Raw genomic sequence first — 54,107 nt, 5'->3', positions numbered from 1 at the left:
AAAGGGAAAAGTGAAAGCAACCAGCGGGGGGGGGGTTGGAAGCAGGGAAATATGCAGCTGATCTGATCTGCGCCTCATCATTATCGCCGCCCGTCAGACACAATTACCTCACTTCCCTGCTCCCCAGCACTTCAAACAACAGCCAGGCCCTCTGACTCTGACAGCCCTCCACCCCTGACTGCCAACACACACACACACACACACACACACACACACACACACACACACACACACACACACACACACACACACACACACACACACACACACACACACACTCACACACTCACACACACACACACACACTCACGATTGGATGTTAAATCATGTGTTGCAACATAGCCATAAGACTTTCTAATAAACTCGATAAACAAAATCGATACCACATCTACTGTTTTGAATTTCTGAGTTGACAAAAAACAAACAAACATTTCTTCATGTTTTGATTCACACACTTGAATTGATCAGACAAACACCGGTTTGTGTACGGAGTGGTTCAATAATTCACAAACATGTGAAGCAATTCACCACTTTGACGAGACACAGTGAGCTTTGTCACACTGGATTTGAGGTTTTTTTGCTTTTTATTCATTCCACTGTCCCGCAAACATGAGATGTTGAAAAAAAAAAAAAATCAAAAACACTGCACATACTAAAGCAATAAATAGTTTAAGGTAACATGAAGTGGCCCTAGTTTCTGACAGGGAAGATAAAGGATAGCAAAGGCAAATAATTCCATGCCAGGATTCACTGATGTAGCTATGAAAGATAATCAAACAGCAACTGTTTGATAACATAAAGACATTGTTTTTATTGTCAGCAGGACATGGATGACGTCTGTGCATTATTTTTTTTAACAGAAACACTGCAAATAATGGGTTTAAAATAACATTTAGTAAAAATGACAACTTTTTCCAACACCAAAGTGACGATTTTGATAAATGTTAAAGTTATTATAAGTGAAGTATTAATGTACCTGTACTTGTAACGAGAATTATCCTTGTGGATTTAACACAGTGGGATGTCTTCTATGGTTAAAATTCAGACTGAGGACCTACAATAATGTATAAGGCACACATTGAAAATTGCAATTTGCCACTGTTAATGTAAAACATTCCATGTTTCATTAAAATTTACTTTAATGTTTTTTTTTTTAAGTCAGGAAATAATAAATATAAAAACATGCCATATATTTCATATCTCAAATTGTAAAAATGTCTCCTTATTGGGGAAAATAAATAAAGTGTATACACTGCCAAATACTGGTGTGCTACGAAACCAAGTCTTATTTGAAAATAACATTAAAAAAAAAACACTTTTTGAATGCATTGATGGGCACGTATTTAAAAACACAACTGTGCTATTGTTATTATGAGGAATATGACATTGTTTTACACATTTTCACAAAACGTTCACGAGTTGGAACCATCACAACGTTCGGTACCACTTTAATTCAGTTATCATTAGTTTGGAAATGTTGACGTCGATAAATATGATATCTTGTCCGATGAGGGAATAAAATCACACTGAACTTACATTAGTCACATTCTATGATCTCCAGATCATAATCTCTGTGATTTCTAGGTCCCTGTTAAGTTGTACTTTATTGTGCAATTTATTCATTTGTTTGGTGACTTAGAGGGCACAAGAAGGTGCATGAATATAAAATAATACACTGGTTTTCTTCTTGTGAAGCTGCTTTCTCTCTCTAACCTGCACATAGAAATAATTGTTATTGTTGTTTTTAGCATTAGCCAGCACTTTTATGTTTACTGGAGGAGGTGTGCATGATGAATCCTAAATTACCTCAGACCTCCTTGCAGTAAGAGAAAGTAGACTCCTCCACCAGTCACAGCAATACTACAATAATATAACTTTATTAAGTCAGGGCCGAACTCAAGGAGACATTAAAGGGAAAGAGCTTTTCTTGCAGAAAATTGCAGTAGGGAAGTTCACCATTATTCAAGACGTGGACACTAACTGTAATGAATGATTTATTTTCCATCATTTGCCCAATATTGACTCAAAAGTGATATCTGGAAATCCATCAAACTGGTGGATACTCTTGTGAGCAGTAGTTAGAAAATATAACCAGCAGTTTAACGGGATAAAACGTAGTAAAAGGACACGTTAACCATTGCGTTAACACAGACTGTGTCTTGTACTGGAACAGCAACATAAGAAGACATAACGTAACACAGCACATATTCAGAAACCGTATACAGGAGCAGGTACTGCACACTCTAAGTAAAAGCACATATAGTACTTTTGTGGATTTCTCTTGATGTTTCTATCTAATTAACTAATATGGATCTGACTAGTCACAGTTCTTCTATAATTTTTCACACAGGCCTTTGATATTCACGCTGTAGATATTAAAAATTCAGGAACTAACTTATCTGAAAGCCTGTGTGCCCCTGTGTATGAAAAACTTTGAACGGAGGGAGTTAAATGTGATATGCAGACAGAAGTTCTGTTGAATTTTTTATTTTTTTTTCCAGTGGAAAATACTGTTTGAAATTAAATCAAGCACTGGGTCTCAGTACAACAGCCCCCCCCCCCCCCCCCCCCCTTTTTTTTTTTTGATGCAGTAACAATAGAACTAGAGCCACATGTTTAAACACAGTTATTAACAGCAGGAAAGCCACTCTTTTGTCTTCATGTAGTTTCATTTAAGCTATGAAGCTTTGAGGTCATTACCTGCACGCTAGATTTTTCTACACAATGCAATACAGACCACAACATGTGTCTCTGAATAATAAAGTACTGCTTGATATTTACTCAGGGTGGAGTTCATTCTCATTTGTGCAAATGTTTACTTCTTTACGTGCACTATTCTATCAGTGCCATTTCACTGTAACTGTAAATTATCAGTAAAACAAACCTTTTTTTTTGTTAACCCCATCCTCCTGTGTATTTGCTTGTAGGCAAATGAAGACCACACGATGGCACCAGAAATCCATTAAGGTGTGAATATTTCAGATATGTGTCTTTTTTGATGCTGCTTAATAATTTCCATTAATTTAAAAAGTGGGATATAAACAAAGTCCGATAACAAGGAGGTTAGTTTAAAATGATTATAGGAATTCCCAAAAAAATTTCGTAAAAAAAAAAATGTCTCTCTCGTGCTCCTCATCGTACATATGTCGTTCTAATCTAAGCCCACAGGGGGGCAATATAAGCACGAGATTGTGAGGGAGAAACTGTCACGTTTCAAAGGAGTCAGCATATTGACTTGACGTAAAAGGTCTGTGTGGTCTAATATATGCCTCATAAACTTAAACATCTCACCAAACCCAATCCAATGGCAGCAAACACCTTTACGACCGAGTCCATAAGGTTTGACTGCTTTAAAGACATGCGTTTTGTTTGCAAAAAGGATATTGCACACTTTAACTATCCCATTTAAGTCAACCAAAACACAACGAATTATTGATGCATGACAGGGATGGGGGGAATATATTCACACTGTGGAGGGCTTAAATAAAACACAATGTGTCGATTGTGCACTATGATTTATATCTTAGATGAGCTGTCATCACAAGTATAGAGTTACTGCCTGCAACAGCTCTTTTCACTAATTAATTTTAAAACAAACCTCTGCGCAAGCACTCTTTTCTTCTAATTAAAGTGCAGCATCTGAATTTGGCAGACTAAAGTTAGACTTCTTAATCCAGCAGGACATCTAATGCAGTCTTCCTGTCAGCCTGTGAGAGGATAAATCTACCAGCAGGCGACGGGTGATGACAGACCTGAAAAAAACGTTGTCTCATAAAATCATCTCACATTGGTTTTAGGTTCTATTCTGCAAAAAAAAAAAAATAATGTGGTGGCACCTCCGTCCGGTAAATAATAAAATGTCAATTTGAAATGAAACAAATGCTACCATCAAAGCAGAAAAACAACAACAACAACAAAAAAACCAACAACCTTGTGGCAAAAAGCATATTGATTACCTTCAGCCTCTCCTCTCAGGGAGTATTGATGCCTATCACCAATCTTAGAGAAGTCAGTGCTCAGGGTCTGTGGGGAGTGGCGCAAGGAAAGGAAGCCTGGAAGATGAGCAAAGGCTTGTATGAATAATAGCCACTCTCTAATATGTTTTAGCTCATATTGTGTTTATTTCAGCGGGGAAAACCCAAGTTTTGTCTCAATTCGCATCTTTCTGTGTCGGCCGTGCTCCATGCAAACCTCCACAGAACTCTAAAGTACACGCAAGATATTTTTAAGCATATACTCTAAGCAGTTTCGTTTTGTTTATTGCAATACTGTGTTACTCTGAGCAGATCTCATCAAGCGGGTTCAGCGATCCTACACACCTCATCTATAATATACTGAAATATTAATGAATTGACTGCAGTCGCCATGTGATTTTCCAGGTTGTCCAGTATTTGGTCATGGTGAGACAATGATGTATGACGCAAGTGACAATAAGTCGACATGTGGATTCATCAATTCCTCAAATAAAAATACAAAAATAATAAAAATCAATATAATGTCTATAAATAGTTACATTTTAACAAAAATTCTTTCAACTATTTTTGTGGCAGCTAGTAAAGAGAAGGCACATGAATAAAGAAGACTCTATACAAATGATTCAGTCATAGGTATACAGACTAAAATCAACATTATGTTACACAAATGTAAAGAATAACTAGTAAAAATGGCACATTTGTGTTGTGTTCTGTTCTTTGAAACATTGGGCTGGTCTGAGTATTTGTCAAACTGCTGCTCTGCAGGGGTTTTCATCTCCAGGGCTGGCACAGAATCCAACAAAATATATAAATAACCAGTGGGCAGCAGCTCTCTGGGTGAAAATGTCTTGTTTGAAGTCAGGGGTCGGAGAAGATTGTCCAGGCTGGTTTGAGACAACGGAAAGGCAACAGTAACTCAAATAACCACTCATTACAACCAAGGTACGCAGAAGCAATCTCTGAGTGCAGAACATGTCGAACAGTTGAAGCTGATGGGCGGCAAGTGACCACACCGGGTGCCATTAATGACAACAACAAAACAGAAAACGGATCCCACGGCTCGTACAGGTTCACCAAGACAGGACAATGGAAGATTGGAAAACTGTTTCTTGATCTGACAAGTCCCAATTTCTGCTGTCACTTTCAGCCGGAGGGGACAGAATGTGGTGTAAACAACATGAAAGCATGGATCCACCCTGCATTGTATCAACACTTGAAGCTACTGTTGAGATGTGATGGTGTTCGGAGTGTTTTCTTTGCAACCTTTGAAGGCAAAATATCAATTGAACGTGATTAAAATGCCACAGCCCACCTGAGTATTGTTGCTGACCGTGTCCATCCTTTGATGACCGTTTGTGAAGGCTTCCAGTACACAATTTCTCAAAGGTCTTACTATCTAATGGGTTGGGTTTGTTTTTTTTTTTAGCATGGACTTAAAAGGCCTTCATTGTCAGATTTCAGTCAATAAGAGAATGAGGTGTGTTCCTCTGACACATCTGTAGCAAATGTGACCAGAATCTCAGAGAAACATTTTCAGCACATTGTTGAATCTATACGTCACGACGAAAGATGATAGTTCTGATGAACCCAGTACGAGCGAGGTACAACGAACAACTTGGTCAGTGTATGTGTGAAATGTGAATATTGAACGTCAACAGAGAAAGGCCCCCTGACGCAACCCGGACTCCGGCTGAGAACCTTCTCCCTATGAGGTAGGTGTGCTGCCTGCTACGCTTCCCTTCCTCACCAATCCCATCAACAGCTTCTCTTCTCACTCCCGCCAGATGTGCCTGGAAGCTGAACTCCATCAGTTAATGCCCAGTGTGATCTATTGTTTTGTTTGTTCCAAAATACTTTGGTTTGCACATTGTCATTCAGGCCCAGAACAAGAAAGATAATTATAGTAATCATCTATATCAATAAATTGCTTAAATCATTGAGATGAAAAGCAGTCGCCCCAACGGAAATTCGAATGGCCCTCTCTGTCATTTCATCTTGGCACCAATCCTGTTGCAATGATTCATTGATACTTTCATCTTTTATACCGTCTTCATCCAGTGCTGGAATACAGCCCAGCTGACATGAGCAGGAATAGAGGTCCACCTAAAATAAGCGGTCAATACTAATCTGGTGAGAGAAACAATCCACTGCTTACACCTGCAGGTCATTTAGCGTCAACAATAAACCTTACAGGTACGTCTTTGAACTGCGGGTGAAAGTCAGACCGAAGCTATTCATATATTTTCAATTACTACAGAGAGTGTAGACCACGGTGATTGAAACCACGAGGAAGCGGTTCCTATACACCACACACCAGCCCGTTTAAGTTGGAGTGGTTCATATACACACGCATGCTGAGGGGCTATTCGCTCTAACATACCATGGATATTAGGTGAGAAATATATTAAAAACCAAACACACTCTGTCACTTCCTTTAAGTAGAAAGACCAGAACAGACAACACCCGATCTGTTTCAACTCGATCCCCTCCCACTAAAATACAACGACACACGAGATATCCATCATCCTTTTTAATCTTGGAAGAAAGAACTTTTCATCACTTTACATTTGAAGCACATCCTGAACGGGGGAATGCACCGTGTCAACTAAATTCTGGCTTCAGATTTATGAGGTAAATAGAATGTACTCTTCCAAGATTCAAAATTAATTGTGAGTGTTTACACCTTTAGCCTTTAGGAGATTGCGGTTGTCCACAAGTTTTAACTTTCCTGAATTTTGAGCTCGCCATGGTTAACTTTGAGCTTAATTCTCCTTACTTGACTGCAAACCACAAGACAGAGCTGACACCACAAGAGTTTTAGCATTTCTCCTATTTCAAACATGTCTTACAAAGAGCTTGTGTTAATACATCCAATAAAGCTGTGATTACTTAATACTCACTGGATATGGCAGCTACAGTGTTTGAGGAGCTAAATATTTTCTTCTCTCGCTTGATAAGTTCCATGAGCAATGTTTTGCAAACTGTTGATGTATGATCAGTTTAGATAAGTGACTTTGCTGCCTTGGTGAAAGCCAGGGTTCATCTTAGACTGGATGTGAGAAAATAAAAAATGTGGGCACAGAAAGAATATGTGAACTCCAGAGAGAAAGGCCTAATGTCTGGAATCAAACAGTGGAACACGTGTTGCACTGAAGTAAAGACTACCAACAGGCCAAAAATTGTTTGTTTGTTTTTTTTCTCAGTTTATGAAGAGCCATTATTGTCAGTCAAAGAAAAAAGCAAAATAAGTCCCTCTATAGGTTTGTTTGAATAGCTATTTGTTTTCTTTATTTTATTTTAGCAATTCAGATGTAGATTTCATGGTAAGGAACTTTAGCTGGTCTGTCACATAAAAAAAAAAATATATACATATATATATATATATATATATATTTATTTTTTTTTTTTTTTAAACAAACCTCAAGCTACTCTCCCAACCATAATGTTGCAGGTTCAATTCCCATCTCCATCTGCCCCCATGCCAAAGTGTCCTTGAACAAGACACTGAACCCCCAAACTGCACCCAATGAATGGATTAAGCGCTGAGCATGGTGTCTGTTAGTGTACAAATGTGTGTGTGAATCTGAACTAATGTTATTAACAATGTAAAGCACTTTGAGACTGCTCAAGTAGTACCATCCAGTGTTACTATATGTTTAGATCATTTATCTCTCAGATGTTGCGGCACAAATTCAATTCCAATTCTCGAGCTTCCGAGTTGGAAAAGTTGATCCGCGTGTCATCTGGTTTCATTGATACTTATGCATTGTTCTGCATAATAATGGCAGTTGAAGGAGTGTCTCCTAATCCTATTACTTGCATTCAGCATGTATAATGTGGAAAAAGTGTTGGTCCTAAGACAGAACCTTGTTGAACTCCGCGGTTAACTTTCGAAAGCAGTTGAATGCGGTTTGTTTGATCCTGTTGTTTTGTTCACAAACAAACAAACAAAACAAGGAAAAGAAAAACGACATGGTGGCTTTCAAACAAAGTTGTGTTGCTGCGTCAAGGAGGCTATCAAAACAAAACAAAAACAAAAAAAACCCACGTTGTATCGGGATTAAACCCAGCTTGTTTGGGGTAGTTTGTGGTGTCGCCGTGGGCGCAGTGCAGCGTGCTTGCCGGCTGGGAGGGGTTCTTACTGGGAGGCTCCCGCCGCCGGGGGGGTTCAGGCGTCACGGCGAAAGACACAGGCCGACAGAGGAAGCGCAGGCAGGCAGGCAGGCGGGACAGGCAGGCGGGTGTTGGCAGGAGGAAACGGTATGCAGCTCGGCTTGTCGTCTTCCTCCCCCGGCTCCGTCGCTTTCGTCTCCGGTTGTTTCCGCCGAGTGCAGCCCCAGTGAGGCACATTGTTGGAGGGAGCAGGGTTAGGGTGGGTGGGTGGGAGGGAGGGAAGGTGGGGGAGAGAATCTCTTCTCGGCATGCCCACAAGCAGACGGCTGAAGCGGACAGCAGCTGAAGATGGCCACGGTGCGGATGGTGGGCAAAGTTACGGCCAGACTTTTGGGAAGTGTTCGCGGTGTCGGACTCACCCGTCCGGCTGCGTTTCTTCACCGGGTAAGGCTCCGACCCAGCAACTCGACTCGTCCCTCGGTTTCGCGTTCAGCAGTTTAAAATCGTGTTTTTTGTTTTTGTTTTTCTGCTCTGCGGTCCATTTTCAGCCGCTTAACTTCCATTTGTCAGCGACTTTGTTTTTCTGTTTCGACAACAAGTTTCTCACGTCGGAGAATCGCAGGGAAACTTCCCACTCAACGCTTTTAATTGATTTAAAGTTACTTACGAGCGTGATAGTATTTCCTCCTCGCACCATTCGCCAGTGTCTCCAGTAACGTTCATTGTGGACGGGCAGAATCATAAATAATTCAAGTACATTACCTAACTCCACAGCGGGAGTTAGGTTGTCTAAATATGTCCGCATGACTGTACAATCCAATCACTCCTGCAATGTTTGTATGGCCGATCTTGATTGTTAGATCACTTGAGGTGTTTTAGGAGGATTTCTGTTCGGATTTGTTGTGATAACCCCGATAACAAACATTACATGAATACCTAAAGTGTTGATGCATTTGCTATACCGAGGGTTGTGGTATTGAGCAGAAGGCAGGATACCCTCCTGGACAGGTCAGCAATCCATCCATCTATCCATCATCTATACTGCTCAATTAAATTCAATGCATTGCCATACTGGATAACCGCCAATCCCAGCTGCTTGTGGGCAGAGTACCCCTTGGACAGGTCAGCAATCCATCCATCCATCCATCCATCCATCCATCCATTATACCGCTCAATCCAATTCACTGTTATACTGGGTTACAGCCAGTCCCAATTGGTTCCAAGTGTAGTGTCCATTTAATATATGGATGGATGGATGTTGGCCTTTTCAGTGTGTATCCTCGCCAACATCCACCCATCCATATATTAAATGGATTGAAATTCTAATCAATATCTGTAGATGGCTCAAAATTAGACTTTCAATGATACAGTTGTTGATATGAGGCTTAAAGTCTGTCCTGAAGATGCTTTTAAGGAATTGTGTGATTATGCATATCATATATACTGTATATAGAAATACTGGCTCATTTATTAAGAATTGGTAATCTGACATCATGGCGTAGTGATATGGACTAACAGAACCCCAGAAATGATCTGCTTGTTCATCGTGAATTGGGACAATAGCCACTGCTTGGTTGGATGAGTGAGTAAGTGTCTCTGAAATAATAACAGCAATTTCATTTCAAAGTACCTGAAACTGACACAAACTGCAGTTTTTAACTAAATGTACACGTTAAAGCTGGTTTGTTAACGATCTAGTTTTCCGATCTTTTCAAACCATGTAAAAAGGCCACTTTATATTGCATTCTACCATTCCCGAGCTGCAATGGAATGAAGTCACTTTTTGCCGTGCCCCGATGTCTCTGTATGTGAATTCACCGCTCATTTTGTCATCATTACAGCTCTTGCTCGTTCAGTTGCCCTCCAAAGCCTCATATCAGTCCCTCATTTGCAGAGAGACACTATGGCCAGACTCCTTAATATCCCTTTAAACCTAATGTGAGGGCTTGCCTCCCAGAAGGAATTGTGAACATTGCCATCCATTCTGCAGGCTTCAGCGAAATAGTTAGAATTGAATCACGTGTCTCTACTGTGCATTAGCAAGTGCTGACCTGTGGTCCTGTGCAGTCATTCATCACTGAGCATCATGCCAGGCCCTTAGTCAAGTGTGCGTGCAGGAGGACACTGCTGTTCAAAGTGAAACCCTGCATTGCATTGGAGCATCATACGCCTTTTTTTTTTAATGGAGTGGTTTCATTAATGAGCTGTTAAATGCAACATTTTTTCCAAACTATCTTTTATTATACCTTGCTCTTGAAAAGTGCAGTGGTCAGCTAAGCTGCGGGCAGCCAGATCCCAACTGGGCTTCTGAAACGTCTCAGTGCAAAGCAGAGCAGCAGGCTTTGCTTAACATGGCGGCGGTCCTCTCACACAGCGAACACTGGAATATAGTTTGTGGCGTTGAAAACGCAACGTATCTGTCAGATGGTGGAAGCTGCCGTGACTCACTCCTGCACGGACGGGTGATTCATATGAAGTTTTATTTTTAGATTGAATCGTATATACAATTTGCAGCTGTGGCTTCCCTGTTTATTCCGAAAGGGTTCTGAACCAGCAAAGCTCGACTTTTAAACTATGAACTTGGTCTGATTAAAAAAAAAAAAAACGCGTTTCTTAATCGACACGAGACTCTCCTGCGTGTGCCACACCGGTCATTTTCTTTTAACCTTATTTCAAGGCACATAGGTTTATCATTTTACATGTGCTCAGTTCACATTGCTCATTTCAAGTTTGCCTATTATGGATGGATGAGGTTTTGGGAATTTTTTACCGAATGACGGAAAGAACATTTTAGGTGAAAGATGGGAGCGACATGCAAGAAGAGTCTCGGTAATTACATGGTTAGCATCTTTAACCCCAAGTCTCTATCTACAGTGATGCTCGTTGCAAGCGACAGTCTGGGAAAGCATTTGGTTCGAGGAAGATAGATTTCAGATATCAAATAGGCTGGATCCTTGTGTAATATTATTTATGATAGACATTTATGAAACTCCGGTCTCTGGATGCATGTACACTGTAGCAGAAAAAAAAACCAAAATTGAAATTCAGGAAGAAGTACTGCAAGCAAATAAAAGAGCAGTTTACAGCGGATCTATGACTGTTCTAAACAGACCCCGAAAGCAAGTTGTTGGTTTTGTGTGAGCCTGTGTTTCATGAACTGCAGAAATGAATAGGTTTTTTTTTTTTTTTTTTTTTTTTTAACCCAATCCGGGTGTCACTCAGAGGTCACGCACACTGGAGGCTGTAAATTAGAAAATGAAACATAGATTAGGAAGCCCGGGCGCTCAAGACCTGCTTAACTTGCAAATCCCTGCTATAAATCACTGGTTCATGACCCCCCCGTAACGGCAGTCATGATACAGTGTCGGTAGACAAATTGAGTAATGAGCAACCAATGGCCTAACCTCCTCTGAAATGAGATGTCATCTGGGCCTGGGCCATTGTCGTATTGCTGTCACATATGTAATACACCCGGAGGATGAATCGGCCGACAGGAGGATCAGATTGCCAGTGTAAACACTCGTTCAGCGACCAGTGTTTTATGCCTGCATTTGATGCTTCTGTCAAGTGTTATCTTTCTCTTCTCCGGTATATATAAGACAAAAAAAAGTATAAATTCTCCTCAGGGAGAGGGCTGCTACAAAAAGCCTTTACTCTGAATGCCCAGTCTTTAATCGAACACATAAAGTAGTTATGGCATTTTTGGCAACGTGGTTTGTTGGCAACTCCTTTTCTGTGCACAGAGTGGTGAAAGAATCTTTGATTGAAGAAAATTGAGCACTAATAGGAGGGGAAACGTTGGCGCCGTGTATTGAATTATGTTGTTATATTATGTGTATTGATGATTTTGTTTCTACAAAGCCTGAAGCAAACTGACTGCGCACGAGCAACCTGCACCTTAATTGGAAAAAGACACTTTAGATAGTCGACTTCCTTGAATTTGTGACAATGCCGCGCGCTACAAAGTCGATATTTCCAGTTTTAGTGTGGCTGTCATGTTTTTTGGCATTTGCACGAGCTGTTTAATAAACTGTCAACCCCAAAAGCGTCACCAGCACGGCCGAGACGAACGTGACGGACGTCTTTAACAGATGGCTCGCTCCATCTGCTGTCTACCACGTTTTACTATCTGGGCTGGCATCACTGTTAAAGATGGAGGGGATTTAATCTCATGAAGCCTCAGTCAAGTCTCTGCCGTGCCATGAAATGATGTCTTTTATTTGGACGACTTCCACTGGAATGTGAGCTTCAGGTGATGGATGACGAGCTGTTGGGAAAAGTGTGGCTTGGATTTTTCAGTGCAGTGTTGTGGTCCATACATATTTTAAACCCGATATCTTGAACTGTGCAGAAACGGAACAGCCCAGCAGCTGAATGTGAAGATTACTTGCTTTTATTACCTTGCTTACACTGGGGAGGGGGGGGGGGGGGGGGGGTTGTTGCACTTTTATTATTCCAGTCAGTTTACAATCAAAGTCTTAGAAAAAAAACCCCAAATAAACAAGAAGTCCTCCTCTTTTTTTTTTTTGTTTGCTTTTATTTCCTGTTATGTGGTTAGCACGCTCGCCTCAGAGCAAGAAGGTTGTGGGTTTAAATTCCGGCTGAGGCCTCGCTCTGTGGAGTTTGCATGTTTTCTCTGTGAACGTGTTAGTTTCCTCTGTGTTGGGGCCTTTTCTCGGGATACTCAGGTTTTCCGTGTTATTGACTTGACATCACCTGCCACTGACTCCACCCCCCTTCTGCAAGAACAAATGGGTTAAAACAATGCGTTTGCAAAGATTCAGGACTTCATGTTTCAGATGAAGTCACGGTTTCAGGTTTCATCATCATGTCATACACTTTCAAAAGGAGTGAGCAAAACTTATTTTTCAGAAGTGACATCAAGCAAGAAGAGCGTAAACAATGGTTTTCAAAAGTGCATTGGATCAATGAATGAGCAGACAACAAATCAATGTTAAGTGACCACAAACGGCATCCAGAACAGCTTTAATTTTTTTTGTAGGTACACTTGCACAGAGTAAGGTTGGTTCAGAGCCTTGTGACACCTTGTGTCATCCCAGACGGAGCCCATGACACATGGCTCTGTGGGGGCCACATGACCCCTTCCATAAAGATAGTTATTAGCACACTGGTTGGATTTGTTTCCAGTCAACACAGACAAATACGTATTTGTTGGACTGCATTAAGCCCTTCCTGATGCCGACAACTTCATTTCTCCTGCATTCTCTAATCCTGCAACTGTCGGTTACAGTCCGATGCTCCGTATTGGACCAACTGCAGGACAACAAACTGGTAGAGCCGAATATTTAAACCAACACGTCTTTTGCATCTTCGATGTTTTCTCGCTATTTCAGTTGCTTGGCTTCATTTCTATATCGTGAGTTGTTCTGTGAAGCTGTTTCAGGCTGGACATCCTCTTGACTTGGAAGCCACACATACATAAACACACGATGTGTCTTTCATCTGGTGCAACAAGGCTTCTTGATGACCACTACCTCTTCAACATGGCACATTTGTGCTTCTTCAAAAGGGCTGGATCAGCCCACACTGGAACCTTGTCTGCTTTGAAATCTTTGCCTGGAGGAGATGTTGCTGATGCAGCACATCTGCCTTGTGTCATGTTGCTGCACTGACTCTCGCCGTGGCGTTTCACATGGCTGTCCTCCATAAACCTCACCTTGTCAGCAGACTTTGGGTGTTCCTTATCGAGAAGGACGTCTTTCACGGCTATTATTGTAAAAAAAAAAATTCTGGTGTACCTGTTTAATTCCACACCTGACACTCTGTTTACGTGTGTCCAAATACAGCTTCTCAATCAAATATACAATTTGATATTGTAGTAATGTCACCTCAGCAACAATAGGTGGCACTGGCAATATGCCTTCCTCCAGCTTGTCAATATTTGGCCATTCCTCATTGATAGACACTGTCACAATGTCTCTGTATCAGTTCATAAAGGAACTCCACCAGTTGTTGTCGTGTTTCTGTAGCTTGAGCTCCTGTGAGATTTTGACGTGCCGCTCATCTTCTGGGTCCATTCCGTTTCTATCCTGTTCATGGTCGTAGGGGTGCGGGTGCCAATCCCAGCGAACTATGGGCGAGGACATGGCGCACCCGAGACAGGTCGGCTTAAAGCACACGCACAGTCGCAATGCGCCTCATCCTGGTTCCAGTCTGACTGCTCCGTTTACATTCAGCAGAAGGCGAGCGTTCATGTGTATTATCTGGGTGTGTCGGTCCAACTGAGAAAACTCTTCAGTTGAGCTGCCAAGTTTACATGCACTTTTAACGTCTTTTCTTTTTTTTTTAAATGGATGATTCGTTCATTTGTTGTTAGTTTTTTTTGTAGTGTGTCACATAAGTAGAGTGAGGAATCTTTGTAAATGTGTGAATGTGCGAGAATACCTTGATCATTTGACAGTATTTGAAGAATGGTCACTCAAACTACTGTTTGACTTAAGTCTCTCCTGTTTAATCGGTTTGTATTTAGTTATTTGATCAGAATGAAATAATCGCATTTAAATTTGATTTACTTTGTTGTTCACGTACACGTTTGTAAGAAACATTGGTGGAAATGTAAAGGCTTTGTATTTACCTGCCTTCTTGGTTAACAGTTCATTGATTTCAAATGTAGCCTTTATAAATGTGACCGACTGTTTCAAGCATTATCATTCGGAGGTGAATGGGCATATTTTATGATGAACGAGGTGCTTGGCAGAACAATACAAGCAATCGGTGTAGTAATAATGAGCGTGCTCAGATAAAGTTTGCTTCACAAAGGTCGTACAATAACTTGTCACAGCTCACGGCACCATAAGATTTTGATAACAGCCGGAGAAAGTTGTGTCTTCATCAGAAGAAGCAATTCGCCGATACTCACAGGAAACTCATTTTAGCCCGAGATTGCTTTTAGCTATCCTCATGTGACCCTGTGATGAAGCATTGCTCAACTATGTGTGACCACAGAGGAGCTGTTATTCACTCAAGATGGGCGAGGCAAGGTTTTTGTCCATACTTCACATTGTAGTATATATTAGAGAAGTAATTTGTTGCTGCTTTTCATTGAAGCGATTTTAGCTCCTTCTTTAAACGTGGCTGTTGTGGTACTTTAATCATCCCAGTTGATGTCATGCTTTTTGTCTCCCTGTCTCAACATTCAGATCCCGCAGCACATTTTGGTGGGAGAGTTTTGAGTCGGGGTTGAAATGGAAAATCTTGTCTCGGTGATGGCCGACTGAGAGAGTAGTCCCTCTTGTGTTTGGCATCCTGCACCACCCACTTTAGGTACAACCGAGACACAGATCAGAAGGATTTCCTGAAATAATTACCCTTATCGCCTGATTTGAACTGGTCCACTTGAAAAACTGTAGGGAAGCTGGGTGACTGAGTAAAATGTGGATTTTCATTTATTCTTTCCGGTTTATTTCCTTTATTTCTTTTCCAAACATTCCGTTGGTCTGCACAGGCTTGTTCTCGTGTAGCATCATGTTCTGCAGGCCCCCACTTCACACAGCACTCTCTTTTTGTTCTCCAAACTCTGCCGGGTCATTAGCTGTCAAAGACAAGATGGATGGTTCAATGCAAATCATTTTCATGGTAGAGTGCTGGCTGTTCTCAATCACGATGACGATGGCGATGGAGAGTAATTCAATTTCTCTCCTGGCAGACTTTGTTTTTCACCCCAGCCTCTCTCCTCCGTATAACACTTCGCTCTTTTTCTCTTTTCGCTTCCAGTTGTGTTGGTGAGGTGCGATTAGTCATCTTATGGTCACGTGAGCATCCATAATCCCCTTTTCCTTCCCTTTTAGTCCTGTCAAGTCTTTGGTGCGAGAGGCAGTTCCTTCCGGAGGACAGAGGTCCCTCTGATGCAAAAGGCCATATCTCAGTTGTGACAGGACTTGTAATGGAGTGACCCACTGAACGTCTGCAGGGAAGAGAAGAAAAAACAAAGGGGGGCTGGCTGTCACCACGATAAAGCTGAGCCACGCTCCAGCAGGAAGCCGTGGTCTGCTTGAAGAAGGAGCTTGCAGTTTCTCACCATATTTCTATGTTTTCAAGCCTTCCTCTCTCTCTCTCTCTCACCCATCTCCCTGTTGATGTGCCATAAATAAGAAACACATTGCTTGAGGGGTAAATACACCTTCAGCTGATTGTTCTGTGGGAGAACAGTTGGAGGAAATGATTGGGTGATGAGGGCCAGTGTTATTCCCCGCAGCTCCAAATTGACTCCCAAAATGTGTGAAGGACAATAGATAACGACACCGAGCACCCCGCACTCTGAATACTGATTAGCTGTGTAACCGGGAAGTGTGTTTTCTTTTGATAAGCGGACGCAGTTCCAATTAAGATGCCAATAATCGTAATGCTTAGGAGCAGCGACTTGGTCTGCAGGCTGAGCGTGTGTCTTCCGACATGAGACGGGCCTGATCGCCCGTCACTTGTGTGGCACAGGCTTGTTCGGTAGCGCGGTGTTTAAAACCTGTTACGTGTTACAGCCCCTTGTTGTGTCTTATGTAATTCCATTGTGTCTTGGTGTGGGATCCTGCTAATGAAACTGGGGTTATGGATAATCTTTTAACATTTTGAGACTTATCTTTAGTTTGTACTGTCGTGAATGATTCCTGTTCACCTGCGTCTGCCTCACACCTTTTGGGGTGTTTAAAAGTTAAAACGTATGACTGGACGAGTCATTTGGACAAAGTCAAATACCAAATTACTCTGATCAGAAACCTCAAGTATTGTAGATACTGTCTTGTGGCAAAGTCGTCACTTGTTTCTATCAATATCCATTAGTATTTATAATTACTGCCCCAGCCTGGTCTATAAATATAATGAGTGCGTATAAACGCCTCTGGCATAGTGCACGTTACCATGTTGGAGTACAATAGTGATAACAAGTTGTTTTTTCTTTTTACGAAGTTCTTTTTTTAATTCAGATTCTTCTGGACGTTTTCTTAGGTCTTTCTTCCCTTATTGATGCATTTCCGAGGTGTTGGGATCATCAACCCCTGCTGTTACTAATGTGTTTTGCTCTGTGTCTGTCCTAGTGAGCTGGGGTCTGCTGACGCTCCATGTGAACATTATATCAGTAGTCGATGAAATAGGATGAATGTACAGACGTGGTTTATGAAAACAGTTCAGCAAAACTACTGACAATCACCTCTTCTACATTTGATGCGAGAGGTGATATTTATAGGGACTCATTTTTGATATTTAACACTAAAAACACTGCAGTTTTCTTTCTCAAAAGTCAAGAAAAACAGCCATCGAGAGCTGTTAGCTTGGTTGATCCTGATAAACATTATCAGGCATATTCCATATGTGGTTGTAAGGGGCTCGGGACGCTCGTCTGATGCCTTTTTATGTGTTCCAAAACACACACACACACCCATTGCACAATGTATAGGGACCAGAGTACTATGAATGTATAACATCATATAACATGGCTCTACTAGAATAATGTATTTTTAATGTTAGGTTTACAAGTGCCTCTGTAGCTGTCCTTTATCCCAGTGAGAACCCAGAAGGGTCAGTATTTACACTGCAATGAATTACATTAATAACAGAGATCAGGGGCCAGGCTCGGGAAATGGCCTGTTATTTATCAAACTGCTCTAAAGCTGTGTTGTCTGCCACTGTAGCCGTATTCTGTTGCTTTACTGTGTGACTGTTAATGTGTATGAGCTGTGGAGGCAGTCGACTGTTGAATTGACTTTCATGCACGTGCGCGCACACACACACACACACACACCCATATACGCCCACATTCATTAAAGGGACAAACAATTCGCCCTTGCCCTTCATGCTCTGCTCCAGATCAGCTGTTTTCACATTACCACGGCATCACCACGCCGAGTGCAAACGTCATTTGATTCACTTCCCTGCTAATGTACTCCTGACCTGACCTGACTGCTAATGGGACTGGGCTGAATATGCCTGTCAGTTCTGAGCACCTGCTGTACGTGGTGAACCGCCTCTACCTGCCCCGCGCTCGATAATGAGGCGATGGAGCTACGGAGACGACATCCACATTTAGATGTATTTCTCCGGCTCACTGACACAGGTACTATATTAGCAGTAGAAACTTGTGTCTGAGTGGAGGTTAAAAATAAGCTGTTTCCCACGCATCTCTTGGGCATCGTGGATCAGCGTCGCTGTAGGAGAGCAATACGTCCAGGATTGATTGGTAGAGCGGCCGTTTCCCAATCAGAAGGTTCCAGGTTTGATTCACATCTCCACATATGCCTCAGTGTCCTTGAGCCAGACACTGAACCCCAGTCGAAAAGCGCCATATAAATGTACTATTTATGTAAGATGTTTCTATCTTGAGATTGCAGCTGCTTCATTACTTTTTTTTTGCTTGTGACGCCATAAAACAAAGCATTGCATTGTTCAGTCCACCTCACTATTTCCTATGGCGTATCCCATTGTGAAATCATAGTGCAACTGGGGAAATATCAGAAAAGTGTGTGTTCGTATGTGATGATGACACATCTTGGAAACCAACCCTCATGTAATCATCATTACTGTCATGATGAAGCTTCCTGAGGGGAAATCCTATATAGGCCAGGCCACATTGAGCACAATCGTTCACCATAAGTCAGTATGGATTTCTTCACGAATCCTCAGTCGGGGTGATGAAACACTGGCCTGTTGGGTACTTGGACTTTAATAGTACCTTTAAAAAGTTCAGTCCTCGCGTGCTTTCTTTCTTGAGCTTTGAGGAAATATACAATATGATGACAGAAAAGGCAGTCAGTTGTGATTCAGCAACCACGTTCTATAAGGATGAACAACCTGTTATCAGCCATCAAAGATACATTTCTGTTGGATGTCGGTGTAACGGGTGAATTCTCTACTGCGTTATGCAATATCAACCAGAAACGTGGATCTTTCTGGAGGCGATCTCCAAATCAAAAAAACATTCAAAATCAACCGCCGGGTTCCCAACAACTTACAGAAATTGAATAACACATGGGACATGGGACACCCCCCACAGTGGCGGTTGCACACAATACCTGAGGGGCAGACCAGATTTTGTGATTATAACAATCAAAATAATAATACAATAAAATATATGGTACATGATGTAATTCTGATATAATCATATACATGTATATTTAATTCCTAACCGCTGCTGCACCAACAAAACCATTTGTTCCGTCTCTAAATCTGTCTGTGGTGCGTGCTGATAAGAGCTGACAATAATATACTAATATAATGCTATTGCGTCTATTTCAGCAGAAATATGATCGTGTATATTTCACTGCTGGAGATAGTTTATTCTCAGATAAAACATTTTCAGCATCTGCAATACCCCCATAGAGGCATCAAATATTGAAATAACGGAAACATATATGGAATTATCCATTCCTTGAAGTGTGCATGCAGATAGATACACGGTGTGTCTTTGTCTTGTACAGAAGTATGACTCGCTGAGTCGATCCCTGGAAAAAGGATCAGCTGACGAGACACTTCTGTTGTCGGTTATCAGCCACTAAACTTCAGCGTTAATCAGTTACCAGAACAGTTGAAACGATCCTTATCCTCCGTCAGCCAGTGTGGACATTGTGGACGAGTATCGATATCTGTGGGTGTGTATTCAAAGTGAAGTTGACTGGGTGAGAAACACTAAATGCTGAAGGAGTTTATTGCTACACAATGCTGAAGGAGTTCCATGACGCTGTGGCGGCGAGCACTATTCTCTGTGCTGTTGCATGCTGGGGCAGGTTCCTGGTAAATAATAAGGGCACCTCAGCAACCGGCGAATACCAGCAAAGTGCAGTACTGAGCGCCACGGGAGTGGTTTTCACACTTGAACCTTTTTCACTCTCCAACTCTTCTCCTTGTTCTCCAAACTCTATTCATTCACTGTCAAATCAAGAACAAGTATTACTTATTAAAAATGTTATTAAACCTACTTATTTAATATTTTATTATTCTATTAATATCTTATTCTGTTTACAAATAATATGATAATGTTTTTTTGTGTGAAGCAAGGCTGTGAGAACTTTCCCCCTGACATTAATAAAGTATTTCTAAACGATTGACCGCCATGGTTTTGGTTTATCTTTTTACTGTATCATTGCTTCTTTTTGGAGACTTTTTTTTTGGCTGCGATTTTTAGGAAAGGTGTACATTAAAAACAATTTGTGCACGTGCGTATGGAGGGCTGGCGTAACCAAGAGGCCGAGTGGCAGATAGTTTTCCATTCAATTGTATCCTCTGGAGCTGTGACGGAAGCTGAGAAACTCCATTGTGTCTCTTTAGGATCACGTTGTTTGGCTCGTGCTTATTACACTTGTAGTTTGAGTTAATACAGCAATATGTGCAATGATTACGGCGGCTGTGCGTACATTGTGTGGCTTTCCCTGTTGTGTTTGTGCAGTTAAAGCGGTTCTCGGTGGCACACGTCTGTTTACTCACTACTGGATGCTGATTTTTCCTCATTAGAGCCACGTCTTCTAACCAGTGGCGCATGAGGGACGGCACATCTGGCATGAATTGCTGTGCTTCCAGGCCTGTCCCTGCTTTCTCCTCCCGTGAAAATGGACGACTCTCTTGTTCCTATTTAATGTAATATTGATTGAACGAACTCCCATCTGGGAAACAAAGACAGAGAGTGTGTGTGTGTATTGGGGTGGGGGTGGGAGGGGGGCTGTCACTTGGATAAAGATGTGCACAAATGGGACCTCTCTGACCTTCATCTCAATAACAAACACTATACAGGGGTCTGTTTTCCAAGATTAACGGGTTTCAGCTTGAGGCTATAGGTGTTATTTAAATCTGTTTGGTGGGAGTTTGAGCAAATTGCATGATTGATTTTCTGTCCTGAATGTAAACTCATAATAATATTAATAATAATAATTGCAACAGGATTCGGTGTGACATTTGGTACGTGAAGCAGTGTGTTTGAGCATCGAGTCAATGTTGACTGGACACCTGAGCGTCCATTGGACGTGGCAGGACCACACTGTGTGAATGTTAAGTACAGGATACTGACAAGCTCCTGCTGCCTGGATAAGGCGGATGCTTTCAGCATAATCTGGAGAGTGGGAGAGGCTTCAGTAAGGGAGATTCTACCTTAAAAAAAAAAAAAGTGGGAGGCACCCCAGCATTTTAATTAGATTCTTCTTCTTTTTTTAAATAGCTGCTTAAATTAATTGAAACATCATTCATCAGTGAAGAAGCGGTGGTTTAATCGGTGCTATCGGTGGGTCAGAACGGGAAGGGAAAAGCATTTTTAAAAGCCAGTGATTGTAACAGAAGAAGGTCACATTAGTTTAAAAGCAGGTCGACTTGCAGCAATTGGAGTATCTTGTTGGCAAGATGTTTCTGTGCTTATCTGGGTTTTTAAAAAGCTTCCAATCAGGAGGATCTGAAGGTGTTTGCTTTTCAGCTCCTGCTAAATGAACAGTTTACCTAAGCAGGAGGCGTGCAGGAGAACAACCTCTAACCTATTTGTTTTCCTGTCTCTCCATGTAGGATCAACACAGACTGCGTCTTCTTGAAACTCCTCGAGCTCTTTTCTGCACTGCACCTGCACCCTCCAGTGGTAATATTATGTTATCACACGAGTATGAACCGCTTCACATTGTGCCGAGACGTAAACAAAACGAAAAGGCCAAACTCGACCCTCTGTAATCAGACTTCCTCTTCGATCTGTTTCAGAAGTGTCTCTGAAATACAAACATGGCCGTCTGGTTCTGGAGGTCCCTCTGCCGTCCAGGAGCGAGCAGTGCCTGTTCTTCCTCAGGCCCATGCTGATGACTGTGGGCGACCTGATCGCAGACCTGCAGAAGGAGGACCCGGGAGCCGTGGCTTCAGTTCTCTCCCGAGGTGTGGCACTGCATCGTGTGCGGGTTGCGCTGCGGCGCCGGGGGCGGTGACTCACTGGACGCCGTTGCAGCCAGTCCGGTTTTTCCAGGTTGTGAGGAGTAAAGTCGATCCGGCAGCACTGAGCAGTTTGGCCACATGCCTTGATGAATATCGTTTTACAAATCATTTAAGTTCTCTCTCTCTCTCGCTCACTGTAGCAAGGTGGCTTGAATATCCACCCTGGAGATTTCTAGAGGTGAATCGTTTAAATAATTACCCAGTGTGACTTCATTGAAATTCACTTTTTAGTTTCGGGCATTAACAACAGTCTATTCGCCGTATCACAGGTGACTGAGTCTCAGCACCTTCAAATAAAATGTTGCATTCAATGACCTATTACCGCAGCTTATGGCTTTAAAGGGGGATTCCACTGAATTTACAGATGGTGTCTTTTTCTTTCCCATCTTTAAAGAGGTGACTAGGGTGTAAACTAATCGAACATCCTCCTTACAACCTTTATAATAATGTTTCCATCACTATTTTTGTGCCATTGATTATCATCTTATGCACGATAAAAGATGTTCAGTGACCACTGAGAACTCTTTCTGAAACTTTGTATTTGATTATTTAGAGATATTCTTGTTTTATATGTATGTATCGATTTCCGTCAGTATTTTACCATCAGCTATTAAACTGTTTCACCATTTTGCTCCTGCTAGACGGAGAACCAGTTGCCAACACCACCCTGATTGACGCTCTGCTGGACAAGGACTTCCAGCTCGCCATCAACACATCAGTCTATGATGTCAAGTCTCCTGAGAAAAGTACGACATCCTTGCATCTGGTTTTTATGGCTCATCCCCTCTCACATGTCTGGTCCCCCTTCTCATCCCGGTGTCGTTCTGTTGTCTCTCCTGGTGAAGCGTGTCCATCCGACGAGCATGCCCTGGAACTGGAGGACATGAAGCACGTTGTGCACCTTCTGCACACGGCGCTCCACCTGCCGGAACACCAGCTGCTCAAAGAGAGGGAGCTCCTGGAGAAACTGGACAACCTCAAGCAGGAGCTGTCGCCTCTGGAGAAGGTACGCCCCGATGAAAACACGCCTCATTATCGTTGTCGCACACGACCTTCAAGACGCCCCTCTTGCTTTGCTTCCCGGCAGATGAAGGCTCAGCTTTCCCGTACAGCGGAGTTCCATAGCTCCAGGGCTGTCTGGACCGGCATGGCTGTCCTGTCCGTGCAGGGCGGCGCCCTGGCCTGGCTCACCTGGTGGGTCTATTCATGGGACGTCATGGAGCCTGTCACCTACTTCATCACATACGGGACCAGCATGGGCATATTTGCCTATTACATCCTCACCAAACAGGCAAGACTCCCACATTTGACTCAATTCAATATTATTATTATTCTCCTGCTTGTCAACATGAACGCTTTAGAAATTGTGAAATACGCCCGGTGTGTTCAGCACTTTAGCTCAGTGAAGCTCGTCTCCATCGTTAGTCTGCCGCTCCTTTTATCTTCAGCGTGCATTTGTATGACTTGCAGAGGTAGAATTTTCAAGATGAATATCAATCTGTGACTGTGTTTTACGTTTATAACACAGTTTTTCAGGGACTTTTCACCAACCTTCAACAGTCCTCCAGACTTGATGTTAAAGTCAGCTGTACATGCCTGAACCTTGAGCTCACTGAAGCCTCAGTCGAACCTCAGAACAAGTCCAATCTTGTGATTTTGCTGATGTGGAACAGCTGACACGTGGTGCTTACATAAACGATTCATTAGGACATATTTTCAACACACCTAGTCGGTGAGCTCGCATGCCAAATGTTGAATATCAGATATTTTGGTTAGCAGACGATATGCTTACACTCATTTGTCTATGACAAAGTCCTTCCAGTTTAAAAAAAAAAAAGTCTTCAGTTTTACCTCCTGCAAAGGTATTTTACTAAACTGATTATATTGCAATTTAGCATTTTTCCACAATCAAAGCCATAGGCTTAAAATGTCACCTCAATAAATTAACAAATTGTAATGCATTTTAAAACCTTGGTTTAATATTTCAGGCCATATTTTCTGTAATGGAGAAGTCCAAGGACCTCAAGTTAGTTTTGTACAAAGTCCAATTTGGACCTTATTGGAGAATTGGTGTGGAAGTGGCTCGAGAACCTTTGGATGATTGTTTTAAGGCAGCAATATACCATGTACCGCAGGACATGAAAGGGAAAAAAACTGGTTAAATCAGAATTCTAGTAGCCTTTGAATAGAAGAGCAGTACAAAGTTAGAACATATATAATTTCTTCATCTTCAACCCAAAGTTATCAAAGCGGTTTCATATTCATAATTGCAAAAACTGACATCGGCCGTATTATCAGCTTGGGTCAAAAACGTGTTGTCGCGAGATTTCACAGTTGAAGTGTAAGTGAAATCTTTGTATCCCACAGGATTATGTTTACCCCGACGCTAAAGACAGGCACTTCCTGCGTTACTTCTACAAGGGGGCCAGCAAGAAAAACTTCAACGTGGCAAAATACAATGACCTGAAGGACCAGCTGGCGCAGGTAGGCTGGATGGGCTTCACGCACAATAATTCAAACTCCACCGCCTTACAAACTGATCATGTGGATTTTTTTTTTGTGTGTGTCAGGTTGAAGAGGACCTCCACCGTCTGAGATATCCCACTCAGCTCCAGTTTCCAGTTGACCAGATCCAGCCAAAGTGAAGCAAAAGCCATAAACACGTCGGATCGATGCCCGCTTCATTTTGATAACCGCACCTTTTTAACCAAGAATCCATATTATTCTGTTTTGATGATGATAATGATGCCAATTGTATCCTTGAGAAATACACTATGATCATGGCGAATTAAAACATTATTTCCCGACATGAGATTGAATTGGTCTTCAATTAATCATCAGTATATTTATAGTTCACTCATTTGTGGAGGGATGCGGACAAATAAAAAGATCAGACACTTTGTCACAAGACGCATGATGGATTTTATAAAACGTTTTTTTTTCTGGAAAGAGAACCAGTGATTAAAATGTCATTGTGATACAAAAAAAAAAAAAAAAAAGGTCATCACAAAAAATACAGTTCAATGCGTATGTCTTGTTAGCTTTAATTTTCCTGACAGAAAAAATACACAGCTGGAAGTGTTTCAGCTTTAACAACACACCCTCCTCCCTGAGGTTCTGTCCAAACTACCGTTTGTTGTCATTTTGGGTGCAAATATGCATTCTTTAATGTATCATAAGCTGCAACAACACAAACAGCAAAAAACATAAAATTCCCTTTTTTTTAAAAAAACAAAAAAGAAACCTCAAGGAATGAGGAAGGCAAACATGCGTTAAGTAGTGTTTAAACTATCTGACAGTTGTCTACAGTAATGTGAAGGGGGAAAAAAAAAAGTCAGTATTGTCACCTTCCTCCAAGAATATATTGGAAAATACCTACAACTGATTTCACAAGAACACCTTTTCAGCCACTGTAGAGATGATTCATCAGTACAGTTATCCATGCACGACCACCAGAAATGTCGAGTGGTACCAAAGCAATTGAAGCTGAATTACAAAAGAATGTGGTCCATAACAATCCTGCAGTGTAAAAGCCAATAGCTTGAAAGTGCAAAATGTGTCCTGATGTACAGGGATTGGACAAAATAACAGGAACACCTCATGTCTCATGTGTCAATACGTTACCAACTTTGCCTCAAGTCTTATCAAGCCTTTTGGGGGGGCTTTTTAAGACTGAATAAGATAATGAGTAAGTAGCAACTGCCTTACAGCAGGAATATTCATCTAAATTGGCTTCATGCGAACTGAGGTTGTTCCTGTTATTCTATAAGCACCGATGTCACTGGAAGTATCAAATCTGGTGATTTGAAGGCAATGTAAAAAGTGTTCAAGAACAAAATATAGATGAAGACTAGGAAAAAAAAAAAAAAAAACAAGTATTCATTTAAAAAACCTTTGACAAAAAGCCCTTTTTTTCTTTGTACTATAAAACCAGCTCATTGAATGACTGAGGTGTGGAGTTACTGTTTTGGTCGGAAGAACAGTTTCTTGGTGAGCATTGACGCAAAACAAGGTACTTGCTTCTTCCCGATAGCGTTCTTGTCCGAGCTGTTCCCAACGCTCCTCATCGAGACTTTCCTGTTGACGAGCGTGAGTAACTCCGTGAATTCGAGGGACTCCCCGTATTTGCGAAGCAGGTCACACAGGTCCTGGATGTACCAGGAGCCGTTCACAGTCTCCCGGTGGGAATAGTAACCTACACGAGAATTACAAACGTTAAAATGCTGACGGCTGTAATTACAGCGACTACTGGCGCAGATAAGAAAAGAAGAACACTTATGCTGGGTGGACCGTTCATTAAACATTTTTAAAAAAAACCCAAGACTATGGTTGGATGACTTCTAACCATCAGGTTCTAACATAGTTTATTTAAACACAAGGAAAATGGGTAAAACTACAGCCACAACAATGAGTTATTTCCCTTTCAAAATAGAAGCGAACCATTTGCATTGCGTTTATCTTGTACGTTCACTTTCAGCAGCATTTTTCATTTCCACCATCAAGAAAACTGCATTTAAGTTCTTAACTTAACTTAAGAGTACTGGACTTTTATACATATTATACGCAATGACAAAAAATGTATATTTACAAAACTATTCTCAAGGTTTTGGTGAATTCACACTGGTTCCAGGCTCAAAAGACCATCTACAGGTTCTTTAATGGACTTTGTAGCCCTACTTTTCCAAATCGCTTGATAAGGTCTAAATTGCTTACTAGTCATACGCACGTTGACAGACCTGAACTCTTCATTAATCCATGTCATTAATTGTGTAGCTACAAAGACTTAATGACTCTAAGATCCACTGCACCACTTATCACTGTATCACTTTTTATCACTCCATCACCTTATGCACCGTAAGTAATTCCATCCTGTTGTTCCTGCTGTTCTATGTCCATTGTTGCCGTGTACCATATTTTATATTTTACCTCTTATTTTTAGCTTATTTATTTGTATATTCCTAAGCCTTATAGCTTAAAGTTTTTAGCTTTTCTTTTATCTAAACCAAGTGTATGTTTTTATGTTTAATGCACATCTCACCAAGAAAAATTCCTAGTTTGTGAACCTGTTCACAAACAATGGCAATAAAAAGGATTCTGATTCTGATTCTGATTCTGAACAGTAATAATCAATTTTGCTTGAAATAAACACAACCGAGGTGATCCAATGAGTTTTCTTCTTTCCGTGATAAGTGTGAATTTCAGCTCAACAACGCCGCAGGCTATAACTTCACAAATAGACTTTGTCGATTGAGCCCTTTAATGATTTCAAGCGATTCTTATCGCCACGACCTTTGGATTAATAGCAGACCAGTCAAACAGGGTCAGTCCAGGTGAATGAATGAAGTCACTGGTGGTACTACTTCACACCAACTGCTTGATTTGTCACCAGCTCAATTTTAACCACAGTCCCCATTCACCAAGTTCAGCTAGAAGCACGTAAAGCTACAAAAAATTAAATCCTCTATTTGGTTTATCCGTTTCAACTCCACACGAGGCGACATGGTTACACCAACATCCAGATTGATAGAAAGAGTCTTGATCCGGTGAACACCTTGAACACTTCAGGGAGAGTGACGGCTCACCTTCAGCTACAGAATAGCACATGATGAAATCGGCCCCGGCGGGGAGGGTGTGCACAGCGCTGGCGTCCACCACCACCTCATTGGTCTTCACCTCGTTGTCCACCGCATCGCAGACGGTCACCGGATCGTCGTGCTGGTCGCCGCGGCAAGCCTGCAAGACCAAACACGGGGGGCCGAGACATTAAACATGCAATGCTTCATGTCGACAAAGCTCCGTGGAGTCCGTTGGATTTTTTATTTTATTTTTTTGCTTTTGCATGTACCTGCAAAATAAAGATCTTCGGCTTTCCGACGAGGCTCTTGCACTGGTCTCCTTTAAACAAGGACGTGATCTCCCGGATGCCGATCTTGCCGTCGTAGGTGTAAACGAACTCATTCTCGCCGTGGCTGAGGAAAATGAGCAGGAAGCAGTCTGCGTCCGAGTGGTCTTCCTTTGCAGCTGGTGGCCCAACGAGGGTTTATTACAACTGAACAAGCCGACGTGTCGCAGAAACTATTAAGAGTCGTCTCCAGGCGGAGAAACGGATCATGGGTGTTCGTACCTTCAGAGATTTTTTTCCAGACCTCCTCTTGTTTGTAGTTATCATAAGCCCTCACTTCAAAGTTCAGGTCCTTCAGCCTAAACGCAAAGCAGAGATCATTCAAGCCCAAACAGAAACTCCCACTAAACGTTGCCACAGTTGAAGTTTCCAGCGGCTGAACGGGTCCAGTCACGTCCCTCGCTACGCAGTCATGACAAAACCTTGCATTCGCATTTCCTGCAGATTGTGAAGCGGCGATACCTTTTCTCCAGGTTGTAACGGTCGGTGTTCGTTCCGTGCCTGTCGTTCAGCCCCAGGCGCCAAAAGAAGCGCTCCTGGTTAAAAATGAGCGCGAGGCCTCGGCGCATGTTGCCCATCTTGTACTCCTCCGCCGGGTCCAAGCCGAGGGAGCTGATTGGAAATGTCAAAAGGGAGTGCATGAGCACAAACGTAATGTACTCAACGAAAGAGGAAATCCAACATGGATAACAACTAATAGTTTACCTTTGTATGAAGGCATCAGTCTCTGTTAGGTTTTCCACACATGCTATGCAAAAAAAAAACAAAAACGCACACACTTTAACATGCCACGCACAGAAAAACTTTCACTTTCTGTTGTTTTTTGGGGGTTTTTCACTTTTAATTATCGCAGCAGTGTCGTGCCGAGGAAACGGAGGACTGATCTATTCAGGCCGTAGCCTCTTTGTTTAAAGCTACAGGTGTGCGAATCACTCCACTGCTGCTCGTCTGGGGTCAAGCAGCCATTGTTTCCTCAGCTCATAGTCCTCGTTGCCATCAATAGCTGGGTGACGGGTGGAGAAAGACGCCAAAGGCTGCTAAAAAGAACAGAGGTCAAAAGTGACATCTCTGTTCCCCAACCTGCAGATGTGCAGATTAGATTGTCTTTGTACACAGGAGCTCGTTTGACAGCCAAGAAGCTATTATTTGCTTTTTTTTCTACAAAACCAAGAGGAGTAAACAGGGGAAACTTGTCTTTGCTTATGTAGAGTTGTTCTGCTTTGTGTGTTTGGCGAAACCATCTGACATCACTGCTGCCAAATAAAGAATCTGCAAAAAGACTTGATCAAGGTTGTGACGTAAATGTAAGAAGTGGTGAAATTAAAAAAATATTTGTAATGTAAAGAAAACCAAGTGTTGTGTATTCAGAGTGTTCTCTCTATGAGAATCTGGTCCTTTTCTCTGCGGATACATGAGTTTATGCAATTTATGGTGAATGGATTCCACTCATTTAGCACTGTTCCCATTCAGCCATTCGCACACACCAAATGGAGGCGGCTGCCATGGAAGGCACTCAATCCATGTATTCGGGGGTTCTGTGTCTTGCTCAAGGACACCGACAGGGAATAGAACCTGCAACAATCCCATTGAGAGACAACACGCTCTACCGAATAGATCAATCATTTTGAAGCAGAGATCTTCTTTATTTTAGATGTGAACCATTGACATTACATCAGATGGGGCAAATGTCAGAGGCACTACACATTTACACGCGTTAGAAAAGGCAGACCAGTGTAAACTGCCCAGGCTGAGATCCTGTATGAATCTTTTCTGGATCGTTTCCTGAATCCTTTATGGCTCCATGCAGTTCCCAGATATTAAAATATCCTGTTCACATGATCCTGAGGGGTTGATGATTAACCTCAGCCTCATAAATCATCTGTACTTCAGACAATAAACCCGTTTCAAATACTCCCATCTGCTTCGTTTGACTTCTGCGGTGCCAAACGAAAAGAAAAAAATATATACAAAATCCAGTGGGAAATGAAGAAAGACGGTAATAGTGATTATACTGAGAAACTCCACTCACCCGCCCTGTCAGGTGCTGGACTGCTGTCTTTAACGACACTTCCTGGAAAGGTAGAGAGAAAGAGCAGAGGAGTCCAGGGTTTAGATTGAACAGCAGCCTCACATGTCCTGACAGTGAAATGAAGACATGGCAGAAGGTGTGACAGCAGCAGTGAAACAAGCTCCACTGATGACACTCAGCCAGACTTCTCGTCGTTTTACTAAAGTTCAAGACTCTCTAACGGGAGCGTGCAAAACAACGCAGTCAATCAACGTCTACGCGTCGGAATCTGATTTAAAGATAATTCTGATAAGCGTGTTACCTCCGCCGCACTCGTTCTCCCTTTTCGACATGTTCCAACGACTCGTCTCTCTCGTCTCCGACTCTCACACTGGGAAAATGAATCTGCTTCGTCAAAGCGACTCCGACCAGGCAGCCAGGTTGAAGCCCCGCCTCCTCTGTCTGATTGGTTAAAGCTGTCAGACGAAGGACGCGATTGGTTGTCGTGCCTGTCAGTCAAGGAGGACTTCCGCATAAACCACATTGTTACAAGCATAAACTAGAGATTGCATATATTGCAACCAATAAAGCAGTAAAGTATCAAAACAGATAAACAGGCGAAATGAAGGCTTGGCACACTTAAGAATGCGATGGATTCACATCATCATCGCCTGGATGTTGGCAGGAAATGTGCTTTAGGTGTCTTGTCAAAAATCCCTCAAACTTTATGTACAATATTGTAAGAAACACTCGTTTTCAACACTTTTCAATATAATTAGTTTAATTTCTCAAAAACACTGAATGATGGCCATTACTCTTAACAAGTAAAGAGGGCCGTTCTGCGTGGAGTTTGCATGTTCTCCCTGTGTGTAGGGGGGTTAGTATTAGGTAATCCAGTAATCCGGTTTCCTCTCAGCACAAAAACATCAATGTAAGGTTGTTCAAAAAACTGAACCCAGGCTCTTTCACCGTGGAGTGAGAGCACTGACCCCTGCACCACCATGCAGCCCTGCACACGCTCCATAAAGTGTCATTTAAACTTCAAGAATATCAACCCTCAAGTCTTTCCTGGTGTTTGTGCCTCTTAGATAAGGACGCTTCATGTGGGTTGTTGGACTGGCTTTTCAGGCTCACTAATGACTTGGGGGTTACATATCGCTGCAATTTATCTTGAGAGGAGAGGGTTGATGCAAGCAAGAAAGGAAATCCTTGAAGGTGAAGCAAAGATTGTACATACATTTCTTGGCATCTTTAATAGAGTTGAAACACAAATAAAGAAAAACTAAATATTTAGACAGTGGTAATAATTCCACATGATTTGTTGTGAAGCCACTTATGGGTGAAGAGTTCTGAGGCGAACACTGAGCTTCTCTCCTTTCTCACTCAGTGTTTCACTTAACATTTGTCTCTCTTTCTCTCTCCCTGCAGGATCTCCCAACAGTGGAACTGGAAGTTAGTGGTCAGAGCCTCCTGTGGATTTATGTCTGGTTGCCTGTTGGGCTCCGTCTCTATCCTATACTTTTCTCTCCCATCCACAACAGCAGAAACCTCTCACCTCTGAGCCCGATTCTGCAGGTTTCTTAAGAGGTTTTCCTTTCCACCGCCGCTTCTGCTTGCTCATGTGGAATTGTTGGGTTGATCTCTATAAAACTACTCTGAAATGACTCTGTTGTATTTGGTGCAATACAATGATCACAAGGGGCATTGGAGGAAAGTCACATTTATTCTAGTTGCTTAAATAACTGAACAAGCTTCAAACATTCAAAGATGAAACCGAGTATGGATTAAAGTTAGACATCTTCCATGCTTGCACCACAACCAGTGCAAGCAAAAACTTATCCATCTCACTTTCTCCAAAAGCTCATGAGTGTTGTTGTTTATCTTTTTAAATAATACTGTTATGAAACTGCTATGTTGTAGTAGGCATTATAAATAAACTCAATTATAATGATTCATTTTCAGTGCAACTATCCTAATAGTAATTCAGCCATGGATTAAAAAAAAAAAGTAGTGTACCATCAATTCATTTGCATCAGTGCCTTCAAGCCTGGGTTTATCTGAGGGGCAGCACTTCAATATATCCCTCTCAACTTTATTATGAGCAGATGCTGCCATAGTCTTCATACTGTATATCTAGAATTATAGACAAATTACAGGCTTCAGTATGCCAAACTTTGCACTAAATGCAACGTTATTGCTTTTCGCAGTTAAGTTACATTTATATAAGGATGTTGGATGTTCCAGTTGGTCTGTCATACACACATAACTCCTGACCCCCCCCCCCCCCCCCCCCCCCATTTCCAGTGCATCAAGGGACGACGACATGAAGCACTGCAGCAAAAATAAAGATACGATGATGTGCTTGGTTGATTTCACTTTCACTTTAACATGAACAAACATTTCAAAACTCCCTGAGATCACCGACTCGTGTTAAGGTGCAGTTTATGAGGTCACAATGAGTGAACTCATAAAGTCATAAAGTTGTCTTCCTGCAGTGGCGTCACAGTTCCCGCTTCATTTCGTACTGACACACACAGGACTCCCGCTGACTGTCCAGGTAGGGCTTACAGCCCAGGTGCATGACGGCATCGAAAAGCAGCGTCACTGCCGACTCGCATGCTGTTGAGATGGAAAGAAAAAAATAATTTTTTTAAAACCCCAAAACAAAACAAGGAAGAGCACGGGCAAATACACAACTAGGGGAAGGTGACTTCCAGCTACTGACGAGAGAAACAAATGCATTTTAGTGCAAATTTAAATATTGGATTTAAATTATTTTGGTGCCATGGAGTCAACATTAAAACACAATTTAAAAACAAAGCTCTACATTTCCCTCTGCTGGACACAATGTGTTTTACAACCATTATATCTTGTTCAATGGCATCCAATCTAGTACTGTAAGGACCTCTGTCCTGTACTTTTAACACCTTGTTGTGCTGTGAGAACACACCTGATTGGGGAGGGCAACTTTTTTTTTAAAGAACCATGAGAAAAAAAAGATGAGATAATAGATTAGCTAATGTGACTTTTGTTTAATGTTACTGCTGTTGAGCAGATTATTGGCAATCTCAGATTTTGTCAAGATTCACCAGGATGAATGTGCTTGTGTGGCCATCGGCCTACCATGCAGGGCAAGCTTTGAGTTTGTGTCTCTCAGTCAGTTAGGAATGATGGAGATTTAAAAAGCTTATGTGCGTTTATCCAAGCTTGCTGCTTAAGCTGTTCAAAAGGCCAAACTGTACATGAGCAGTTTTCCAGAAAGGCCCTGACGCCCAACAAAAGGGACAAATGATTGGAATGCAATAGATTCATGTAAATGACATTACATAATGGTATTTCAACATCTATTCTATTTATTCTGTATATTTCCCTGTGGGATTAATAAAGTATTTCTATTTTCTATAACATGTTCCTGTGAAAATTGGACACCGTATGAAATGTAAGCAAAAACAACAGTATTTAAGCAAAATTGTGTAATGACATGACATCTTGTAGTTGCTTTAGGGGATGTCAACACATAAATAGATTTTTATTTTAAGAAAGGTTCCCAACTTAAATACAGGATTGATGAAAAGGAAAAAAATTAAACCATAATAATCTTACATTACTGAAAAACTAAGATAAAAGTCCCAAATTCATCAATTCGTATCTTGTCATGAGACCATATTATGGAATTATATAGCATTGGGATGACACTTTTTGATGTGCATTTGATCACTGGACCAACGCTTTGGCAGGAAAGTGGACTGTGAATCTACACACAATGGAACAGCTGCTCACCTTGGACACTCGTGGCCAGTCCCAGAGTCTTCTGCACGTTCCTGCAGATGGTCTCGAGGCAGTCCTGGAACTGCTCATCGCAGTCGTGTTTCTCTTGGCCACAGCTGTCATAGCAGCGGTCATGCTGGTTACAACATTTAGTCATGGAGGGGATACCTATATCAAACTAAGAAAAGGAAAATAAAAAATAAAAAATACATTTGTGTTTCGCTATTGCCGTGTGTTTAGGCTTCACGGTTGCACGCTATGTTGTTGTGGTTACTTATGTAGTATTTAACTCCAGTTACATGTATAATTGCTCCCTTTTGCAGACAGTCACCAAAGAAATTCATTGTTGTCCGACTTAACTGTATGAAGAAATGTGTAACACAATAACAACGACTACTGCAGATTATCTTGATGTGACATTGTCTCAGACGGTGGCCAAGTCCCTCAGGGCCCTACCTGAATCCCAAACAGAGGGGAGCCACATCCATTGGGTGGTGGCGGCTTGTACCCGGGACGAGGCGCTGGCTTGTACCCTGTGAGGCAAGAGCAAAGGTGAAGACTTCCTCCTGTGCTTCTGCTTTTACTTATCTGGTTGTCAGAGATAACTGCACCTGTGCAAACGATTAAATAGTGTGCAGTGCCAGTCAAGGGTCAAGATGTCACTCCTGACATCCAGATGACACCTGAGGAGTAACTGGTAGTAACTGGTGGGAGTGACATGGCCGAGCATGACCACAGGGGGTTCATATCAATAACTGATGTTTACATGTGTCTGGATCACGCGGCTGGTAAACGACACACGTCATTAGATGGACACACTGGGTATATTAGTCAGCTGTTTACGTGCGGAGGTGGAGGGAAGAAGCTGGCTCACCATCGTTACACTTATAATGACACAGTCCGTCATCGCCGCCAAACAAGTCGAGTGCTGCGTTCAGGTACGTATCGATCCTGTGTATTCCGTTCCGGATGGTCTTCAGAGTCATCCTCCAGTCCGGAGTCTCGGGCTCCGAGCCGTAGGCGAACACTCCGGACGGACATCCGCAAGAGGACAGGGCCAGCAGGAGCACGCAGATGTGTCTGACGCACGGCATAACGCCGCTGATAATAGATCCAGAGAGGAGACGTCAGTCAAACATCTCCCGTCTCACTCCTACATGAGCTCACCGACAGTGGGTGATGTTATTTCCGGGTTTGGCGCGATCACGTGACCGCTGCTAAAATAAAACGTCATTCGCTACAATCACTTTTTTTTTTTTTAAATACAAAATTATTGCGCTTACTCGTTCTGCACCACTATGTTTGCATAAAACAGCAAAAAAAAAATTAAAAAATCAAAAAAAAAAAAAATTCGAAAGACCGTCTGTTGACGTATATTTGTTTGACAGTTGGCATAACAGTTATGATTTAATTTCCCCAATGTTCTTTTATAGCTGTTGTTACACATTGCACTAAAGCTTATTCTATCATGTGTTTTAAATAAAAACCTCTATTAGGCACTGATTACTTTTCTTCTCAAAAATGTATACATTTGAAAAAAGCAACAACCTGACTCCCCAGATTTCTCTTCCTGTTGCTCTGGCTGGTCCTCCATACGAACTGGCCTTGACCGTAAATAGTAAATGCATAAACTACAAATACAGGCCTGAACTGAAGTTTTAACGATTTTTAGAATTGATTGCAACAATTATGGCTTCTCTATTAAAATATCAAAAACATCTTGTAAGGTACTTTATCCTTAAAGTAGTTTTGGCTTTCATTATTTATTCATTAAAATTAGGAGAAGTTTAAAATATGGTATGCATAACAAGCCTCATACAGAAGCTTGATCATTTTAATCGTTGGAAAAAAACTTGCATTGTATTTATTTTTTACCAGGTGTACCTGCATCTCTTGATATGGTAAAGTAAAAGTTGGCAATATTTCCAGTTCCACATAACCAAATGTTTCTTTGCCATGCATAGTTGGTTTCAAGGTTTATATTTGATTATGTTTGGACTATTTGCTCAGGAGGTGAAATGAACTCTGCTTGAACATATCAAATATATACAAGTAATTTCACTTTATAACCTATGCTACTTGTTCTGCTGAGGGTAGTGCGGTCAACAAGATCATACCTAAAGTCTTAAAACTAATTTGCAATAGTCACATTCCCTATATACTTTCATTGTATTCCATCAAAAGCAGAAATCTCAAGAAAACATTCTCAAACTACTTACCTCAGTAACAGAGGATTTATGGTCGTACATTAGCTGGAAGCTCCACGTTGAATTCAAATAAAATCCCATTCATTCGGTGTTAATTTTATTTTAATGATTATGCAAGCACGGAAGAAAATCATTTCTTCTATAGTTACTTAAATAACTGCATCAAATATTAACATTCAAAATGAAAATGTACAGCCATTGATGAGCAACAGGTCAACTGTTCTTCCATGGGTCGTCCACACAAACCTGGCCGTTCGCGGTGGACAATATAAAATGCTCTCAAGTGATAAAGTCACACACAATTTCTTGATAAACCTTTGATCTTCATCCACACCTGGAGGCGAGTGGAGTACTAAAACAAGCTCCATTTTATTTCCTTCACTTTTCTTAAAGAAATGGATGCGATTAGAGACAACAGCTCTGAGTGAATGTATCGGGTCTCCCCGGGAAGGTGACAAGCAGATGATGCCATAAGCCGTTTGTTTGTCTTTTCCGAAAGTAATTTGCTTGCGCGGAATGTCTCTCAGCTTCCCAGAACCTGAAGCAACATGCCTTTACAATCGAGAGTTCTCGTCCTTATTTCCAGGAAACCACAAAAAAAAAAAAAAAAAAGGAGGAGGGAAGGGGAGGGGGGGTCTTTCTATAGTTTGTGAAGAAAGGTCCATTATGATGCAACAAGGTAATTCCTCAGGTCTAGCTGGAGTGAAGGGGACGTTGGCAAAGGAGTTTGCGTAGAGGGACATTTCATAACTTCAACAATAAAGCTAAAATATTCAGTATGTTTTTGATCCTAGTGTAAAGACTCTCTTAAAAAAAAGAAGAAGAAAAAAAAAAAGAACATACACATCTATCCATCAACATTTATATGATTGAACAGCAGCCACCTCATCCACCTCTGAAAAGGTTATTTAGTCTGTCTAGCTCCTTGCAGTTGTCCATGGTCATGAGCTCCGCCTTCTTGCGCATCCGGTCGTCCCGGTAAACCTTAGCAGCGTAAAGCAGGTCTGTTTCTGCACGAGGCAAGCAGAGGAACATACAAGTCAAGATGAATCAAGTCGGGAAAGAGGCAGCTGAATTCAACAATTCCGAGTCTGGAGCTTTAACCACCGATACTTACTTGTCTGTCTCTCTTTCCAACAATTATTTCTGACATTAGATACATAGTCCTCTTCTACATTTTTCTCAATTTGCTGCAACGCCGAGCCCTTGAACTCAGATTTGAAATCTCGGTTTACGTAGTAGTCGACGCGCAGATTTTCTGTCTGCCTTTTTATGGTTTGACCCGTGGACCTGGAACAGATGAACAAGGAACAAGCTTTCATGAAAACAGTCATTTTCCACACGAGAGGACCTGCCGCTCTTTAAGTGTTGGAAATTTAATAAAGGCGCTTTTACACTCGTGTCTACTCAGCCCGCCTTGCCTCTACTTGCGTTGGTCATGTACCATTTCGGTATAGTAGCATCACTTTGTAGCTTTCATCTGACTTTTCTCCCGTCGTGCACAAGAAATCACCCCGATATGATGCGGAGCGAACGTGCACTGGATATCAGCTCAAAGCAGAAATTAAATAGTATTTTTTTTATATATATATTTCTAAATAATATTACAAAATGTGGATTGTTACGATCGTGCTTCACTGTCTGGTGTTTCGGTTTCACTGGTGCCCTTGTTAACTGGTAACTTCTGCCACCAGCCATTAGTAGCAGCTGATGTTAAAATAGGACAAACAAAGGGAATCATACTTTAAACTTTAATGGAAATGTGGTTAACCAGCACTCGACAGGACTGCTACGGATTTTCTTTCTGGGTTTTTAACATCTGTTTGAAAAGGGGACGCTCGAGGGAGATGGTCACCAGTTAACTGGAACACCGGTTAACCCGAAACACCGGGTGGTATCCGCGGCTCGGAGAGCTCCCGATACCAGACGGAAAAAAAACACCTGCACATCGTCGCTGCTCCACGGGGTTGATTTGTTTGCGTTTTTGTCGTGATCGGGTTTAAAAAAAATGGCGGGGCTGAATGAGCCGCCTTCTGACTCAGCTGTGTTGTGATGTGCCGGCCAATCAGGGGGCCTGTTCTCTGACGACGACGCACCCTGTACTCGCTTGAAACCTCGGCTGCGCAGGTACCACCTGCTAGCAGGGACTAAGACGCAATGGAAAAGTGTCGAATAGCAAGTAGAGTCAAGTTGAGTAAGGCAGAGTAGGAACGAGTGGAAAAGGCTCTTAACACCACCCTGTGTGTCTTCTGAAGCGAAAATTGAACCCAAATGTCAAGACGCTATGCTACGTGAAGGATTTGTGTTGCGCGTGCACGTACGGTCTTGAATAGAGGCTGTAGAGAGGAGGGGACACCATCATCTGGCTCAGTATCGACACTAAAATTAGGACCACCACAGGCATCAGTTGGATAAACATGGAAAACCCACCCTGCAGAGGAGCACAAACACCTGTGACAACAGCGGACAGAAGAAACTCACACCGGAGGGTTGATGATTGGAGTAAGAGAAACTCATGAATTCAAAAAAAAAAAAAAAAAAAGTTCAATATAAAACGTGACATTTTTTTTTTTTTACATACATCTCCTCTTTCTTCTGTTCTCTCTTGTCGGTAGTCCGTCTGATGGCTGTAGCTCGTCCTGCCGTTGGTGAAGGTGTGTGGGCTTGCTGTGGAGACAGATTATATCCGAGATGAGATGCGACATTGTGCACGCGTCTCCAAATGGTCCAGTTCCAAGTCTGGGATGCCAACATCAGAGCATGACATGTGAAGAGTTAATTGGCAAAAGATTCACTTTCAATTCGGCTCAGCTCCTCTTTACTAATAAACATTTCATCCGTTTTGTCTGGTTTGCTGGCGAAGCCGCTTTAACTCGCTGTGAGAGAAATCGGTTTTCTTCCTCCCGTGATGAAAACTACTCCGCAGGATAGAGATACAGGAAAACAGGTTGAATTTCTCATCCGAAATCCTTCTAAACGGAGGTTTTCTAGTTTGGTTGGAAACGGTAATGAAGTCTCGGCGTGCTCCATTTCGGAATTCGACATTCAAGAAACGTCATGAGGGATGAAAAGGATGAACGAGGCGAGCAGAGCAACGCTCTCTTACAGGAGGGGAAGCCGCCCCCGAAGAACATGTTGAAGAGGTCTTCCGGAGTGATGTCGGCCTCAAAACCCCGGTGGAAGTCGAAGCCTCCTCCGTGCGAGTGACTGGGGCTGCTGGGCTCTTCTCCGCCCGTCAGGTCGTACTGGCGTCTCTTATCGGCGCTGCTCAGCACTGCATACGCGTTGCCAATCTCTGGAGAGTCGGTCACATAAGTAAGAAACAAAAAACAACACTCTTGTCTGAATATTCAAGCTCGGTTTAAAAATCAAGTTTCAAGGCTAATATTCATTTTCAACGTACGCCGTGGACCAGGTCCACGCTCCACCACACAGGAAATGTCACACATTTACATCAACAGTCACTCATTAACCCACAAGAACACGCAAACTTAATACAAAATGACTTGGAACCCAGAGCTTCTCGTTTCGAGCACGCCACACACTTAATTAAACTGACGAGTAATAGAATACAGTGTTTCAAAGTTACTTTTGAAGGCCTCTGTTGCTCCAGGAGCATGGTTTTTGTCTGGGTGGAACTTGAGCGCCAGTTTCCTGTAGGCCTTCTTCAGCTCGTCCTCACTGGCCTCTTTGTTGACGCCGAGCACTTCGTAGTAGTCTTTACACCGCTTTATTCTGAAAAACAAGGACCGGCGATGCAAAAAACGGTTAAGGAGACGCCAACGTGGGAAATCTTTGACCGATATTAAAATCGCCATTAGATGTATATTTTGTTTACAATGTGCACCGCTAATACATTGCAGTTCACATTGTTCCTGTAAAGTTTCTTGCTTAAATTTCCTAATGCTAAAATTATTCATCTTAAGCTTAATCGTTCTCTTTTATCTTCTTCTTGTTCACCTGCTGGACAACAGCAGAGGCATACTGCCATCTGGACGATTTGGGCCTTTCACGAATATTTCCACAAAAAGTCACAAGTGAGAGCAGCCAAAAGTTAACTGCACCTTTTGCCTTTTTCCCGTTTGTTAAGTTCGAGAACCTAGAGGAATTAGTTTCCCCCCCCCCCCCCCCCCCCCCCACAAAGTCTTGATAAAGTCTTAACAATTTGCAGCGACAACATATAAGCAAATATTCAACTTGAAGAGATAATCTCACACGGAGGACACTTGCTCCTGCTCACTTTCTTTTAGGCAAAAAAACCCAACAAAAAACAAGTCTTTATGAGGTCATTTAGGTTGAGTACAGTATTGATAACTAAAAACAGTGGCTACTGTGTGTGTACATACACTTTTTTTTAAATCATATTTAACTTTCCACATCTATGTATCAACCATTTGTGTCAAAGCTGCATGACATATCAGAAATATATTATCATGGAGAAAGTCCTGACAGAATTGCACTAAATTACATGTTTCCATTTACTTTGCATTGATGGAGAGCAACATATCTGACCAATCAAGGAAAAATCAAGAATGAAATGACAAACAGTTGAAACTCTGCTGCGATTTAAAAAGACAAACAAACAAGGTGCCGTTCCTTCAGATTAAAACTGGATCGGAAAAGAGAAAGAGCACTGTTCTCTGGAAATGCACAATTCGTCAAAGTACTGGTGTGCAACAGACCATGACGACAGCGTAACAACTCAAACGTTTTTCAAGCGTCAGCAATAGGTGGTACTTTTTCTTTAAGGACATGATGCAATTTTGAACTCGCCCACGGTTCCCCCACAGGAGTCCGTTTTAAACACAAGAGAAATGTGTAGCTGTGTAATCTCATCAGCAATACAATAGCAGGATTATGCAACAATGAGCAGATTGCTTATGTGATAAGAGAACATAAGTTGGTGTATGCAGATTTTTTCACATCATGTGTGATGGGGGAAAAAAAAAAAAACCCCCGTTTCCTTTTCTCTCTGTGGACATGTCTCGTTCTCCACTATAAAAGTAAGCACTGGTTACCTGGTATCTTTCTCTCGCCCCCTCCTCATGGGAAACGCATTGAATACACAGGTTACCATAGCGATGGCTGTGTGCACACAACACTGCAGAGGCCATGGTGTCTTGTTTTAGCCACAGACGAAGCGTTTAATCAAGCGTGAGAGAGACGGTAGCGCTGTCACTGGGCCAAGTGTGGGGAAGCCCCCAAAAATAGTCGACAGATTACATCACAGAGGAGGAAAAATGACTTGTGAATGCTCAAATTCTCACCTTTGCACACCTTCCACCTGCTCCGATGTAAAACTTTTGGTGGAGTCCCCTCCTCCAGGTTCCCGCCTCTGGCCTTCGTCGGGGGCGCCGGCAGTTTCTGAGCGGTCTGCTGGTCTCCTGCGATACGCACCGTTTCCTGCCGAGCTCCCATTCTTTGTTAATGCATCCAACAAAGCTGGGGAGGAAGAAAAGGAGAAGCCAGTCAGACGATAAAGACAAACTAAATGATATCGACGTGATGACCAGAACATGGAAACGGACACAGCTGTAAAGCAAAGTAATACAACAGTTTTATGTAGTTTCAACAACAAGGCAATTCATTGGGACTCATCGGCAAAGATCCAGAAGAATGCAAAACTTCATGCGTGCGCAAATAGATGGGGCTTTTATTTTGCTTGCCCTTTGCGTGCGATCACCACCATGAGCAGAAAGGTGTATTTAATTAGGGGTTTTGTGCTGGTGGAGGTAGTTCAACATAACCCGGAGGTGCAGCAGTGAAATCTGACTTTTGGTTAACAGAAGCAGGACGAGATCCGCCTGGTGGGACGGGCTGGTTCTATCCCCCTTATGGTCCATGCATCCTTAGGCTGATGAATTATTTTAATGGCCTGGGATATTGAAACTATTCACCCGTTCATAGTGATTAAATGTAATTCACCAGGAGATGAAAAAAATACAAATTAAATAATATTTTCAATCTGTTATCTCATGTAAAAAAGGGAAGTAATTCATAGAAACTGACTTGCACCAATTACATCAAACCAACAGGGCAATCTGGGTTATAGTCTTGATTTCCTATATATTCACAATAAAAGACCACGCCAACAGCATTTCGACTACATGAAAGATTTACTATGGCCTTGATTTTGAATTTGTCCTCATTTCATTCATCATTATTTTCACGAGAACATTTGCAAGCATCGCAATTTAATAAAGTTAGTACTTCCATCTAATTCCTTACCGATTCCCTTTTTAATTTGGCCTGTTTTAACACACCAACGACATTGGAAGAACTTTTGACCAACAGACATCATGAAAAAAAATGCTGAAACAATATTCTGCATAACTACAATAACAAATAAAAGACCATAAAAAAAAAAAATCAACAAATGAGTAGAAATTCAGATGAAGTGTCAGAATTAAAGCTTCGAGATCAGAGTGTCACCGACTCCATAAACTTCACATCGAATAGTGAATTCCTCCTGTGCAGATACCCTGAACTGCTGCTGTCTACAGTATAATGACATGTTTGGGACAGCATCCTGCATAATCGCCACACACTAAACCTTTTCGTCCCTGCAGCCCAGAGATGAGACACTTCATTATTTCATGCCATTTTATGAGTATAAAAATACACTGGTTGGAATGAGACTTTTGTTTCATTGCAAACTCTCCTTCACTTACACGTGTCTGCCTTAAAAAAAAAAAAAAAACAAAGCAAAAAAACCCAGCTTCAGGCAGCTTTTTCATTTTTCTTTCAAGTCTTCATATTTACTAATTTCCAACACTGTCGCTTTGAGTTAAACGGTAACAATTTGGGCCAAAAGCGGAGTAGTGCAAACAGACTTTGAAAGACAGTTCGGCAAAAACATAACTGACTAATTGTCATGGCCTTTGCTGCAAGACACTTGTACTGTTATGATGTCTGGACTTCTCTTGCGATGCATAATTCATTACAGTGTTCATGAAATACAAGTGCAACTTTTCTCGCCTGTAATCCCTCTTTCCTTAAGGCCTCCAGGCTAAAATATGATGAAAATTGTGTATTGTTTAATGCAACTATTTCCACAGCTCTGCATTGACATTAAACACTTTTTTTTTTTTTTTTATTGCAAATAAATTATTATTATAGCTGCAACAACACAATTTACCTAGTGTGATTTCCTCTCATATCCACACATTGCCCCTTAATGGTGCCATTTTTACATATCAGCCACTGACAGCTTTGTACAATGGTGCAACCTTAACAAACCTTTTACAAGGATACAAAAACATTTCAGCAGACATAACTAAACTGAACAGCTTCTCCCGGTTCCCCCAGTCGGTTCTCAGGGCATGTAAAGATCACCATCACATAACAATATCTGCCGATCTATGTGAAGACACTCCTTCCAGTAATTCACCTGAATACAAAACTTTGAAAAGAGTCTCTGCACCCAAATCAGAAGAAATCCAAAATGTATGTGACCTCCCACAGTCTTGCAGACTTCTTGTCCTTTCAGGGCACATTTTCTTGCACGGTGCCAAATGTTTTGTTTGTTATTTTGCAGATTATTTGAAATGAATTCAAAAGCCTGCATTTTTGCGTGTTTCCCTTTTGCAAAATACTTGAATTAAATGAACACATCCTCAACAAACTCCCCACAAGCACTACAGGAAGCCTGGTCCCAGTCAGGTGTGCTGGAACATACACCAACACTGCAGACATGCTGATCAGCACATCTGAACTTTGTTTTGGTTTTTTTTCTTCACAGGCAGTGTAAAATACCTATTTTGGAATAAATGACACTTTTGAAGTGGGTGTAGTTAATGCTGGCCAAATGCCAAATAGCTCCCCGTTTCCCTCAACCCCCATCTCCACTGTGGATTTCTGCACTTGCGTTTCTCTTTAAATATGAAATGTTCTTCTGTCAGAGGAACTGTCTAACCTATTTAGGGCAACGCGGAGTGAAAGGCTGACTACATCCTGGATTGGTTATTCGGCCACAGAGATTAATATTTACACGGATGCAATTCAAAGTTACTAACTTGAACTGCAGTGAAGGAGCGAGCCTTCTGTGAAGCAGCCATCACGTTCAAGGTGCATCTGCCCTGATATGTCGTCAGTGAGAATAACAGTGTAACAGACAGGATGGGTTGTGGTCAGCAGTAGTGCAGGTCACCGTGTGAGACGTGTGTCTCTCTGCCACAGTTGTGTGCTCTGGATTAGCCCTCCTTCACTCTCTGGGTCAATCATTCAATTAAAGGATTGTCTGTGGCTGATGTGGCCTGGCACGGTGGAGTGGACAACCCTGCCCCAGGCTTCACGTGCATGTGGCTGGCCTGCCCTAAAACCCCACTGCCGCTGCTGCTGCACCATCAACAATACGAAGGAGAAATATTGCAACTTGAGGAGAAAGTGAAACTAAAGCCTCTCGGGTGTTGTGTTTGGACAGACGAGAGCAGGACTGACAGCGAGCGGTGGGGCTACAAGGTGAAGGACTGTGGGTTGATGTTTCGCGGCGAGCAGTCATCTGAGGGTTTTTTTTCTTTTTGTTTTGTGTTTTTCCAATCGTGATGTCAAAACAGGATATCGGACTGATTCACGCGAAACGCTCCAACTCACTGTTAAGTCAACTACACGGTAACTCGGGCTCGCCATCAGGCCCACGACTCAGCTGCTGTCCTAGATAGGACTGGGGAATCTCCCGTCTTTAAAAACGAAGGTTATTTTCAGGCAAACGTTAAATAGCCTCCCACCCGTCGATTGCCAATCGGTCACAACCGGATAAACTCGTTGAGTCGCTGACAGTGTCGCTGACAGTGTCGCTGATGCTACAACCAGTCGGCTAACATGCTAGCTCCTGATGGTGGAGATACGGGGGATGAGCGGGTTCGAAACGCGCCGGCAGCCTCACCTCTGGCTCGGTCAGTCGGGTACAGCTTCTCCGCTTTGTTGAGGAATTTCACAGCCTTGTCCTTGTCCCCGGCTTCCAGGGCTTTGGTCGCTATATTCAAACATTTCTCGGCTTCGTCTCTGTTCCCTTCCATCTTCTTTTCCTCTTCCTCCCCCCAGAGAAGTCAGCTGAGCGGCTCACGGACCACGTGACCGGCAGCGTTGACAGCACGAGCGCGACACAACGTGTGTGTGTGTGTGTGTGTGTGTGTGGGGGGGGGGGGGGTGTTCACAGGTTCATCACCAAATATCAACTATTATTTCCATTATAATAATAATCGACGCGTAGACACATAGCTGTCAAACTCATTTTAGTTCAGGTTTCTTTCATTTCACGACTGCCAAGTTTTTCTTTCACTTTTTGTGCCAAAAAAAACAACCCACGAGGTTATCAAAACTTAATCTTTTATTGTTCCTATTGGCTAAAGCCTGTCGCTTTGCTGCACAAATCCCTGCAGCCTTCATTTTTATCAACCAAGCTGCTTCGTATCACTTTCATGACAAATAATTTCCACAAGTCAAGTCTTCTGTTTAGCTTTTGAGTTTTAAATGGCCAAAATTGGGCCGCATGGTGGCGCAGTAGTATGCTCTCTAGTCTCAAAGCGAGACGGTCTGGGTTACATCTATCTATATGCTTTCAAGCTTTTTCTCCTTTTTAGGAGTCGATCTCAGATTGGTGAAGTCGTGGACAGGTCACAGGGCAAGCTCACGGCCCATCATAGGACAACCACACACACTCACATTCACACTTATGGACAATTTTAGACAGACATATTTACCTGAAATGCTTGTGTTTTGTACTGGGAAAGAAAAGTTCCCAGAAAAGTCACAGGGAAGCTCACAATTAAACCACTGGAATGACTTTTGGTGAAAAATTGGCTCAGTTTCTATTTGGCAGCATGTTGAGAAGCTTCTATTGATATTAACGATGTAGTGCTAATTCTGGATTTGAATCAGGATCAAAACAGAGAACAGTACGATAATAGTGTCATTCTAATTTAACAGTTAAGGGATCACAGTTAAAGGACAAATTAATTTCATGCCTGCCTATATGATGATTGTCTTCTACAAAATAATATTGTGCCTGAATCGTACAAAAAAAAAGACATTTCCATGTCCGAAATGTTCAATTTCTGAATTGAGGCAAAATATAAAAAAAACACATAATAAACAACTATAAAGTATATGAATAACAAGAAGCGAGAGCAGAAATCCCCTTAATAGCTGTTCATAATTCACATCTGACAGCAATTGTGCCAATCACCATCAAACTAATACATAAATAAATACACGGAGATGAAAACATAACCTTCTTGACCAATTCCATTGGTCAACCAACTTTAGTTGGCAACGGTCAATATATTTGATTGTAATCTATTCTATTCTGCTCAAAAACTTGCATTTATTTGGAAATGTATCTTATCATTTAGCAGACATAAAATTAGTGATTGTTATCAAATGAACTCATAAATACAAAGAGATCCATTTGAAATTAAAATGTTTTTACTTTCACTTTGTTGATATTCATTCATTTAAATCTGACAAAGAAAGATATGCAGTATACATTTGATGGATAATCCCACTTACATAATTGCCTGGAAGTGTGCTTAATATTGTGGAGAAAGTCAAATACCTCAGTCATGTGATCATGAATGATCTTTTGCAAGCTATATGCACATGCTAACCTGCTGGCACATAAATTCAGCGCGAGGAGCCAAATTTCACAAGCTTCAGTTTGCATATGCGATGCACTGCGTTTGCTATGGAAGGTTCCACGGTGGGCTAGTGTTGTTTGTGATAAACAACCCGTCCACGCTTGATGCTGCTATCAAAAATATTGTATTCAAATTCATGAACATACTGGAGCTGTCCAACAATGTTAAAGGTTTTATTCAGACCAAAGACAAGTAGTGTCAGGCACATATCTGGAGACAGTGTTTATATGGGTTTTAATATTCTATTTTATTATTGTAGGTTTTTTTTTCTAGTGTTCACTGATTTTTATGTTTTTTTATGTTTTAATGTTACAAATATATTGTTTTTTAATCTAAGAGGCTGCAAGATTCATCGATTGAATTATTGTATATAAAGTCACCTTAAGAAAAATGAGAATGGAATCATATCACATATCTCATCGACTCTTAAAAAGTCCCCTACAACCCCATTCTTCATCTTTGATGCCAGCTTGTGTGTGTCAATTTGTCTCTAATTGTGCTTTCTGTGTTTTAGAAACTTTTTTGGCATCTTTATTTGGTTGTTTTCTGTCTGATGGACTGGCGACCTTTTCGCAGTGTTTCATCTGTAGTCAGTTGAAATCAGCTTCAGTTTTATAAAGTGCCATTTCAGATGGACGGCGTGTGTTTTTGTCTTTGTGTGTTAGTCTGTGGTTATTTTGGCAGATCATCCCTCCTTGAATATCTCAGCAATGACAGTATACAAAATAGGCTCAGCAATAATGTACTCACATTTTTCTTTCTTACAACCAACTAATATTTCCATTTAATATGCAAGAACAAAAAAAAAATCCAGATTGATACACAGTATACGCATTGTAAAAAAAAAAAAACTGTTACAATGAGCAAAATGGGGAAAAGAGACAACATGATCTTTGATTTATCATGGTGGGTTTTTGACAGAGCTAAAAGAAGAAAAAAAAGGGGGGGGGGGTTGCATAATTTACCAAAACTTTCTGTGTAGCATCATTCTTTTTTCATGTTTGATTATGTAATAACAGGCGTCAGTCCCTAACAACTGAATCTCCCACCAGGGGAGGTTTGAAGGCACAGATGGACTTGCATTTTCCTTAAACATGACAGTTTTCTGTTTCTCTCAGACCGTCCAAGTTCATTTAACCAATCCAGTGGTTTCCTTATTGCTCATTCCTCTCACTGACTGATATCTAGTTGTCAATTTACTAATTTTTTGTAATTTATTCATTTGGTTTTGGTCCAAAGCTTAGTGTTTGGACACTTGTTGGCTCGTGATTTTACTAGACTTGTGTATTTGTTGCTTACCCAGACTTCCATAATTTAGAACATAAAATTTCTATTTACATACAAAAAACTGATGATCTCTCCTGTATCGCCGTAATAGAGACCCCCAGGTGACAGGCATCCTGCACCATGGGGAAGCAGAATAGAAACCACAGAACAAAGATATTTACAAGGAGACATTTTCCTCGCGAGACTGATTAAACTGTGAACAATCGAGATATACATTTGTATTCAAATAATGAAAGAGTTTAAGGCTATATTTTTTCAGCGTGTCTCAAGATGAACAAATGTTGTTTATATAAAGCCCGAGATTATGTTTTTGTTACATATTCCCCAGGTAATTATGAGATTCATAAAACGAAAATAACCTACTCAAGTCACTAGGTTACTTATAATGTAAGTCATCAGGTGAGGCCACTGAATTTGTTTTGAGAGTGGCTCCAGAATCAATTTCAAGCTTGAATTATTATTTTTTTCCTTGAATATTTCAAGAAAGCAGAAGATGACAATCTTTCAATTCTGCCCTGTTATCTTGGAAGAATCCATTTTGAGCACGATGAGTGAGGTGGCTCCGCGTGAGGGTTTGTTTTGTGAACCTTCAAGCTGGCGTACGTGAGGGAGGAAGTTTGGCGGCAAAGGAGCCCATGGTGTTCAGTGCTGCATGGATGCGGAAGTGTAGCCTTGACTCCATGTTGTAGTCTTTGTAGTTCATCCTGTACATCAGAAACTCATTAGCAGTGTAGCATTGGGGGGGTGCCACAAGAATGAAAGGCAACTTTTGGACGATCTTTCAGTCTTCAACTACATAGATGACTCCTTCAAATTATTAATCCCGGGTAATATAAACTACAAACTTGGAAATTGGAACTTGGTAAATAGGTTAAAACAACTTACTTGGCATTTTCAATGGTAGTGATTGCCTTGCTGATGTCACCCTTCTGTCTGTACAGAAGACCCAGCTCATACATGGCGTACGGCACCAGATAGTTGTCATGCTTGATATCATTCTCACTGTTAATAAAAAAAAAAAAAAAGAAAAGAAATGATAAAAGGAATATAAATTTCATCCAAGTACTGTCCAGTACATAAAGCATGTTTGGAGTTGAACATCAGATAAAAACATCTTTTTACTTTTTGCTAATAACATTTATCTGATGTAACTTGCTTTAAAAGAAAAATACTGATCACAAATGGCTCAATGCAATATACAGAGTATCATAGTAGTGGCATGTATCATTTATGTACCATTTGATAAGTTCTCTTAGATAGCATCTGTATTCCAAACTTCCCCCTTCTGTTCACAATATATTGTTTCCAGGTTATACTTTAATGTCCACAGAGCATTTTCACAGAATCTGAGATGTCGACTTTAGCTTTTTGTTATTGTTTAACTGTATTTTACTGGTTTATTGCTTTGTCCAATTAATTTTTTTACATTCTTATCTATGTATGTGTAACAGTTTATGCTTCTGCTGCAGTTGTTTTAACATGCTCCACAAATAAAGTTGACTTTACTTGACATGCTCCATTTGCATCATACATTCCAGCAGCAGTGGAACCCTACCAGGAAATGACGTGATTGAAGCAGATCTCGGCCTGAACCAGGCGCCCCAGCTCTCTCAGACACAGGCCCTTCAGCAGCTGGACAAGACACTGGTCATCCAAGTGATACTCTGATGGGTCTACAGATGAGATCAAACAATCTATGAGTTTTCACAAACTGCTCCGGCTCATATTTCATTACCCAAAATGACCTTCAGTGATATGACTTCGGCCATCTGACTCACTTTGATCATTCTTGAGCTGCTCTTCTGCTTTCTCCAGGGTCGACAAAATGTTTTGAGTCAGATTGGGTCTTTTGCCAACTACCGTGAATCCATTCCACACGTACATCATTTCCTGTGGCGAGAAATCCAGATTTTTGTCAGACTGATAAAGGCTTGTCAGTTTGGTTCGGTACTTCTCACCGTCAATCCCTCACCAAAGCAGGGACAACGAGTTTCACAGGTACAGAGGAGGAGTATCTCTGAGCCTTCTTTGCTGCAAACTTCTCTGTCGGAATCGACTTCCCAGCAATTCTCAGTCTGAGACTATCCACCTGCCTGCAAACCCCAAAAATGTTATCATGACTTTACACAACAACTGTATAGATAAGACACTGTGCTCCCCTCTGCATACTTGAATAATTCCACCACGTTTTCACCCAGATTATCAACCTCTTCTTCTGGGAGCATGCTCAGGATGGAGGCTTTTTGAAATACATAGATTGCCTATATGAAAAAAAGAAAAAAGAAAAAAAGAATTCCAGTTGTCGTTAGAGGAAGAGAACAGGACAAAATAATTTTAACGACATGGTAAAAATGGGGCATTAGATACCTGGGACCACTTGCTCTCCTTGCAGAGCATGTTGGCATATCGATAAGCCTCTTTCCATTTTTGTTCAAAGGAGTAGGCCCACATCAGCTCCCAGTAGCACAGGTGGTGAATCTGCCGCCACTCCTCCTGCGAGGCAATGCAGGCCAGGAACTTCTCCTGGGCCTGCACAGAAACCCAGAACCACTTCATTTCACATTTCTGCCTCTCCCAAGAACATGATCAAGCCTGCACGTCACATTTGAAAACATGCATTTTGTACTATCACTTACAAATGTGAAGTTCCCTTTGAGTACAGCTATCCTTGCAGTGTAGAAAAGCATGAGAGCTCCCTGAGAACAACGATTAAAACGTCATTTCAGAATGATAAAGCAAAAATTGGAAAGGAAACACATTTGCAGCCGCTACAACAGGGTCTACAAAAGCTGCACATGCCGCTGCTCACGTTGGGGAACTTTTTAGTGTAGGGCTCCAACAGAGTCTCAGCCTCACTGAGATTTCCATCACCGGTTCCTTGAGGGGGGGGGGGGGGGGGGGGGGGTGAAGAGACATCATTATATGATCATCATCCTCCAAGTGAACCTCTCTCTCTCTCTCTCTCTCTCTCTTTCTATATATATATATATAAATATAAATATATATTATGTCAAGTCTGCTCACCAAGTATGACAGTGATGTAGAGATGAAACATCAGCAGAGTGAGCGTGCTCAGGATAGAGCGTAAGCTGTTACTCCCTGCTCCCGCTCTCAACTCTGACAAACCCAGTTCCTGTGAGGGTGAGAGAAAAAGAAAAAGAAAAAAAATCTTTAACCAAGAACCTCATTATGAATTAGACTATTTTAACAGTGTCAGAAGACCTGGGGTCTTTATTTGTTGAGTAATGCCACCCACCCTGTCTCCCGAGAAGCCCAGAAACTCCATCAGTCTGAGGACTCTGGATGGAAGCAGTGAGAGCATCTGGTACAGAAAATAGAAGTCTATTAGCACTTGGTTGAGTTTACTTTGTTGGACACAACAGTTCATTTTGCAATATTGAGGTACTGTACACTCCATTGGCAGAAAATGTATATTGTCGAATCATGTGTGAGATTCTATTTTCAAAGTTGAGAATTACCTACATTGATCACAATTGTTTTTCTTTCTTTTTTTGTTGTTGATACATCGACTATCTCCATACTGTTCCAAACGTGTGTTCTCTTACCAAATTAAATGACCCGATGCCCATGCTGACACCTCCTGTGAAATGAGGGTGTGTACGTGTCTGCTTTTGCTCGTCTTCCAAGCCAGTTATCATCAGCTGGCAATCCCTGAACGGAAAGTCAACAAGTTGAAGTAGCCTACACTTTCATTCATGTAAATCTCTTTTCATCTTTGCGTCAGTGGTGAATCCTTTTCTTCACAATAAACACTCTCTCGGCGTCTTACTTGTAAATTTGATAGCTGTTCCGGATTCTCATTCCTCCTTTGATGAAGCCAATGATGCTTTCGTCCAGGAATGTGAGAGCAGCTTTTTGCAGCAAGACTTCAGCATAGCACAGCTCTGCATGCATCTCTTCTGTTGGTGAGAATAAACAACAACAGCTGCATGAAAAACAAAAGAACTGCTTTGGATAAATTACAAAATATTTGTTCGACAACTTGCAGTTGACACAATAATAACTTTTATGTGTCCAAATGACAAGAGCTGCTCAATTTGTTCACTCTTTTCGGGTAAAAATAAGAAGTTCACTCACCTTCAGTCAGATTCTCAGTGGGCTGTCTGCTCCAGAAGTTGGCTATGCTCTCCATTAACCCAACCTTCTTCCGAAATCTAAGAAAGGAAATGCTCTTTGGAGTTACAGGTATAAAATCCTCCTTTTAACTTTTTTTAAAAATTATTAATTAAACCATACTTTTCGCAGGTCTGCATGGATTCCCTGAGCGATGTCATGGCAGCATCCATGTCCTTTGGCTCAAAGGTCATGCCTGCCTGCATCACCAATATGCTGCTGTAGCCCATTGCATGATACATGCTCTGACTCTTCCTGAAGGACACAAACGTACAGCGAACTCTTTGAAAAACAAACCCATGGCTAATAAATCGGAATAACAATCCATAAGCATGAGAGATTCTGTAACTTACCAGGGTTTTAAAAGAGCCAGTGCGTCCATAAACCTGTTGTTCAGAAAAAGGTCGAGGGCAGAGGAGCACTCCTTCAAGGCTGACTCTAAATCCATTTCAGATGATCTACAGAGAGCGAGTGAAAAAGAGAAAGCATATCTAATTTTTAAAAAATGTACATTCATATATATATGTACACACACACACACACACACACACACACACACACAATATATATGTACAATATATATATATAGTATATATAGTATGTATAGTATATATTGTGTATATATATATATATATATATATATATATATATATATATATATATAGGTCCAGTGTGTTCAGCCAGTATTTCAAAATGAGTAAATAATTGGAGAATCACACAAGGGAGGTTGTGCATCAAGCATTCAGGTTAGACAGTCATTAATGTTGGAATACAGAAGTAAAAGCTAAACGTTAAAATAAGTAGTTAAAAACGGCAAATTGACCCCCTGGCTCCAAAGTTAACCAGGATGGTAAAGTAGAAGTAGTGCGATCCCTAGTGTTTGAAGTAGACCATTGCATTGAAAGCAGGATTTAACTGAGTTTGATTGGAAATATTTGATTTTGCACGAAAAGTAATCAGCGTGTCACGAATCTGACATTTTAGAAAACCAGGCATTCAGTCTTTACTTACATTACATCTTCAATGTGATCAGTGAGGTCCACCTGAAAGAAATGTTGACAGAACATTAAAAATAAGCGAAATCAAGACAGAATTTCCTAAAAGTTTGAATTCAATTAAAGTAGAAAAGAAACAGAAGCATAACGTTTGCAGCGCAATTTGACGAATAGACAAGTCCACCTTTCTAAAACCAAAAATTCTATTTATTACTACACTATTTCAATTTGAAAAATACAACGATCTGTTGAAAAATGTAGTTTTAGACCTACAGGAATCAGCAGTAGTGTTAATAAATTGCTGGAAGTCATCTTTAGCAGTGTTATTTTTGAAATATATTTTTTTTGTGTGACACAAAATAAAAAATATGGTGTATTGAGACGCATCAATGAGATTATTTGGTGTTTTCCTTGAATCCCCCTTTCAATGACCCGAACCAATGATTTAATTCAATTTGGAAATGAAATTAGCTCAAGGAATCTCTTTCAATCTACTTTATTTTATTTATTTATTTATTTGACAAAAAAACAAAAACAAAAAACAAAAGAATGAGGGTCATATTAGTCATAGTTGACTTTAATTGTTACATAATTGAGTAAGTCGCTTACCTGCTGCAACGAGTTGCCTTTCGTCTCCATTTGATGTTTGAATAAAACACGCAGTCCAACTGCAGTTGTGGATAATCTGTGTCTGAAGTGATGGATCTGGCTGTCGGGGGGTTTATAAGGTGAGATTCGGGCGTGGCCTGGACCAGTCGGGCCACCCCAAGCTGTTTCTCCTAATGTCACAGGACATCCTTATAAATGCGTTATATAATTCCGTCCTCCTTTCGGGATGAGAAGTGAGTTGTCTTAACAAACACATGAGCATTTCTTCCAGATCTGCTTGATAAATTAAACGATTTGCGTGCGAACGAGCTGAGCTTCAGACCAGATGAATGAATGAGTGCTGTTTTTCTTAGTTAATTCAACTAGAACTTTCTAGAGGAAATGTTACGTGGCTGTCTTTCTCTCGTTTGATATCAGCGTCTCCATGGCAACAAACGCTGGTCTGCTTTGGTCCCATGCACTTTGTATGGGACAGTTTTTTTTACATTTTTGGGGGAGATTTATTCAGAAACGGTTTAGCCGATTCATCAACAAAAGCCATAGTAACACATTCCCGAATGGTGCGCTCGTTTTGATA

At 41.4% G+C, this 54,107-nt stretch overlaps 5 protein-coding genes across 5 annotated transcripts; 1 reads left to right on the top strand and 4 right to left on the bottom strand.

The window, feature by feature from the left end:
- Positions 1-8,382: 8,382 nt before the first annotated feature.
- LOC308147609 (calcium uniporter regulatory subunit MCUb, mitochondrial-like) lies at positions 8,383-24,790 on the top strand. Its single transcript, XM_080519860.1, has 8 exons — positions 8,383-8,531; positions 21,573-21,642; positions 21,759-21,926; positions 22,625-22,729; positions 22,829-22,989; positions 23,071-23,274; positions 24,351-24,467; positions 24,554-24,790. Exons 1-8 carry the CDS (start codon positions 8,436-8,438, stop codon positions 24,626-24,628), a joined length of 996 nt encoding a protein of 331 aa, XP_080375986.1. The 5' UTR covers positions 8,383-8,435; the 3' UTR covers positions 24,629-24,790.
- A 108-nt stretch (positions 24,791-24,898) lies between these two features.
- Positions 24,899-30,279, bottom strand: LOC308147623 (caspase-6-like). The gene is made up of 8 exons (XM_080519886.1): positions 30,216-30,279; positions 29,915-29,956; positions 28,591-28,633; positions 28,348-28,497; positions 28,108-28,184; positions 27,829-28,004; positions 27,566-27,716; positions 24,899-26,178 (listed from the first exon to the last, which is right to left on the bottom strand). Exons 1-8 carry the CDS (start codon positions 30,244-30,246, stop codon positions 25,943-25,945), a joined length of 906 nt encoding a protein of 301 aa, XP_080376012.1. The 5' UTR covers positions 30,247-30,279; the 3' UTR covers positions 24,899-25,942.
- Positions 30,280-31,597: 1,318 nt separating this feature from the next.
- On the bottom strand, positions 31,598-34,819 carry pla2g12a (phospholipase A2, group XIIA). The gene is made up of 4 exons (XM_080519912.1): positions 34,536-34,819; positions 34,118-34,194; positions 33,674-33,839; positions 31,598-32,512 (listed from the first exon to the last, which is right to left on the bottom strand). The coding sequence occupies exons 1-4, from the start codon at positions 34,753-34,755 to the stop codon at positions 32,394-32,396; spliced, it is 582 nt and encodes a 193-aa protein (XP_080376038.1). The 5' UTR covers positions 34,756-34,819; the 3' UTR covers positions 31,598-32,393.
- A 1,168-nt stretch (positions 34,820-35,987) lies between these two features.
- dnajb14 (DnaJ heat shock protein family (Hsp40) member B14) lies at positions 35,988-44,915 on the bottom strand. The gene is made up of 8 exons (XM_080519905.1): positions 44,753-44,915; positions 41,136-41,310; positions 39,458-39,603; positions 38,975-39,163; positions 38,450-38,535; positions 38,190-38,299; positions 36,986-37,158; positions 35,988-36,878 (listed from the first exon to the last, which is right to left on the bottom strand). The coding sequence occupies exons 1-8, from the start codon at positions 44,883-44,885 to the stop codon at positions 36,754-36,756; spliced, it is 1,137 nt and encodes a 378-aa protein (XP_080376031.1). The 5' UTR covers positions 44,886-44,915; the 3' UTR covers positions 35,988-36,753.
- Positions 44,916-48,381: 3,466 nt separating this feature from the next.
- On the bottom strand, positions 48,382-52,374 carry LOC308147575 (tetratricopeptide repeat protein 39B-like; the record flags this gene model as incomplete). The annotated part of the gene is made up of 16 exons (XM_080519807.1): positions 48,382-48,496; positions 48,678-48,794; positions 49,348-49,465; positions 49,571-49,682; positions 49,765-49,885; positions 49,962-50,053; positions 50,160-50,321; positions 50,429-50,488; positions 50,602-50,669; positions 50,817-50,925; positions 51,049-51,114; positions 51,359-51,464; positions 51,583-51,712; positions 51,891-51,967; positions 52,050-52,181; positions 52,280-52,374. The coding sequence occupies 16 exons, from the start codon at positions 52,372-52,374 to the stop codon at positions 48,382-48,384; spliced, it is 1,680 nt and encodes a 559-aa protein (XP_080375933.1).
- Between the last annotated feature and the right edge of the window lie 1,733 nt (positions 52,375-54,107).

Source organism: Blennius ocellaris, assembly GCF_963422515.1.
Source record: "Blennius ocellaris genome assembly, chromosome: 3".
Taxonomy (NCBI): Eukaryota; Metazoa; Chordata; class Actinopteri; order Blenniiformes; family Blenniidae; genus Blennius; species Blennius ocellaris.
Note: the sequence above shows the minus strand (reverse complement) of the source record. Positions and strands in the feature narration are given on the sequence as shown.

Bases quoted from the DNA above. Each gene is read 5' to 3' on its own strand.
- LOC308147609 (XM_080519860.1), top strand. From the start codon at position 8,436: ATGGCCACGGTGCGGATGGTGGGCAAAGTTACGGCCAGACTTTTGGGA. The intron at 21,643-21,758 runs GTAATATTATGT...GATCTGTTTCAG, and splicing joins TGCACCTGCACCCTCCAGTG to AAGTGTCTCTGAAATACAAA. The intron at 23,275-24,350 runs GCAAGACTCCCA...TGTATCCCACAG, and splicing joins ATTACATCCTCACCAAACAG to GATTATGTTTACCCCGACGC.
- LOC308147623 (XM_080519886.1), bottom strand. From the start codon at position 30,246: ATGTCGAAAAGGGAGAACGAGTGCGGCGGAG. The intron at 29,957-30,215 runs GTAACACGCTTA...CTACCTTTCCAG, and splicing joins GGAGAACGAGTGCGGCGGAG to GAAGTGTCGTTAAAGACAGC. The intron at 26,179-27,565 runs GTGAGCCGTCAC...ATTCTCGTGTAG, and splicing joins GTGCTATTCTGTAGCTGAAG to GTTACTATTCCCACCGGGAG.
- pla2g12a (XM_080519912.1), bottom strand. From the start codon at position 34,755: ATGCCGTGCGTCAGACACATCTGCGTGCTCCTGCTGGCCCTGTCCTCT. The intron at 34,195-34,535 runs GTGAGCCAGCTT...CTTGCCTCACAG, and splicing joins TCATTATAAGTGTAACGATG to GGTACAAGCCAGCGCCTCGT. The intron at 33,840-34,117 runs GTAGGGCCCTGA...TCCTTTTCTTAG, and splicing joins CCCCTCTGTTTGGGATTCAG to TTTGATATAGGTATCCCCTC.
- dnajb14 (XM_080519905.1), bottom strand. From the start codon at position 44,885: ATGGAAGGGAACAGAGACGAAGCCGAGAAATGTTTGAATATAGCGACC. The intron at 38,300-38,449 runs GTATGTAAAAAA...GCTCCTCTGCAG, and splicing joins GAACAGAAGAAAGAGGAGAT to GGTGGGTTTTCCATGTTTAT. The intron at 36,879-36,985 runs GTAAGTATCGGT...TGCCTCGTGCAG, and splicing joins TTGGAAAGAGAGACAGACAA to AAACAGACCTGCTTTACGCT.